The sequence below is a fragment of the Oncorhynchus clarkii genome, chromosome 12 (assembly GCF_045791955.1).
Source record: "Oncorhynchus clarkii lewisi isolate Uvic-CL-2024 chromosome 12, UVic_Ocla_1.0, whole genome shotgun sequence".
Taxonomy (NCBI): domain Eukaryota; kingdom Metazoa; phylum Chordata; class Actinopteri; order Salmoniformes; family Salmonidae; genus Oncorhynchus; species Oncorhynchus clarkii.
This window is the reverse complement of record NC_092158.1, coordinates 74,816,156-74,873,891: the sequence shown is the minus strand read 5'-3', so window position 1 is coordinate 74,873,891 and position 57,736 is coordinate 74,816,156. Positions and strand designations below refer to the sequence as shown.

The following is a 57,736-nucleotide window of genomic DNA, read 5'->3' as shown; positions in this document are numbered from 1 at the left end:
CTATTTGAATTGTCCACATAAACATTTTCCTCTCCACTGCCACTGGCTGCCATCTCCATGTCATTACTTTGTCATTTGTGTAAAATGCAATGAAGTAATGTGAAGACGGAGGCCTATAGAACAAGTCCCAATAGGAAGTATTTATTCATCATCTTCTGACCAATGAGTCTGCTGTGTGTAAAGTTGGCGCTAAAAGATTAGCCAGGTCTGGGTCACAGCACAGGGTTGTTCTGGGCTAAAGGGGGAGAATTAAATGATGTGTCAGACTCAGCTTCTGCCCCTGAGGGAGTTCAGAGGGGCAACGCTGTGATTTAAACATGAGCAGACACTTACATCTGCTTAGTGTAGTCATTTACATAGAGTCCAGCACTGAGCAGGTCTGAGACCTGTTGGTACCTGCTGTACAGCACCCCAACGGGCTGGTTTACTAGTCAGATACACACTCACTGGTATGGAAGGAACAACTACATTACTGTAGTATCATCAGAACTTTGGCAACATGATACACAGTGATTATTTTTTTAAATGTAATATATGCATCCACGCACGCACACAAAAATGCCCTGAGCCGTGCCGGTCTCCTGTAATGTAGTAATGGATGACAGGTATGCTAGATTTCAGAGTGCCTCCCGGGACGCAGGAAGCTAATTAACCTCCCAGCTGGCCTGTTCCCTCCACGCCGATCAGCAGCTACACACCAATATATATATAAATATATCTAAAACACGGGCGTACAGGCTGCCGCTCTTAAAGTCAACTTCATGGAGGATAAAAGACACGCATGGGCTTCTGGACGTCAGCACAATAGAACTCACTGTTCCTGTTGGGGACCATATAGAACAACATGCAGAACAGCACAAGGGCCCTATCCTGATCTCATTCCCTTTGTGGTTAGCTGATGTGAGGAGACTGATACACACACAATAGGAGAACAGTCCACATTCCATTACTGTCCACCAGCAACGGTCAACATCAAATAAAGATGGGAATGTTAGGAAATATTGTTAGGCCATATATCTTTCTCCTACCTCTTCACTTAGAGAAGCCAGCAAGTGTATCGACCTGAGACATTATGGAAAATAACCTACAGCCGTATCCCCAGCTACAGTACAGAGCATGTTGCTCTCTACTTCCACACACATGATTATAAATCATAGTAGCACCAGTTATTGATGATGTCATTTGTATTTGTGCTCCTGTGAGCAGCTTCCCCCAGCCAGCCAGCTAGCAGCCCATGCCTCCTCGCATGCAGGCAGGTGATTCTAATTGAATCTGCTTATAAATTATAGATAAGAGCTTTCTAATTATTCCGGTTTGTTCCATTCTTTATAGGAACACAATTGAATTGAATGGAAATGGGACATTTCATCAGCAGTTTGAGGTGGGGCGCTTCACCACAGGCACCGAGGAGAATAGGGATACCAACAGAGCCTACCAGAGAATACACCTCTCCAGACCTGGTTTTGGTAGATAGAGATATTGAGGCAGAATAGTAGCCAAAGACTACCTGATCACTCCTTAGAGGTGATGATACCTTATTGTTCTGTTTTGAAACGACCATCCACTGGCCCATATTCATGTTTCGGGTCAGTACCAGGACGCTGGGCCGGCTCACTGCAACTGATGTGACTTGTGCTAATGTCAGCAGTGGGGATGGAGAAAGGGAATAGGGAAATAGTCATATGCAAATGCGAAGGGAGTCTTTATGGGAGTTTGAATGGGGTAGGTGCTTGGCCAATAGGAGAGCAAAGCAAGAGCTAACATAAATTTTCCATCTCATCTCTCATCTCATCTAAAGTTGGTGTTTCTAAATCTCTTAAAATAATTTGGCAACAGCACGCTGTTTGTTGTGAGTACCAATGCACCTTATTTTAATTCAAATTTGGGGCAAACAGAGGGAGAGCAAGGAAGGCAATATGAGTAGCTGTAGCGAGAGGAGTGAGAGAGAGAGAGAGAGAGAGAGAGAGAGAGGAGAGAGAGAGAAAGAGAGAGATGGAGAGAGAGAGATAGGAGGGTAAGAGCGCAGCAGCAGCAACAAGTCCAATCAGTCACAGAAGAGAGTAATTTGTCTCAGTCAGAGAGGCACTCATTCAATTATTCTCTAACTGTTTACTTTGGTGGAAACAGAGATGCGCCGGCAAGGCACCTACTGATTAATTCCATTTTTATACGCTGCTAGACTAGGACCAAGCTGGCTTGAATAAACAGTTCACACCTAGACAGTTTGCAACAAGAGAGTGCACTTAGATGTGGACAATATATGAATATATGGCTAGTAGGTGTAAGTTGAAAGTAAATTAGAGACAGAGCGAGAGAGAGGGAGAGAGAAAGAAAGAGAGAGAAAGAGAGAGGGAGAGAGAGAGAGAGAAAGAGAAAGAGGGAGAGGGAGAGAATGAGAGAAGGAGAGAGAGAGAGAGTCTGTTTCCTCTGCGTGCATGAGTCATACACTGACTGTACAAAACATTGGGAACACCTTCTCTTTCCATGACAGACTGACCAGGTGAATCCAGGTGAAAACTATGATCCCTTATTGACGTCACTTGTTAAATCCGCTTCAATCAATGTTGATGAAGGGGAGGAGACAGGTTAAAGAAGGATTTTTAAGTCTTGATACAATGGAGACATGGGATTGTGTATGTGTGACATTCAGAGGGTGAATGGGCAAGACAAAATATGTAAGTGCCTCTGAAAGGGGTATGGTAGTAGTTTGTCAAGAACTGCAACACTGCTGGGTTTTTCACGCTAAGTAGTTTCCCGTGTGTATCAAGAATGGCGGGGGGAGGTGCAACTCAAAATTAGGAAGGTATTCACAATGTTTAGTATATTCAGTGTCTACAATATTGTAAATGTGCTTTGTCAAGAGGTACATAACGATGCTATCTGTATGTTTATGAGAGAGAGCGAGAGAGAGAGAGAGAGAGAGTTGGGAGATAGAGGGAAAGCAAGGGATTGCAGTAAATCGTTAACTTTGAGTACACAGTAAATTGCTGACTCATGTAAAGAACAGGAGCCCAATTACACCCTAGGAATGCCTGGCGCCCCTCCGCCCCTCTGGTGATTGAACTGCTGCTTGGACTTCTCACAGCCATTTGTTATTTCAAGGATATTTTTTTTACGTGTACAAACCCAAAGCAAAACGTGGTTGGTTGTGATGCAGAAAGTAGTGCCGTGACAACCGGCATTTACAGTCCAAATTAAGTCCTCGCTCAGGTTGGCAGTTCTGTGTTTTCTTTGTGTTTGTGCCCTTGCATTATCTACAAGCTTTTCCATCACATATTCATCTCTGCAGTAAATAGGTCTCCATCCAAAGCGCCCAACTCGCAAGATATAACAACTGTAATAATTTAGAGGGCCAGCGCTGGGGAAAGACGACAGAAACCATTTATTGTGAAAATGGGGACTCCGGTGTCGAGATCCCTAATAGCAGGAGAAGGACAGGGAGGAGACTTAAAGTGTAGGAGTGACTGATGACCTTGGAGAAAGGGTTTGTGTCGGGTGAAAAGACCAAAATGTCTGTTTGAGAGAAACATGGAAATTGGATATATTGTTGAGCCTTTCCATCAGTGGGGAAGCACTTCAGCTAAAAGTGAAACAGAATTAGCAGCAAAAGAGGAAGAATTGAGTTTTTATGTTTAGTTTTACAAAGGGGAGCGCTGATTTCAATGGAGAGGCTCCTGTGCTGAAATGTACTGACAGGTTGGAGGGAGTGGAAGCGTAAGAAAGGAGGTTTGTTCCCACATAGCCAAAAGGAATAAAGAGAGATAGAGGAGAGGTTGTATGGATATAAAGTGGCCGAATGGGGTATACAGATTGGTCCCACTTTGACACAAACAAAATACTAGTTCTGTATTCATCCACAATGATAACTCCATGCCTGAAATTCAGAAACTGCTAGGGTGTGAAATCTGTGAGTAAGCCCAGATAAGAGCATTGGCTAAAGTAATTTAAGATGGAGAGTAATGTAATCTGTTGAATGGGACAAAGCCTTAACCTAAAACTAATTTCTCCCTCCATGACATTGTGCTTTGTCTGCAGAAAAGAGGATTTGTAGTGAGTTCCCAGACACTAAGAGCTAGTGGTGAAGAGGAGAGTTATAATTCACATCACACCAGAGGCCCAGCCCAGTCAACACACACACACACACACACACACACACACACACACACACACACACACACACACACACACACACACACACACACACACACACACACACACACACACACACACACACACACACACACACACAGGCTGAACCTCAAATCTCCCCCTTCACCGTTTGCACAAGTGTCCCAAAGCTGAGGGAGTGAAAATTATCAAGGGTGTAGGGGCTAATTAAACCCCCAGCAAGGCTGCAGGCTTGAGAGCGAAGTACTATCCTGACATGCACTGTGATATGTTTGGAGTTTATTCAATTAATTGTTTTTAAATTGAGAGGCGTGCCTGATTATATTCCACATGCGTTTGTTTATGTCTGATTTCGTAACTTGACACAAATACCTACAAATTAAATATTTAACTCTTACTGAGGTTTATATGTTGTAAACCGACAGGAGGGATTTGTTCATTTGAATGTCATGCTTGTTTTATTATTTCAATGTGGAACATGAACTGCATCATTCAAGTCAGGAGTGTGTCCAGAAGTTGATGGGTTTATTGATCTCCTCGCCACTCTCTGGAAGTCACCCTCAGAGTTTCATCAGGAACACGTGACAACGGAGAGCCCTCCGAGCGAGTTGGTAGGGGTGAGGGTGTGGCTTGGGATTCTCAGACACACACCAAGAGGTCCCTCATCTCTGGTCTACCTCCTCATTCATTGCTCTTCAGCTGCTGCTCCATATCAGTGTCTTTAGGACACCCAGTGCAGCTCTAGGCAGTATGGTTACAAGTGGCACAGACCTTGTTAAAAGAAGCCCTTGCTGTATGTTCAGAGACACAGGAACAGTGGAGGAGGTAGGGAGAATGGAGTAGTTAGTTAGTCAGTGGGTAGACACAGTCTTCATGATTCACTGACTCAAGACCAGAACACTGAGAACACAGACAGAATGGAAGCAGAACAGAACAGTTAAAGCCAGACCATCAAGGACAACTGGACTATAAGCCTCATACAGTCTAGGCTGTAAGCTGCCTTAAATAAATACTGCTATTATATAATTGTACTTTTCACTACTAAGAATAAATGTGTAATTACATGTATCCACACAGTACAGGGTAATGGAACAATTCTAAGTAGGAAATGAGAAGGACGGCCACATTCATGAACTTGCTAATAACTTCCTGACCTCTCAGCACCAGAAATAACATATACAGTGGTTCTCTCCTTCCTCCATCCCTGAGGAACAAAGGAGGTGTGTGTGTGTGTGTGTGTGTGTGTGTGTGTGTGTGTGTGTGTGTGTGTGTGTGCGTGTGTGCGTGCGTGCGTGCGTGCGTGCGTGCGTGCGTGCGTGCGTGTGCCTGGAAGTGTAGTGGAAGGTGGACATAAGTTACAGGAAATTTGATCAGAAGTGATGGAATGCTGAATATGAGATGAATCATTCATGTTTTAAAGGACTCGAATGAAACATTCAAATTATTAATAGTAGCTATTGCTGGAAAGTTCTAAGTATGATGAGGAAATATTCAACTTTCATTTGGATTGTGGTATTTGGTCATTAATGTAGTCATCAGGTTTACTGCAGCAGGTATTTGCTTAATGAATATATAGCTGTTTCCAGATGTGCTTAATAATGAAACAATAATGTCATTTCAGATAGCCCTTTCTTCCAGACTGCAGTCCTAGCCCCGAGGCTTAGGGGACTCACCACCCCTCATACAAAACTGAGCATTAGGCTATGCGTATTCTGAGCAGAGGCAATAGCAGCCACATCACTGTGGAAAGCAGAATTGGCTGGGAGGGGATCTATCAGCATGGGAGCGGAGGAGGAAAACAAACTCATATGCAAAACAGAGGCGGGCAGAAATAAATATAAAAAGTCACAGCCGGTAAATCTTTGATGAGTCCCAAACTATTCCTCTTTCGGCAGGAAGGCTTTGGGGTATTTTAACCAGTGTGTTGTTGTTGTTTTTTTTCCATCTTGGTGAAGGCCTGGGTTGATTTACTTTAATAGATGATGAAAATAATGAATAGAAGAGTTTGGAGGCAGAGGAACTGAGGGAACCAGGGGATGTGTAGGGGAGAATTATTATTATTTTACTTCACCTTTATTTAACCAGGTAGGCAAGTTGAGAACAAGTTGTCATTTACAATTGCGACCTGGCCAAGATAAAGCAAAGCAGTTTGACGCATACAACAACACAGAGTTACACATGGAGTAAAACAAACATACAGTAGAAAAATTTGTCCATATACGATGTGAGCAAATGATAAGGGAGGTAAAGGCAAAAAAAAGGCCATGGTGGCGAAGTAAATACAATATAGCAAGTAAAACACTGGAATGGTAGATTTGCAGTGGAAGATTGTGCAAAGTAGAAATAGAAATAATGGGGTGCAAAGGAGCAAAATATATAAAGAAAATCAATACAGTAGGGGAAGAGGTAGTTGTTTGGGCTAAATTATAGATGGGCTATGTACAGGTGCAGTCATCTGTGAGCTGCTCTGACAGCTGGTGCTTAAAGCTAGTGAGGGAGATAAGTGTTTCCAGTTTCAGAGATTTTTGTAGTTTGTTCCAGTCATTGGCAGCAGAGACCTGGAAGGAGAGGCGGCCAAATCATTCACAGCAGGAGACAGACGCAAAGTGTTTGATCACGTGGGTCTGCATATCTCTTCTCCCTCCCCACCCCCGAAACATGATGGAACTCATTGGCAAGGTAAAGTGACAGCCATGTTTAATTTCTGTGCAATAACTGAAAATTGAACACAGTGAGAATGGAGAGCGACATGGCTTTTCATCAAGAGCCCCAGACAAATAAACACAGTAGAGCTAATATACTACAGCAAGACTCAGACACATTCCGATTTCTCTGGCAGCTACGTCCCATAAACACTACATGGAATCTCACACAACAATGCGAACTCTAATAAGTATAGAAATGTCATGAATCAATTATTTTGTTCGGAAACTATAGAGGACAGAGACTATGCCTTCATATCAGTCAAACAGCATAGGAGATGTTGTCTTTTGCAGTTACAGTATCTTGACAACCAAGGCTTTATCCTCTCATGTACTGTTTCATGTGGGCCAGTATTCCCATAAACCACCAGGTACTGCATACGCCTGTAACATGAATAAAGACCCCGGTAACACTGACAACAACTCCGTTCCTTATCAGGTCTCATGGTTGTACAGTTGCGGATCCTGTCTGCTGTTTAGAACAACACCCAGATCTATTTTCTGAACCTCGGAACGCAGAGATGAAAGTATGTCAGCTTGTTGACGCAGAACAGTGAGGATAATTATTTATACCCAGGCACATATGGGACTACTTCACTCAGCAGCTCCGAGCCCCAAATGCAACCGACTCACCCATCTCCCTCCTCCAGTCCAAACAAACATCCTCTCACTCAACCCCCCACCAAACACATAAAGCTCAATCCGCTCGTTGTACTGTAGAACGCCATGGGTCCTTCACTCGTCTTTCAGCAGCCCTGATCTAGTCCTAATATCCTCTCTCCCTCCTTGAAAACATTATTTTTGTAGAGTCAGAATGGGTCTCTCCATCCAGCGGGTGTCAGTTACATAAAGCCCAGTGCATTCAGTGGATATTACACAGCTTTGGTGTTTATCCTCAGACAAAGAGGCTGCAGAATAAGAGGGAAATTGAAGTGCTTAGTGGGCCTACTGAGAGGACCCTTAGCCAGGACACAAATTACCTCACTCTGCTCTGAACTAACATGGAGAGAGTTGTCCTGAAATGAGGCGTAATTAGAAGCCACTTCCTTACAGTGCATCTCTAACTGAAATACTAGACATTCTCTGATTTGGTGACATATACGTATGAATGTGCTTAACTCGAAAACATGTGGGATTTGATTGGTTGATAAACGGTTGGTGCTGAAAACGTACATGAATTGACTGGCATGTACCATTTTCTGTAAGTCAGAAGCATAAACACTGAGTTGACCACAGTCTAATTTCCTACATGCAGTGAAAGTGCCCAGATATACTGTAGGTCTGTCTGCAGTGCTACAAGGCAGATCACAGCACACACCTGCTGTCCACTCAAAATAATGGTGCGTTTGATGCTTTTCACAGTCCAGCTTGCCAAGCAGTTTATCTCATATGATCACTTTATGTTCATAAAAAAAACTAAACAGCCGAGACGTTTTGAACAACTGTGGCACTCACTCCCCCATGCAGTCCCTTTTCCCAGAAACAACTTAGGTCTGGGCATCCCTCCATCCCTCCATCCCTCCTGACACGCATGCATGCATGCACTCACACACACACAGAGACAAGAGACAGAGACACACACTCACACACGCACAGAGACAAGAGACAGAGACACACACTCACACACGGAGCCACATCACACGTCCAGTCACCCGCCATTCTACCCAGACTGCTCTACTCCCCTCGCCATCGCTGCCAGACAAACTAGTACTCCCCAGGCGAGAGCTGGCCTGTCTCATCAAACTAGCTAGCAGCAGAAACCTCTGCCCTCTCGCTCCATCTCAGGGAACAACCGGCAGCTAGACAACATCATCTACATCTGCAGAAGATATTGTATGTCACCGCTTCTGCAACTTTTGATGGAACCATAACTAAAAAGTTGTTTTCCCCGCCCCAGTGATAATAAAATGATGCCATGTATGTATGACAGGCTGCTTGGGGACTTTAAATGATGGATGGTAGTCTGTGCACTAATTTATGCTAAGCTGGTTAACATGTTTTCTTCAACAGAACAGTAATGGGTCCTCTAGCCCCTGGGTGGTTTGCGTGCATGCATGTACGTGTGCCATTGGAACGGAGGTTACTGTATGACTAGAGGAGAGAGCGTAGAGTAGCGAAAGGCTGCGTTTACACAGGCAGCCCAATTCTGATACTTTTTTTCACTAATTGGTCTTTTGGCCAATCAGATCAGTTCTGACAGAGATCTGATGTGAAAAGAATTGGGCTGCCTGTGTAAACGCAGGCTAAGTGTGTGGCCAATTAGTAATTTCAGCAGCTCCGTGTTAAATTGCCACGGTGCAGAGGTCGGTTTTAAACACTGATACAATCAGGAGCTTAAACCAGGTATGTAGCTCCTCTAACAAGAGGCCAACTGGTAAATCACATGACATCTACATTCTACACAGCATATAATTGCAATTATGCCCCAGGAAAAGAGCAGAGAGACGTCAAACGTTGGCTTGATGAGATAGAGCCGTATGGGAAAACAGACCGTATAGCCTGATCCTCCAGAGACGCGGGCGGCAGGCTCTACTCTACCCTGTCTAGGGTTAGGAAAACACACCGATTCAGGTCCTCCAAAAGTGAATTTCTGATGTGATTTCTTCTTCGTAGAGTTTTGTTTGATGGCCTTTCATGAGGGAAATCATCCTGCCTGGGGGCAAATGAGCAGAGACAGTACTCTCCCCTATATCCTGTCCAAACACACACATTCTCTTTGGCCCTCTTGATCTATAGTTCTCTTTTTACTGTCACCTCATCTCTCCCCCAAATCTCACTGTCTGCTTTCTCGTTCAGTTGAACTTGGTGTCAGAAAAGAACACATTTACCTTCTCAAAAAACATCAGCTCCTCAATTTACACTATATATTCAAAAGTATGTGGACACCCCTTCAAATGAGTGAATTCGGCTATTTCAGCCACAACCGTTGCTGACAGGTGTATAAAATCGAGCACACAGCCATGCAATCTCCATAGACAAACATTGGCCCAACGTGGCACTGTCATAGGATGCCACCTTCCCAACAAGTCAGTTCCTCAAATGTATGCCCTGCTAGAGCTTCCCCGGTCAACTGTAAGTGCTGTTATTGTGAAGTGAAAAGGGTAGAGGAGAAACAACGGCTCAGCCGCAAAGTGGTAGACAACACAAGCTCACAGAATGGGACTGCCGAGTGCTGAAGCGCGTAGCTCTTCGGTTGCAACAGTCACTACCGAGTTCCAAACTACCTCTAGAAGCAACATCAGCAAAATAACTATTTGTCGGGAGCTTCATGAAATGGGTTTCCATGGCCGAGCAGCCGCACACAAGCCTAAAATCACCATGTGCAATGCCAAGCGTCGGCTGGGGTGGTGTAATGCTCGCTGCCATTGGACTGTGGAGGAGTGGAAACGTGTTCTCTGGAGTGATCCATCACGTTTCATCATCTGGCAGTCCAAAATACGAATCTGGGTTTGATGGATGCCAGGAGAACGCTACCAGCCTCAATGAATAGTGCCAACTGTAACGTTTGGTGGAGGAGGAGGAATAATGGTCTGGAGCTGTTTTTCATGGTTCAGGCTAGGTCCTTTTGTTCCAGTGAAGGGAAATCTTAACACTACAACTTGCAATGACATTCTAGATGATTCTGTGCTTCCAACTTTGTGGTAAATGTTTGAGGAAGGCCGTTTCCTGTGTGGAAGAACTTGACTGGCCTGCACAGAGCCCTGACCTCAACCCCATCGAACGCCTTTGGGATGAATTGGAACGCCGACTACAAGCCAGGCCTAATCACCAAACATTAGTGCCCAACCTCACTAATGCTCATGTGGCTGAATGGAAGCAAGTCCCAGCAGTAATGTTCCAACATCTGTTGGAAAGCCTTCCCAGAAGAGTGGAGGCTGTTATAGCAGCAAAGGGGGGACCAACTCCATATTAATGCCCATGATGTTGGAATGAGATGTTTGACAAGCAGGTGTCCACATACTTTTGGTCCTGTGGTGTATCTTTCTTAAACACCTCTATGTTGCACTGCAGCTCTTCCCAGTGTGAGGATAGAGGGAGGCGTTAAACAAGATGGATAAGATGGGCAAAGATTTGAGAAAAGTATTTAGTTAGAATAAAAAAGGCGGTTCAGCCAACAGTGGTGGAGACACAGGCCTCTCCAGCAGCAGCATGGAGCCAGAGAGTTGGACTACTGAGTAAGAGGATGTTGGCCTAAATCCACATTTAGTGGAAATATGCTGATGTGGATTCTGTATGCGTGTTCTCTGTCTTGTCTGTGTGCCTGGGGACGGCAAGTCCAAAAACATTAAGCTTGTTTAGATAAACAAGCAATTTTGCTAACAAATTGTACACTTAGCACAGTTCTGGAGAAGCTGAAACATATGTTGGGTCAAGCTTAGAGTGATCAGCCAGATGCACCAACTCTCTGTGATGGGTAAAATCTTGACAAAAACAGTCAGGGAGAGTTTTGTGCTGAAGCTTGAAGAGCAGTGACTGCAGATAAGGTTTGCTGGATCAGAGTTCTCCAACTTATCTCACCTTGTATCTCTGCTCTCTTCCTCTCTCTGGGACTTCTGCAGCAGGCTTTGCAGCCAAGAATGAAGTCATTTTCTGATGATTCATCTTTCTGTCCCTCTTTTTCTTTGCTTTTTGTTTGAAAGCAATGGTCCTCCTGGCCCCTGTCACTTAAAATCCGCTCCCTCTCCCTCTCTCTTCCTCCCACCTGGGTGAATGGCCACCTCATTCCCTTTCTGCCCTGTCCATGACTGCTGAAGATAGAGCTGGTGAAAAGGAACAGACCCAGCCAGGATGAAAGTTGCTGCCGCGTCTCCCTTCCAGGTGCTGACATTTAATCCATGCAAATGTATCACAACTTTGGCCCACCGCAGCACACAATATTGGATGGCAGGCGAGTCAAAATTGACTGCAACCACAGACATATTGCGGATGAGAAGCTGTGTGTGTGTGTGTGTGTGTGTGTGTGTGTTCATGTGAGAAGTAGGTGTTTTGTATTTGAATAAAAAATACAGGAGCCTCTTCATAAAGAGCTGATTCTTGTAACTGTAAAAGGAACAAACAACGTGGCCGTGGTTAACCGCGGTACCAAGACGTATTTCTGAATCTATTTGAATAGCAGGATGTAATGTCGCAAAGTTCCCTCCATCAGACATTCGTTAGCATATTCTTTGCTGCATTGAGGAGATTGTCAGGAGATCCCTTGGGACTTCCTAAATAGTGCAGCAGGTCACTGTGGAAGCATCTATAATGTATTCATCAAAGGCGACGTCAGCACTAACAGGCAGTACGACTCCAACAAGAGCGAGGTGTTTATGTACACAGAGCTGGAACTGTCAGGACTAATACAGTACCTCCCACCAAACTCGTCTCAGAGCCTAGGGAGTGTTTTCCCCTCCATCTCTTGAGATAATAAAAACACAGATTATATTAATTTTCTGTCAGGTTCTACCCACACTCTGTGCATCACTGTGATTGATTTTCGGCTTATTCGCCACAGTGAGACGATCAGCCCGGGGCTTCAGAGAGGAGGAATGGTTCTACCAACAGATTAATGTCTGTGTGTGTGTGACAGTGTGGATTCTGTCTCTCCCACACAAAGCAATGTTCCGGCTGATGTTGACATTCAAGGTGTCACGCATTCACTGAGAAAAGCTCATAGATATGTGGATACTGCAGGGAGAATGCAAAGAGTCAAGAAAGAGGAGGACACATTTCTCTGACAGCCAATCTATCTGACATCATTGAACATGCTTCCTCCCTGGTTGTAGAACCACATTTACAAACCATCAGCCATACAGCATATACAAAAGGACACCGTGCTGAAGTTTTATCCGTAATGATTTGAAGCACATGATGGATGCTACTGGTGGTGAGAAAGTCATTCACCTGCCCTTTCAAAGTGTGGCTGACTGGGCAGAACTACTGTCTAACTAACTGACCTGTTTCTGCTGCGACAATGCTGTTCAGTCAAGTCATTATTAACCAGAAGCTAAGTAAAAGTCAACATGGTCTGCCTGATATCCCTGCATAGTCCCAAAAATAATGTATAAAGGCTTCATGAAGTATTCATAAGCACTATAGAGATACCTTCTAAGCAAGGTCATACTTTTGTACATTCATGGTGATAAAAGATCCTTAGTAAGGACTCCCTACAGCTGGTGTTTGCTCTGCTGCATTCATAACAGCACCGATGAAGTCTCAGCTTGGTGAGAAGTGCCAATATTACGGACTGCTTGTTGCCTTTTCCTCCACATCCCTCCCTCCCAGGCAGGCAACAGTGGGCTCTCTCTCTCAGGCCCGTGGCCCATCAGTCCAACCCAGAGCATAGCTCTGAGGGGCCATCCATCACAGGGCCCGCCCCGCAGCCAGGGGATAGATTTCCGCTTCCCCGGCCCACTCATCAATCACCACGTGCTCCTCTGCATACCCAAGCAGCCCAGAGAGGATAGGGTGGGAAAGACCAGGTAATGTCACAACTACTAGTACGAACCTGCCAGGCAGCTTCCGCTAAGGTGATAAACATATACAGTACATACAGAACAGAACGCTGCTTCTGAGGAGACCTCCATGGAAAACGGGATAAACCAGCATCTGAAGAGGACTTGCATTTCTGTACACTATTCCATTTTTGCTTTGGATTAAATGAATACCAAGTATTTACACTGTCAAACTCCACCACGGTTGGAGATCTTCTCTCTAACTGTCTAAAATGGGATTCTGTGATCAATGCAGTGAGTGAAAACGGGTGGAGCCAACTGACTGATGCAAGGAAGAGAGAGACCTGAGACAGTGCACACTACAGTGGTGATAAGAAAGAAAAGGAGGGAGCTGACGCAACAGGATAGAAAGAGCAAGATATGGGGAACGGGGGCAAAAAAACAAAGCTGCTGTGTGGGTGTGTATTGTGGGTTACACCACTTCAGCACGTCAACGGTAGTGGAGTGAGAGGGAACATATAAACAGTACTTACTGTATGGAGTATGAGTCCAGCTGCTTCTGGTACTGCTGCTGCTACAGGCACTCTTGCAATTAAAACCTCTAATTAATCAGAGATATTTAAAGAATCCCATTCATCCCCCTCCGCAGGCAGAGCAGGCAGGCAGACAACCAGGCAGGCAGACAGACAGCCAGAGAGCAGGCAGGCAGACAACCAGGCTGGCAGACAGACAACCAGGCAGACAACAAGGCAGGCAACACAGAGCAGACAACACAGAGCAGACAACACAGAGCGGGCAAGAGGGAAAGATGAACTGAATGTTCTCTCTAATTTACCTTCTCTCCCTCCATCCCCCACTTTTTAGTTCTGCTGTTCTCGGTTTTCTTTCAGAGGCCTTGCAGCTGCTTTCAGAATTATTGCATAACGAGAGATTGTATATGCATTTGTTTGAGGAAAGGGCTGGCCCAGAGCATAAAGATGTGGACCATTATAAGCAGAGCAAAGTTTGATGTTTGTTTGTTTACAGTTCCAGCATAGCATTCTCAGAATTGCAGTGTTCTGGAAATACATTGTGCAATACAGTACATGGTCTCTATGATTGAGAATCCACTGACTGAAGTTCCAACACCACACACAGCTATACCAAAAACCTGAAGCTTTTCTATATTTTCTCCAGTGCCTCTTTCTCCAGGAAAATGGAACTGATGGTGGACCTGGTTGTTGAATCTTTAATCACCAGCGCTGTGCTCGACACAGGCATGATATCTTGTTTTGTTGGAACATGCAGGAATAAAGAGCGAGTGTGATAGTAACAGGCTGATGGTGGCTGACGGAGACAGACTTCTACTGGAGATAGTTACAGAGGATCAACTTGTTACTCATAATATCTACAGTGTATATACTCCCATGTAGCTCTACATTTACAGTGACTGATCAATAATTCATCAGTTATCGGTTGTTTAATGGATACTCCGATATTTAACAGCTACCAACAAAACCACAGGACATCTCAGTTGGGAGTTGAGGTTGTACTCTTTACCTGAATTCAAAAGCTTCCTTTGGGTGTTGCTCCATGATCTGCCCCTGATACAAACACTCCCTATCTACATAATGAATATGAACTGGGTGGGCTGAGATTATTAAATATAAAGCACTAAACCTCTCTCTAAAAGCTTCACTTGTACAAATGTTTTACTTGAACCCTAAATGGTTCTCAAGTAGGTTACTAAGAAAAGCTCATCCGTTGTTTAAAAATGGCCTTTTTACCTTTGTGCAGATGGACATGTCTCATTTTCGATTCATTGAAAATGAAACAATCATTGCAGGACTGGCTACAATTTCAATTTCATCCCCCTGAAAACATAGAACAAATATTATGGCTGAACTCAAATGTGCTTGTTGATAAAATACCTGTATTTCTGGAAAAGGGTATTTTGTTGTTAAATTATATTGTAAATTGGAACGGTAGCGTTATATCTTTCATGGAGTGATCAGAATTGTATGGGAAGGTCTGCTCAATCCAAGATTACAACCAATTGATTACAGCATTACCCCAAAAATGGAGGAGGCAGGTGGCAGAGGGAGGAGGTAGGGAACTGGTCTGTCTGCCCAGTATAAAGGATCAAAGCTGGCGGAGGAATAAGAATAGAAGAAATAGGAAAGTATACCAGTTTCATCTGAGGACCAGGATGTTGAGAGCTGTGCCGTGCAAAATAGTTGGGAAGAGATTTTGGGTACTGATTCCATGGCACAGGGTGTATGAGTCGATATATAAAACGACGCAAGATTCAAGACTTTGTGCTTTTCAGCTAAAATGATTGTACAGAATTCTTGTCACCAACAAAATGTTGAATATCTGGGGCGTACAATCATCACAGCTCTGCAGATTTTGTGTGGTGAGGATACAGAATGAATAGACCATTTGTTGTGGTATTGCCCTCAGGTAGTCTGTTTCTGGTCTCAGGTTCAGGAATGGCTGAAAAAGCATAATAGTAATCTAAAATGGTTGGCAGATCTGGACAGACCTGGTCAATCAATTACTAATATACTAATACTCTTAGTGAAAGTATTTATCTTCATCTCACAATCTGTGGATTCTATTTGATTAGATAGAGTCAAATTGTATGTTAAACATCACAGGTGTCACGACTTCCGCCGAAGTTGGTCCCTCTCCTTGTTCGGGTGGCGTTCGGCGGTCGAAGTCACCAACCTTCTAGCCATCGCTGATCCACTTTTCATTTTCCATTGGTTTTGTCTTGTCTTCCATCACATCTGGTTCCAATTCCATCAAATACATGTTGTGTATTTAACCCTCTGTGTCCTTGTCCGTAATTGTTTCTTGTAGTGCTTGTACACGGTATGCTGGTATTACCGGGTTTTGTTTAACCCATTTATTGTATTGTTCTGTTAACGGTGGTTTATGAATATTAAACGACACCGTTGTAAATCAGCTTTCGCTCTCCTGCGCCTGACTTCTCTACCGCCAGTATGCACCTCACTACAGAATTAAGGACCAAAACTATGGAGTCAGCAGGAGCAGGTACCCCGGGTATAGGGGTGGAGGAGTGCGTCCGGGAGCACGCAGCAATGCTCCACCATCTTGGCACCGCCATGGACCGCGTTTTCCAGACAATGTACCACTGGGAGAGACAGGGAGTTCTTCCAGGGCCTCCACCAGCACAACCGGGGTCTCCAATACACGCCCCTCTTTCTCCTGGTCCCAGTGGGATTCGTCTCTCACTGCCCCAGGAATACATCGGGCAGGCTGCGAACGGCCAGGGGTTCCTTTTACAACTGGACCTATACCTGGCCACCGTCCACCCGGCTCCGTCGGGCCGTGAGAGGGTGTCCGCTCTCATCTTGTGCCTCACCAGGAAAGCCCTTGAGTGGGCCAACGTCATGTGGAGAGAGGGAGATGCGGCGTTGGACCAGTTTGAGGAGTTCACCCGCCGTTTCCGGTGAACGCCTCTTCCATCTGAGGCAGGAGACGAGGCGCGCCCAGGAGTTTGCCCTGGAGTTTAGGAACCTGGCTGCCGGCGCGGGATGGAACGGCAGGGCCCTGATCGATCATTACCGCTGCATTCTGCGTGAGTCCGTCGGGAGTTGGCCTGCAGAGACACCACCCTCACGTTCGTGGACCTGTCCATCCGGCTGGACAACCTGCTGGCTACCTGCGGACGTTCAGATCAGGGTCTGTTGGTTCCATCCCCCTGCACCCCCTCTCCGATACCCATGGCGCTGGGAGGGGCGGTGCGCAGGGAGACCGGAGGGGGTTCCAGCTCGTGCATCATCTGTGGCCGCAGAGGTGACACTGCTGGTCGGTGCAAGGGTTGGTTCCTCTGGGGATCGAGGCAGCAGGCAGAGCGCTCTGGCGTCACCCCAGGTGAGCCGGCACCAATCTCACCCAGAGCCTTCTGTTGCACATATGTTTGTGTATGTCACTTTCCCTGAGTTTTCTCCGCATTCCCAGCATAAGGTGCTCGTCGATTCAGGCGCAGCTGGGAATTTTATTAATAGAACGTTAGCCCATAGTTTAGGGATCTCCATTGTTCCCGTGGCTGTGCCCTTCCCCATCCACGCCTTAGATAGTCGACCATTAGGGTCAGGGTTGATTAGGGAGGTCACCTCTCCTTTGGGCATGATGACGCAGGGGGGTCACAAGGAGAGAATTAGTCTCTTCCTTATTGACTCTCCTGTGTTTCCCGTGGTGCTGGGCCTACCCTGGTTAGCTTGTCATAACCCCACTGTTTCTTGGCCACAGAGGGTTCTCACGGGGTGCGCGCGAGAGTGCTCGGGGAGGTGTTTATGGGTTTCTGTTGGTGCTACTATGGTGGAGAGTCCAAACCAGGTCTCCACCATGTTCATTCCCCCTGAATATGCTGATTTGGCTCTCGATTTCTCCAAAAAGGAGGCGACTCAATTACCACCTCATCGACGGGGCGATTGTGCGATAAATCTCCTGGTAGATGCTGCACTTCCCAAGAGTCACGTGTATCCCCTTTCACAGGCGGAGACGGAGGCTATGGAAACATATGTCTCTGAATCCCTGCATCAGGGGTACATTCGGTCATCCACTTCACCCGCCTCCTCGAGTTTCTTTTTTCTGACGAAGAAGGAGCGAGGTCTGCGCCTATGTATTGACTATTGGGGTCTGAATCAGATCACTGTGAGGTATAGTTACCCGCTACCGTTCATAGCCATAGCGATTGAGTCAATGCACGGGGCGCGATTCTTCACCAAACTAGATCTCAGGAGCGCTTACAACCTGGTGCGTATCCGGGTAGGAGATGAGTGGAAGACGGCTTTCAGTACCACCTCAGGGCTCTATGAGTACCTCGTCATGCCTTACGGATTGATGAATGCGCCATCAGTCTTCCAAGCCTTTGTAGACAAGATTTTCAGGGACCTGCACAGGCAGGGTGTAGTGGTGTATATTGATGACATTTTGATGTACTCCGCTACAAACGCTGAGCATGTGTCCCTGGTGCGCAGGGTGCTTGGTCGCCTGTTGGAGCATGACCTGTATGTCAAGGCTGAGAAATGCCTGTTCTTCCAACAGTCCGTCTCCTTCCTAGAGTATTGCATTTCCACCTCAGGGGTGGAGATGGAGAGTGATCGCATTTCAGTCAGGCGTAATTGGCCGACTCCCACCTCGGTAAAGGAGGTGCAGTGGTTCTTAGGGTTTGCCAACTACTACCGGAGGTTTATCAGGGGTTTAGGTCAGGTAGCTGCTGCCATTACATCACTGCTGAAGGGGGGCCCGGTGTGCTTGCAGTGGTCAGCTGAGGCAGACAGGGCTTTTGGTCACCTGAGGGCTCTGTTGACCTCGGCTGCCGTGCTAGCCCATCCGGATCCCTCTTTGGCGTTCATAGCTGTGCTCTCTCAGCGCTCGGGTACACCACCGAAGCTCCGCCCCTGTGCCTTCTTCTCAAAGAAGCTCAGCCCGGCGGAGCGAAACTATGACATGGGGGACCGGGAGCTGTTGGCTGTTGTCAAGACCTTGAAGGCATGGAGACATTGGCTTGAGGGGGCTAGGCACCCTTTTCTCATCTGGACTGACCACCGCAATCTGGAGTACATCCGGGCAGCGAGGAGACTGAACCCTCGCCAGACAAGGTGGGTCATGTTTTTCACCCTTTTTGTGTTTACCCTTTCCTACAGACCAGGCTCCCAGAACGTGAAGGCAGACGCATTGTCCCGGCTGTATGACACAGAGGAGCGGCCCATGGATCCCACTCCCATACTCCCCGCCTCCTGCCTGGTGGCGCCGGTAGTGTGGGAGCTGGACACGGACATTGAGCAGGCGTTACGTGCAGAGCCCGCTCCCGTCCAGTGTCCCGCTGGGCGTCTGTACGTCCCGTCTGCTGTTCGTGACTGGTTGGGCCCACACGTCACTCTCCTCTGGTCATCCTGGGATTGGTCGGACAGTGCGCTGTTTGAGCAGGAGGTGCTGGTGGCCTACCTTGGCTAAGGACTTGAGGGTTTATGTTTCCTCCTGCTCGGTGTGAGCCCAGTGTAAGGCTCCTAGGCACCTGGCCAGAGGTAAGCTACACCCCTTACTCGTTCCACAGCGGCCTTGGTCGCACCTGTTGGTGGATTTTCTGACTGATCTTCCACCCTCACAGGGTAACACCGCGATCCTGGTCGTTGTGGATCGTTTTTCTGTGTCCTGTCGTCGCCTCCCTCTGCCCGGTCTCCCTACGGCCCTACAGACTGCGGAGGCCTTGTTTACACACGTCTTCCGGCACTACAGGGTGCCTGAGGATATAATGTCTGATCAGGGGGTCCCCAGTTCAAGTCTAGGGTATGGAAGGCGTTCATGGAACATCTGGGGGTCTCGATCAGCCTTACTTCAGGGTTTCACCCAGAGAGTAATGTGCAGGTGGAGAGTGTGAACCAGGATGTGGGCAGGTTTCTGCGGTCCTATTGCCAGGACCGGCCGGGGGAGTGGATGGCGTTCATGCCCTGGCCGAGATGGCACAGAACTCGTTTCGCCACTCCTCCACTAACCTCTCCCCCTTCCAGTGCGTACTGGGGTACCAGCCGGTTCTGGCGCCTTAGCATCAGAGTCAGACCGAGGTGGAAGACTGGTTCAGACGCACGGAGGAAACATGGGAAGCTGTCCGTGTTCACCTTCAGCATGCCGTTATGCACCAAAAGGAGAACGCAGATTGCCACCGCAGTGAGGCCCCGGTGTTCGCACCAGGGGACCGGGTCTGTCTCTCGACCCGAAACCTACCCGAAACCTTGCCTTATGTTGGGTCCGCGGTTTGTGGGGCCATTTAAAGTCCTGAGGAGAGTGAACGAGGTTTGTTATAGGTTACAGCTTTTACCCGATTACCATATTAACCCCTCGTTCCTTGTGTCTCTCCTCAGGCCAGTGGTGGCTGGCCCGCTCCAGGAGTCTGAGGTGCGGGAGGTTCCTCTGCCCCCTCTGGACATCGGGGGGGCCCTGGCATACTCCGTTAGCTCCATACTGGATTCAAGGCGTCGGGCAAGGGGCCTTCAGTACCTTGTGGAGTGGGAGGGGTATGGTCCGCAGGAGAGGTGCTGGGTTCCGGTCGAGGACATGTTGGACCCTTCAATGCTGCAGGAGTTCCACTGTCTCCGTCCGGATCGCCCTGCCTCGCCCTCCAGGTCATTCGGCAGTCGAAGTCACCGGCCTGCTAGCCATCGCTGATCCACTTTTCATTTTCCATTGGTTTTGTCTTGTCTTCCATCACACCTGGTTCCAATTCCATCAATTACATGTTGTGTATTTATTCCCCCCTATGTCCTTGTCCATAATTGTTTATTGTAGTGCTTGTACACGGTATGCTGGTATTACCGGGTTTTGTTTAACCCATTTATTGTATTGTTCTGTTAACGGTGTTTTTATGGATATTAAACGACACCGTTGTAAATCAGTTTCCGCTCTCCTGCGCCTGACTTCTGTGCCGATGGTACGCACCTCACTACAACAGGATAGTTGAAAGATATACATTGCGTAGAAATCTGAAGAGGGTGGCCAGCAGAAATAGGTTGGATGGGCTGAGCGAAGCTGAGGGTTGGGATGTGGAGTGGAGTTGCTGGGCAGAGGATAGCATGACGGATAGCATGACGGATAGCATGACGGTCAAAGATAAAAAAAAATATTTACAAAATAAAGTATGTTTGAATGACATTGAGGGGCAATATTGTTACAGACAATGCCGGTTTGCCTGAGGCTCAAGTGTTCACAGACATGCATATACACACACTCTCATTCAAATGCACACACATGCACATAAACGGACACACACACACGTAAAAAGTGCCATTAATGCACTCAGACATATTCAGTTGGCCTTGCTGTTATGATTTGTCTTGTCCTTGATGTCTTTTTGTTTTTTGTATTATTGTTTTCTGTTATCCTTTGTCTTTCTCTTTTGTTCATTTTGTTGGTGCATTGGGGGATGTGGCGGAGGGTGTTGGAATGGAATTATTGTATTGGGGGGGTTGAGGGGCAGCTCTTGGGGAACTGTGGGGGAACTTGGAGGGCTGGTGGCCTGGCGATCGGGAGTTTGGGCCGGTGGCTGAGAGTGACAAACATCTCTAGAGAGTGACAAACATAGTAACCAGGGCACAATACACTTGAGTAAGTATCTTCACATGTACCTAGGGTTTCCACATACAGTGCCTTGCGAAAGTATTCGCCCCCTTTGAACTTTGCGACCTTTTGCCACATTTCAGGCTTCAAACATAAAGATATGTGAAGAATCAACAACAAGTGGGACACAATCATGAAGTGGAACGACATTTATTGGATATTTCAAACTTTTTTAACAAATCAAAAACTGAAAAATTGGGCGTGCAAAATTATTCAGCCCCCTTAAGTTAATACTTTGTAGCGCCACCTTTTGCTGCGATTACAGCTGTAAGTCGCTTGGGGTATGTCTCTATCAGTTTTGCACATCGAGAGACTGAAATGTTTTCCCATTCCTCCTTGCAAAACAGCTCGAGCCCAGTGAGGTTGGATGGAGAGCATTTGTGAACAGCAGTTTTCAGTTCTTTCCACAGATTCTCGATTGGATTCAGGTCTGAACTTTGACTTGGCCATTCTAACACCTGGATATGTTTATTTTTGAACCATTCCATTGTAGATTTTGCTTTATGTTTTGGATCATTGTCTTGTTGGAAGACAAATCTCCGTCCCAGTCTCAGGTCTTTTGCAGACTCCATCAGGTTTTCTTCCAGAATGGTCCTGTATTTGGCTCCATCCATCTTCCCATCAATTTTAACCATCTTCCCTGTCCGCGCTGAAGAAAAGCAGGCCGAAACCATGATGCTGCCACCACCATGTTTGACAGTGGGGATGGTGTGTTCAGCTGTGTTGCTTTTACGCCAAACATAACGTTTTGCATTGTTGCCAAAAAGTTCAATTTTGGTTTAATCTGACCAGAGCACCTTCTTCCACATGTTTGGTGTGTCTCCCAGGTGGCTTGTGGCAAACTTTAAACAACACTTTTTATGGATATCTTTAAGAAATGGCTTTCTTCTTGCCACTCTTCCATAAAGGCCAGATTTGTTCAATATACGACTGATTGTTGTCCTATGGACAGAGTCTCCCACCTCAGCTGTAGATCTCTGCAGTTCATCCAGAGTGATCATGGGCCTCTTGGCTGCATCTCTGATCAGTCTTCTCCTTGTATGAGCTGAAAGTTTAGAGGGACGGCCAGGTCTTGGTAGATTTGCAGTGGTCTGATACTCCTTCCATTTCAATATTATCGCTTGCACAGTGCTCCTTGGGATGTTTAAAGCTTGGGAAATCTTTTCGTATCCAAATCCGGCTTTAAACTTCTTCACAACAGTATCTCAGACCTGCCTGGTGTGTTCCTTGTTCTTCATGATGCTCTCTGCGCTTTTAACGGACCTCTGAGACTATCACAGTGCAGGTGCATTTATACGGAGACTTGATTACACACAGGTGGATTGTATTTATTATCATTAGTAATTTAGGTCAACATTGGATCATTCAGAGATCCTCACTGAACTTCTGGAGAGAGTTTGCTGCACTGAAAGTAAAGGGGCTGAATAATTTTGCACGCCCAATTTTTCAGTTTTTGATTTGTTAAAAAAGTTTGAAATATCCAATAAATGTCGTTCCACTTCATGATGTGTCCCACTTGTTGTTGATTCTTCACAAAAAAATACAGTTTTATATCTTTATTTTTGAAGCCTGAAATGTGGCAAAAGGTCGCAAAGTTCAAGGGGGCCGAATACTTTCGCAAGGCACTGTAAGTGAAGCCTGTTTTGTTCATTTTCTCTGACAATTCAATCTACATCCTAACATGAAACTAAATCTATTGAATTCCCATGAAGAACTTATCCATCTCAAGGAGAGCAAACATCTACGATAATGCACACATGGACATCTGAGAGCATGAACATCAGTGTTGACGTTGAGCCCAAGTACAACAAATGCACACACATCGATATAAATCCCTTATGCAAGCAGATGGCCTTTCATACATTACCTAGTAGATCTCCAGCTATCTCTGGTCTATTTACTTTTCCTCTGCCTTGGCACTACATCTCTTGTTCCATCAGTCTCACATGCCTGTTGAGGAATCCACCATCCCTTCCTGTCATTTAGTCGTTGAACATCTTATTTTTAGAGGAAGAAGGGATCATTCAGTTTGTTTTAAGTGCAGGAGCTTTTCCTGCTCTCCCACCTTATTGATTGATTAATAATGTCTTGAGTAGATGTATTGTTAGTACCTTTTCACAGAAGAAGCAGTACAGGGAAATAAGATCGATAGGATTTTGTTGACTGTTTGTCCAGATGCATTGGTGCAATAGGCTTAGGCTCCATGAGAACACAGACTACAGGTTGGCACTGCCCATGTTGAGCACCCTTATCTCTGACAAGCGCTGCTGCATGCAGGGAGAGATTTTAAATGAAAGAAGTTTTAAAATATTAGGCTATCCCTTGACATTGCCTATCCCAAGGCAAACAGCCGGATGTGCCCTTTCTGATTGGAGGAAGCCTACACCGTATAGCTTATCTGCTTGGTTTCTTAAAGCCACAGTCTACATCTTCCAGCGCCTAGTTTGAACAAAGAAAATAAACTTAAACCATCCCAAAAAATTCTGAGCATAGCCCAAACTTTCCAAACTAGTGGAGCGATTCAGCCTCCCAGCTCAACAGAGAGGACAACGTCATCGTTAACGCATCAGTTATGACAACAGAGGAACCATCGGACCGTTTATCAGTCGTGGTGAGGATGGCTTCTTTACAGGAGCGGCTGATGCCGTTACCCAGGCAACCCCCCAATGCGATGACAGGCAATTTTATGGACCATCTGACCTTTATCGTTCCGGAGAGTAAGACTAGTGCATACAAATGACCAAGCTCAATCAACTGACCGGTCAACGCTGCCCGGTGGTCACTTGGCCTTGAGCACAGCAGCAAGCCAATTAGGTGTTAGAAAGGTATACTTTCCTCTGTGAGGGCCCCCATACAGAGCATCGTTATTATTTTTGTTAAAAACTGACAGATCGAAACCCCCCAAAAAATCTATCAGTTGTTGAAGGAGTTTTAGATCAGTGAAAAAGTCCTGGTTTTGATCAAGCAGAGGCCAATGTTCGGAATGAGCGCACTGTGATTAGTAGGACATGTGTGAAAATCACCTCTGTAGCTGGTATGTTTTCAAGTGAATAGTTGTTAATAATGCATGTAAATTATTGTTCATAATAATAAACAAGTTTAGGAAGGCTTAATACATTGTTTGAATACCCTGCTCAGAGAGAGCAGGATAGAGGACAAGGCTACTTGGATATCAGATCACAATAAATTATACACTACAGCAATAGTGCCATCTGCTGTGACTCTGCTATACACTCTAAAAATGAGGGATTCAACAAGGGTTATTGTAAGATCCTCAAAGTCCTTTGAAGAACCTCAGGGTCCTTGACACTGAAAATTGCCCCCAAATGTTTCTTCCAAGAACCCTATAGGAGGTGGGGTTATTTGAGGAACCTCAGTTGTTAGGGGTTCTTGCAGGAACCTAACTGCCCAACAGAAACATTTGGATTTTAATTTGAAAGGACAAGGGCAGTCACTTAACTGAAAAATGTAAAGATCTCTAAAGAAGGTAAGGTTTGTCCGCTGTATGATCTAAATTGATATTGTTTTATGATTATACCATTTATCTTTTTATATTTGTGCAAATCTTTCTAAAACAGAAAATGGACAATTCAATGGATATCAACTGACAGAGGCAATAATATGTAGCCAATAAGAATATGCTGAAGGCTAGCTGTATTGGGTGCAGATGACTGAACTGCTCACTTTTGTGTCTGCAGGAATACAGACAAGGAGACATGCAAAGGTATGTAAATTGGTATGCAGATCAAATTTGGCATCCTCCTCCCTTACCTCTTTAATGAATACCCCATAGGCCTCTACATTACGGACACGGTATGTGTATGAAAACCATTAAAACACGTTTTTTAAATTCACATTTACCACAAACCAATGTAAACCTGTCATTTGCATGTTTTGTTCATCTGTATAATTACTATTTTTGGGATTCACAAACTTCTCCCTCCCTACATAACAGGAACCCTGTTCGATCACCATACACTGAAAAATCATTCTGGCTATGGATACATCAACACATTAACCAGTGACTGAAAGGTTGCTGGATTAAATCCCCAAGCTGACAAGGTAAGAATCTGTCGTTCTGCCCCTGAACACTGTTCCTAGGTAGGCTGTCATTGGAAATAAGAATTTGTTCTTAACTGACTTGCCTAGTTAAACTAAGGTAATAACATTAACACGCGAGAGGACTTGGGGTTCTGCTGGGAGTTTACCTCATGTACATTTTTTTATTCTGCTTTGCCACGAACATCATAATAAACACTAATAACAATATTTTAGTTATGTGTATTATTAATAATAACAGGGGAGGGGGAAGGGGGGGGTAGTTAAAAAATGTACCCCAAAAGGTTCTTTGAGGATCTTATAGGGCTTCCCCCAGTTTCAATTTGAAGAACCCCTAAGGACACTCCAACAGCCTTTCCCTTTAAGAGTATGTACATGCACTTGACATTTCTAGACATTTCCTCATCTCATTCAAATGCATCTTATTTCTTGGGGACCAACTTGCTCGCTAATAAATAATACAACGGTCGGCTCTACGCCAGACAAACATGAATAAATGATACAACCACTTGAACTTTGAAATGTGTGTTACATTTATTAGTCTTAAAAACAGAAGACATTTGCATGTTAGGTATACACACACAATGCTTTCAACCAGAAAGGCACCTGGACATGCAAGTTTTTACGTTAGGAATATTCCGGCGTGGCTCAAAACTGGAGCGTCTATTAAACCCCAGAGAAAATGGACACATTCACCTCACGAAGATACACATCTGCTCTCAACTTCTCAATCTTTATTCATCAGGTTAAAAAGCTAATAAGACAATAGTGGTGTAGTGATAGCTAAAATATATTATTTTATAACATAAATATGATAGTCTTAACGTTGCACATATTCTGTCTGCAACAATTTATTGGTATCCATCTCGCCTCTGGATACAGACAGTCCACCGTGTTTGCAGGGAAAAGTACAAACGGGAGTCAACTCCTATGATATAAACCAAAACATGCCTTAAACTTTAACTCTTTTAAATGTAGCAACATACACATACTTAATAAATTATATTCTCAATACAAACAATTCATTATTTACCATTCAGAATCGAGAGCTATTAAAGAGCTCTCGTATAGGCCATTTATGTCGATGGCTTGAAACTGAGCTGCAGTGAAGATACGGCTGTGATTGTCTGAAACATTTCTTTATTGCCATCAGTATGTGTCAGTCTTTGGCCTTGTGGGGGGCTAATCTATTTATACATCAGAGCACAAGGAAATAAAGTCACGCTAACTGGTGAGTATATCTGATCTGAATAGTGGCTGTGTCAACAGGGCTTTCCTACTGAAATGCAGTGCTCATAGACCTGTGTTGAGACACTTCCTTTCTCTGAGCAAATGTTCTTTGTCCAAAAACGCTGTGTGCAAATATGAAGAAGAGCAAGAATGTGATCAGTTTACATTCTGGCTGCATGGGAGTGAGAGAGAGAGAGAGCAGGTTATGCTTAATAATGTGTCAGATAAACGTCCTCTTAATCCTGGCTCCTGTTCAGTAGGGCACACTGTAGCACTGTGTTCTCATTGGACAAGTTCAGTACCTCTGTTTGACCCGGTTTCAAAATGTTTATCCTTACTGAAAACGACCCTGATGTCAAATGTTCCAGTACAGCACTTCTAATCCTCCTCTCACTGTGAAAAGGAGAAGCCTTCCCACAGTGAGGTGAGGGCATATGGACATGTTGGTTGGTGCCGCATTCTAATCTATATCATCAGTCCTGCTATGATATCCACTACTAAACCACAACCGCACTGTGATAATATCAAGGAGAACTACAATGAAAATGTGGTAAGTACAGTGACCTGGTACAGACATGCAAGCCAGGAGGAGCCAAAAGCACAATTGACTGCATCTTCTCTGGCCAGCAGGGGAAAGAAATCATGGGTGCGCATCTCCGTGAGGAAATCAAAGCGACTCGATTGGCCCTAGTAGTCTCCTTACCCATATGGTCCTGCCCACAGTGCTTTGTTTCTCTTTCTGATTGGTCCCATGAGAGAGCTGCCACAGTATTTTGGAATCATCATCAGCGATGACTGGCCGTTCCCTCAGGCCTCGTGTGGGTGGGATGGGTGTCGGGTCACTTGCTGAGGCTGATGCTGACGTAGGATGTTGGGATGTAGCCCTCATTCCCGTTGGCCCTGCGGACCCTGGTCCAGCCGTCACCTTTATCCTCCTCCACTACAGACAACACCTCCCCCTCCTGCATGGTGATGGTCCCCTCGCTGGCACCTAGCAGGGACATGACAGCATGTTACACTATCGCCACGTACAAGTGTGTTATAATAGTGTTGAGTACATTGGTGTCATTGTGACCCATCCACACCTACCTGGGAAGTTGTACATGGCTGTACATTGGCCGATGGGAGCGACAAGCTCCTCCTCCTCCTCAAAGTCGTCGTCAAACTCGGCGTAGATGGCCTGAGAGGGATCTGGGGCGCCTTCTTCAGAGTGGGTTCCGTCAGGGCTGGAGGGAGAAACACATATGCTTAATAATAAATATAGATATATGACTACAGTACATTCACTGACAGCCATGAGTGAAGTCTCAGCGTCTGGTTTCTAACCTGTATGGTTCGTTGTTGTTGGAGTGAGACCTGTAGCTCAACGCATCCTCTGGTAACGTATCTCTCCTGAGCATCGAGTCCCCTCGCCTTCCTGCCTCTGTCAACCATGACTGCGAAACAAAGCACAGAGGAAATATACCATTGTTTCCTATAGATTGTGCTCGTGAGAGATTGGGAGTGAGACCAAGTCAAAGAGAGGAACGGGTTGTATATTAAAATCAGGAAAACATGAGGTCTGTGTTTACAAATAACTACAGTGCCTTGCGAAAGTATTCGGCCCCCTTGAACTTTGCAACCTTTTGCCACATTTCAGGCTTCAAACATAAAGATATAAAACTGTATTTTTTGTGAAGAATCAACAACAAGTGGGACACAATCATGAAGTGGAACAACATTTATTGGATATTTCAAACTTTTTTAACAAATCAAAAACTGAAAAATTGGGCGTGCAAAATTATTCAGCCCCCTTAAGTTAATACTTTGTAGCGCCACCTTTTGCTGCGATTACAGCTGTCGCTTGGGGTATGTCTCTATCAGTTTTGCACATCGAGAGACTGAAATGTTTTCCCATGCCTCCTTGCAAAACAGCTTGAGCTCAGTGAGGTTGGATGGAGAGCATTTGTGAACAGCAGTTTTCAGTTCTTTCCACAGATTCTCGATTGGATTCAGGTCTGGACTTTGACTTGGCCATTCTAACACCTGGATATGTTTATTTTTGAACCATTCCATTGTAGATTTTGCTTTATGTTTTGGATCATTGTCTTGTTGGAAGACAAATCTCCGTTCCAGTCTCAGGTCTTTTGCAGACTCCATCAGGTTTTCTTCCAGAATGGTCCTGTATTTGGCTCCATCCATCTTCCCATCAATTTTAACCATCTTCCCTGTCCCTGCGGAAGAAAAGCAGGCCCAAACCATGATGCTGCCACCACCATGTTTGACAGTGGGGATGGTGTGTTCAGCTGTGTTGCTTTTACGCCAAACATAACGTTTTGCATTGTTGTCAAAAAGTTCAATTTTGGGTTCATCTGACCAGAGCACCTTCTTCAACATGTTTGGTGTGTCTCCCAGGTGGCTTGTGGCAAACTTTAAACAACACTTTTTATGGATATCTTTAAGAAATGGCTTTCTTCTTGCCACTCTTCCATAAAGGCCAGATTTGTGCAATATACGACTGATTGTTGTCCTATGGACAGAGTCTCCCACCTCAGCTGTAGATCTCTGCAGTTCATCCAGAGTGATCATGGGCCTCTTGGCTGCATCTCTGATCAGTCTTCTCCTTGTATGAGCTGAAAGTTTAGAGGAACGGCCAGGTCTTGGTAGATTTGCAGTGGTCTGATACTCCTTCCATTTCAATATTATCGCTTGCACAGTGCTCCTTGGGATGTTTAAAGCTTGGGAAATCTTTTTGTATCCAAATCCGGCTTTAAACTTCTTCACAACAGTATCTCGGACCTGCCTGGTGTGTTCCTTGTTCTTCATGATGCTCTCTGCGCTTTTAACGGACCTCTGAGACTATCACAGTGCAGGTGCATTTATACGGAGACTTGATTACACACAGGTGGATTGTATTTATCATCATTAGTCATTTAGGTCAACATTGGATCATTCAGAGATCCTCACTGAACTTCTGGAGAGAGTTTGCTGCACTGAAAGTAAAGGGGCTGAATAATTTTGCACGCCCAATTTTTCAGTTTTTGATTTGTTAAAAAAGTTTGAAATATCCAATAAATGTCGTTCCACTTCATGATTGTGTCCCACTTGTTGTTGATTCTTCACAAAAAAATACAGTTTTATATCTTTATGTTTGAAGCCTGAAATGTGGCAAAAGGTCGCAAAGTTCAAGGGGGCCGAATACTTTCGCAAGGCACTGTATGTGAAGAGGTAACAAGCAATACAGTTGAAGTTGGAAGTTTACATACACCTTAGCCAAATACATTTAAACTCAGTTTTTCACAATTCCTGACATTTAATCAGAGTAAAAATTCCCTGTCTTAGGTCAGTTAGGAGCACAACTTTATTTTAAGAATGTGAAATGTCAGAATAATAGTAGAGAATGATTTATTTCAGCTTTTATTTATTTCATCACATTCCCAGTGGGTCAGAAGTTTACATACACTCAATTAGTAGTTGGTAGCATTGCCTTTAAAATTGTTTAACTTGGGTCAAAAGTTTTGGGTAGCCTTCCACAAGCTTCCCACAATAAGTTGGGTGAATTTTGGCCCATTCCTCCTGGTAACCGAGTCAGGTTTGTAGGCCTCCTTGCTCACACATGCTTTTTCAGTTCTGCCCACACATTTTCTATGGGGTTGAGGTCAGGGATTTGTGATGGTCACTCCAATACCTTGACTTTGTTGTCCTTAAGCCATTGTGCCACAACATTGGAAGTATGCCTGGGGTCATTGTCCATTTGGAAGACCCATTTGCAACCAAGCTTTAACTTCCTGACTGCTGTCTTGAGATGTTTCTTCAATAAATCCACATCATTTTCCCTCCTCATGATGCCATCTATTTTGTGAAGTGCACCAGTCCCTCCTGCAGCAAAGCACCCCCACAACACAATGGTTGGGATGGTGTTCTTCGGCTTGCAAGCCTCCATCTTTTTCCTCCAAACATAACGATGGTCATTATGGCCAAACAGTTCTATTTTTGTTTCATCAGACCAGAGGACATTTCTCCATAAATTACAATCTTTGTCCCCATGTGCAGTTTCAAACCGTAGTCTGGCTTTTTTATGGCGGTTTTGGAGCAGTGGATTCTTCCTTGCTGAGCGACCTTTCAGGTTACGTCAATATAGGACATGTTTTATTGTGGATATAGATACTTTTGTACCGGTTTCCTCCAGCATCTTCACAAGGTCCTTTGCTGTTGTTCTGGGATTGATTTGCACCTTTCACACCAAAGTACGTTCATCCCTAGGAGACAGAACGCGTCTCCTTCCTAAGAGGTATGACGGCTGCTTGGTCCCATGGTGTTTATACTTGAGTACTATTGTTTGTACAGATGAATGTACCTTCAGGCGCATGCTCCCAAGGATGAAAAAGACTTGTGGTCTACAAAACAAATTCTGAGGTCTTGGCTGATTTCTTTAGATTTTCCCATGATGTCAAGCAAAGAGGCACTGAGTTTGAAGGTAGGCCATGAAATACATCCACAGGAACACCTCCAATTGACTCAAATGATGTCAATTAGCCTATCAGAAGCTTCTAAAGCCATGATATAATTTTCCGGAATTTTCCAAGCAGTTTAAAAGGCACAGTCAACTTAGTGTATGTAAACTTCTATTATTATTATTATTATTATTATGTGAAATAATTTGTGTGTAAACAATTTTTGGCAAAAATGTTTGTGTCATGCACAAAGTAGATGTCCTACCCAACTTGCAAAAACTATAGTTTGAAATTTGTGGAGTGGTTGAAAAAAATAGTTTAATGACTCCAACCTAAGTGTATGTAAACTTCAGACTTCAACTGTATGTATTCTAGCTTGCATATGGGAACATAACATGCAGTACATGACTGTGGCCAGTAGAGGGGAGTCCATTACCTCATACTTGCTGAGCTCTAATCTCAGTCTCTCCATGTTCTGGGCTGTCTGGTTGATCTGGGGAGACAGGCTGGCAGGGTCTCCCATCTGGGGGTTCTTCTCATACACATCCTTCATCTTCTCCAGGGCCTCACTGGAGAGACACACAGAGACAGAGCAACGGAGAGGGAAAGAGAGAGGAGATGAGAGGTGGATTGATTCTCTGTGGAAATGCATCCCCTGTGGAGTGCAGTAATTGGTAAACACACACACCACACACACACTGTTGGGAGAAGTTGTCAGCAGTCACAGAGATGGTTGTCAAAGCAGTCAATCAAACTCCCCCACACACCTCTGGTCCACTTCTTTCTGCAACTCCTTGCCAATGTCATCTAGTTTCTGTTGTAACCTCTTCCTGCGCTGCTCGGGGGGGAGATGGCCAAAGTCCTCTGTCACCGTGGGCTGAGAAAACACACAGGGAGGAACAGTCACTTTAACACGGACGCAAGCACACACACACATTCTCCATCACCACGGCACGTGGTAGGAGAGGAACACACCCCGCCACCCACAACCACCTCTAGAGAAAACGCCGGTCTGTGGTTATGGTTCAGCTCAAGGGAAATGGTTGATGACAAAAAAAACATATTTAACCTCTAGTAATGACATTGTTCACTCTAAAGCAAAAACTAACAGATATGCTTCGTTTTTACAGTGAGCTGAACCCAAGACCACCACCATTATCACCCATATAATCATTCCCAATACCATTCCATTGGCAGCACACCCACCCAAATAAGAACCTGTTTTTAGGAACTCTTCCCATTGGGTTTTATAGTGAACGTTTAAAGGAACGAGGTTATCAGTGACAGACCAGTAAAACAATGGAGGTAAACTGAAGCCAATATAAAATCGGTCAAATTATACAAATTAGATAATGTTGCCCCATTGCTGAAGTGACTTGAGTTAAGTGTTGTTACAGCCCTAATCCACCAGGTGGCCACCTCTTCAACTCTAACTCCAAACAGAAAGACAGACAGGCCATGTTTTCAGCCCTCTGCTTTGCATGCAATGTTGAATTTGAATCTGGCTGTGTTCCAGTTCATGTGCTAGCAGCTAAACTAGAGCGTGAACATTCCAGCATTGATTTAAGAAGGTAAACAAGAAGACTTTAGTGTGACGTTTGAGACCAAGATGCTTGTCCAATTGTACTGATGGAGAGGTGGTCATGTGTGAGATTCCCCATCAATGTGAGAGGCTGAGACACCCTTTAACACCCCACACAGACACCACTCTAGTATTACCATTACTATGATCCTCTCTGGAGTGAGCCTCTGAGGGAGAAAGAAATAGACAGACAATGTGTGTGTGAGAGAAAGAACTGGGTGGTTCGAACCCTGAATGTTACTTGGCTGAAAGCTGTGGTATATCAGACCGTATACCATGGGTATGACAAATTTTATTTTTACTGCTCTAATTACATTGGTAACCAGTTTATAATAGAAATAAGGCACCTCGGGTGTTTGTGGTATATGGCCAATATACCACAGCTAAGGGCTATATCCAGGCACTCCACGTTGTGTCGCGCATAAGAACAGCCCTTAGCCGTGGCATATTGGCCATAGACCACACCCTCTCTTGCTTAAATATACAGTCAATAGTGGCCAATAGTGTTGAGAATGACACAAATCTACATTTTCACAAAGTCCGCTACCTCAGTTTATATGATGGCAATTTGCATATACTCCAGAATGTTATGAAGAGTGATCAGATGAATTGCAATTAATTGCAAAGGCCCTCTTTGCCATGCAAATGAACTGAATCCCAAGAAACATTTCCACTGCATTTCAGCCCTGCCACAAAAGGACCAGCTGACATCATGTCAGTGATTCTCTCGTTATCACAGGTTTGAGTGTTGATGAGGACAAGGCTGGAGATCACTCTGTCATGCTGATTGAGTTCGAATAACAGACTGGAAGCTTCAAAAGGAGGGTGGTGCTTGGAATCATTGTTCTTCCTCTGTCAACCATGGTTACCTGCAAGGAAACAAGTGCCGTCATCATTGCTTTGCACAAAAAGGGCTTCAAAGGCAAGGATATTGCTGCCAGTAAGATTCACCTAAATCAACCATTTATCAGATCATCAAACTTCAAGAAGAGCGGTTTAATTGTTGTGAAGAAGGCTTCAGGGTGCCCAAGAAAGTCCAGCAAGGGCCAGGACCGTCTCCTAAAGTTGACTCAGCTGCAGGATCGGGGCACAACCAGTACAGAGATTGCTCAGGAATGGCAGCAGGCAGGTGTGAAGACAAGGTGAGCGCTACCATCAGTCCTGTGTCATGTCAACAGTAAAGCATCCTGAGACCATTCATGTGTGGGGTTGCCTCTCAGCCAAGGGAGTTGCCTAAAAACACAGCCATGAATAAAGAATGGCACCAACACATCCTCCGAGAGCAACTTCTCCCAACCATCCAGGAACAGTTTGGTGACGAACAATGCCTTTTCCAGCATGATGGGTCACCTTGCCATAAGGCAAAAGTGATAACTAAGTGGCTCGGGGAACAAAACATTGATATTTTGGGTCCATGGCCAGGAAACTCCCCACACCTTAATCCAAATCAAATTTTATTTGTCACATACACGTGGTTAGCAGATGTTAATGCGAGTGTAGCGAAATGTTGTGCTTCTAGTTCCGATCATGCAGTCGGAACTAATCCCATTGAGAACTTGTGGTCAATCCTCAAGAGGTGGGTGGACAAACAAAACCCCACAAATTCTGACAAACTCCAAGCATTGATTATGCAAGAATGGGCTGCCATCAGGATGTGGCCCAGAAGTTAATTGACAGCATGCCTGGGCGGATTGCAGAGGTCTTGAAAAAGAAGGTTCAACACTGCAAATATTGACTCTTTGCATCAACTTCACGTGACTGTCAATAAAAGCCTTTGACACGTATGAAATGCTTGTAATTATAGTTCAGTATTCCATAGTAACATCAAAACAAAAAATATCTAAAGACACTGAAGCAGCAAACTTTGTGGAAATTAATATTTGTGTCATTCTCAAAACATTTGGCTATGACTGTATATACAAAGTGCATTCGGAAAGTATTCAGACCCCTCAACCTTTTCCACATTTTGTCATGTTACAGCCTTAATCTAAAATGTATTAAATAAAAAAAAATCCTCATCAATCTACACATAACACATCATAATGACAAAGCAAAAACAGATTTAGACATTTGCAAAAATGTTTACATAAGTATTCAGATCCTTTGCTATGAGACTCTAAATTAATATTAGTTGATTGGAGTCAACTTGTTGTAAATTCAATTGATTGGACATGATATGGAAAGGCACACACCTGTCTACATAAGGTCCCACAGTTGACAGCGCATGTCAGAGAAAAAAAAAACAAGCCATGAGGTCGAAGGATTTGTTCGTAGATGTCAAGGAACAGATCTGGGGAAGGGTACCAAAACATTTCTTCAGCATTGAAGGTCCCCAAGAGCAAAGTGGCCTCCATCATTCTTAAATGGAAGAAGTTTAGAACCACCAACACTCTTCCTAGAGCTGGCTGCCAAACTGAGCAATCGAGGGAGAAGTGCCTTGGTCAGTGACCAAGAACCAGACTGTCACTGACAGAGCTCGGGAGTTCCTCTGTGGAGATGGGAGAATCTTCTCGAAGGAGAACCATCTCTGCAGCACTCCACCAATCAGGCCTTTATGGTAGAGTGGCCAGACGGAAGCCAATCCTCAGTAAAATGTACATGACAGCCCAAAGGCACTTAAAGGAATCTCAGACCATGAGAAACCAGATTCTCTGGTTTGATGAAAACAAGATTTAACCTCTTTGGCCTGAATGCAAAGCGTCACGTCTGGAGGATATCTGGCACCATCCCTACGGTGAAGCATGGTGGTGGCAGCATCATGCTGTGGGGATGTTTTTCAGTGGCAGGGACTGTGAGACTAGTCAGGATCGAGGGAAAGATGAATGGAGCAAAGTACAGAGAGAGCATTGATAAAAACCGGCTCCGGAGCGCTCAGTATCTCAGACTGGGGCACAGGTTCACCTTCCAACAGGACAAAGACCCTAAGCACACAGACAAGACAACGCAGGAGTGGCTTCAGGACAAGTCTCTGAATGTCCTTGAGTGGCCTAGCCAGAGCCCAGACTTGAACTTCTCTGGAGGCCTGAAAATAGATGTGCAGCAACAGTCCCGGTCCAACCTGACAGAGCTTGAGAGAATCTTCAGAGAAGAATGGGAGAAATTCCCTAAATACAGGTGTGCTTCCCTAAATACAGGTGTGCCAAGCTTGTAGCTTCATACCCAAGAAGACTTGAGGCTGTAGTTGCTGCCAAAGGTGCTTCAACAAAGTACTGAGTGAAGGGTCTGAATACTTATGTAAATGTAAACATTTGCAAACATTTGGGTGTAGATTGAGGAAAAAAAACTAAACAACGTAATTCATTTTAGAATAAGGCTGTAACATAACAAAATGTGGAAAAAGTGAAGGGGTCTGAATACTTTCTGAATGCACTGTATATTCAGAGTATAAAAAACATGAAGGACATCTGCTCTAAGCTTAAATACAGATTTTAAAGCCTTGATACAATTGAGACATGGATTGTGTATGTGTGCCATTCAGAGGGTGAATGGGCAAGACAAAAGATTGAAGTGCCTTTGAACAGGGTATGGTAGTAGGTGCCAGGCACACTGGTTTGTGTCAAGAACTGCAACAGTTTCCTGTGTGTATCAAGAATGGTCCACCACCCAAAGGACAACTGTGGGAAACACTGGAGTCAACATGGACCAGCAACTCAATATTAGAAAGGTGTTCTTAATGTTTGGTATATTCAGTGTATGACACCTTCAAAGATTCTGTCTTTCCACTCTGAAAGGTCAACACCTGAAACCTGAAACATTTTGCTCAATAATTTAGACGGTTTTGATTGGACATATTCAGTCATTTCCTGGAACAATAAGAAAGAACAGGTTGATCCACCAAACAGGTTAACAGAGGCCTTTGCGAGGAGACGTTGTGGCCCCTGACCCTGATGACTCACCATTCGCCCGAGGGTCCGGAAGGAGGATATTCTGGGTTTGACTGTCTTATTGATCTCCTTCAAACAGTACGACAATGGGTCCCGGCCGAACTTGGGGGAGGGGGGTCCGTTAGCGGGTGAGGAGGCGGGGGGCGTGGACAAGGGGGTGAGTGAGGAGGGGGAGGGAGAGAGCTGGGGCGGGGTGAAGCACAGACACCCGGGGAGAGGGTGGCATGGAGGGAGAGAGGGAGGGGAGGACAAAAACAAAACAGATGATAAGGGAAAGAGAGAGACACCATCAACACCTTAAGCACACCACACAGAGAAGACAACATTGCAGCAGTTACCCCTGCAGAAGCCCACAGCCACCGGATCATTCACATAGCGCCACAACAGCCGCACTACAGCCCCAACAGCAGCAATGCAACAACAACAAAACACAAGCCACAATGAAGGGTAGAGTAGAGTGAGCCTACGTGAGGACAAGGTTGACAGATTGGAGCGGACCAACGGGAGGTTCCATTGGTTAACCGCAATCTGGACACAGATACATAGGTAGACTGAACTGGGTACAAAGTACACCCTATAGGTCTGGGCCTGGTATACATGCTTGTAACACGGGTAATAAGAAACATGGCAGGTCTCTATGCTGGTGGGAACTACTGAACGTTGGCATGATGGTGTAACCAAGTGAGGAGCAGTGAGGGAGAATATAGTCAACTCTACAGGCTGGTTTCTCAGTCACAGATCAGCCTAGACCTACAGGAGTCCTGGACTAAAAAACACTAACTAGGAGCTGTTTGAGTCAGTGTTGTGCAGTGGGGAGTGGCTCAATATGAAAGTTAACTCTGATCATTACTGAACCACCTCTTTGGGGAGAGCAGGAGCGATGACACAGAGCGGTGCATCACATAGACAGGACGGGAGGTAGGACGGAGGTAGGACGGGAGGTAGGCTGGGTGTATTAGAGGAACAGGATTGGACAGCAGTCAGCAGGGTAAGCCAATCAGACATGCAGCAGGAGGAAAGTGCCTGAAGAGACAGGAGGGAGGAGAGAGAGAGATACAGCAGTGGGTAGAGGCCGGCCATGATGTAGGTTAGCTAGGTGTTGGGTTGCTGTACTCTCAACATTCATGTCTAGTTTATTTTTTGTCATTTCAGAGTGGCTCAGGAGGCCTGTTTAAGGGACATCCAATATATTCTAGATCTAGACGGCCTCTAGTGGCCTCTATGATCTCCAATGATGGTGTAGAGAGAACACAGCAAAAATGAGTTCACCTGGAACTAGTCATCCCTCCCTGTCCCAGTATCATACCTGATGGTTGGCATTTCCCAAAGGTGTCATTGTGGTGGTTTGACTGTTAATGTTATAGTCTAGGCCAGTATAATACAGTATAATAGCAGTGTGTTTGTAGCGGAAAAGTCAATGTGTTTGTGCCTGTCTGTGCTGATGAAAGCACAAGCTCTGCAGATCGCTGCCTGCCAGTAGAGTTGACCTATTGGAAACCAGTCAGTCAGTCACACGTTGCAGAAAGTCAGAGGGGCATATTCACAGACAGGCCAGGGACACAGCCATGCACATACCAGTTCTAGAAAGGTGTGTGTGTGTGTGTGTGTGTGTGTGTGTGTGTGTGTGTTAGAGAGGGGGCCATGCAGTATGTACATGCAGAGCTCTGGGAACAGGAAAGATTGTGTGTGAGACCACAGCTTCAGGACCATAGTGAGAGGGAATGTCCCTCTAGGGACCACCAGATGCTGTCTCCCTGATTCAGCCCCTCTGCCTCAACACTGACACACACTGCTCATGGTTTATCTACCTGTACCTTGGAGCACTGATCATTTCAAACACTAAGAAATCCACTCAGGGGACTAGTCATTCATAGGAGGGAAACAAACTGATTAGGGTATGAATTGTAGATTAGGATAATAATGTCTATTCCTAATTCAGAAAGTCACTCAGCTAGTCAGAACTGAGTCATGGGAGTGGGATGTACACTTGTCATTGTGAGGAGGAGTGGTGGTACTATCAGCCTACCTTACTCTTCTTGCTGAACAGCCAGAACGGTTTGCTCCTGTTCTTGCCCAGCAGCTCCAGGGGGCCTTTGGGTGTACCGAGGGTGCCCAGGCTGCTGTCTGAGGAGGCACGGTTGATGCCCTGACTGTAGTCCTCAAAGTCCAGGTCCCCAGGACGCTCAAAGCCTGACTTGTACTGCTCTATAAGAGCTATGGAGTCCTGCAGGGACAGTAGGTTGGATTATGACAGTGAAACACAGACCAACCAAACCAAAATGTTTCAAAGCATGCGTGTTTCATACCCATTTCCCTCACATTCTTTTGAACTTCATTGGACCGCATGTATCTACGTACGTTACGTTTATTTTGTATACATGCAGAACAGTACAGCCGACTCACATTCCTCTCGTTGACATTAGTGCCCGCTTTGGTGACGCCCTCCAGACACTTCCCGATAATGGGCATCACGTGCCTCTCCGTGTCTGAGAACAAGACGTAGCCCTGCGCCAGCTTCCTCACCCGCCTCTCATCCATGTCCTGGAGTTTCTATAGGGAGAGGAGGCACATACGGGACATCACTCAATCAGATCTGCCATGTCTTGGTGCCTGATTAAAGAATAACAACCTGCAGGCAGTCACTGATTCCGAGGTGCTAGAGGAGCTCCTGAGACTTGACCCCAAAAAAACATCTGGGTCAGTCAATTTAGACCCTTTCTTCTTCAAGGTCGCTGCCCCTATCGTCGCCAAGCCTCTCGCTCCTTTCTGGGGAGGTTCCCATTGCTTGGAAGGCAGCCACATTGCATCCTTATTTAAAAGGGGAAGATCAAGCTGATCCTAACTATTACAGGCCTATTTCTATTTTGCCCTGTTTATCAAAAGTGTTGGAAAAACTCAATAATCAACTGACTGGCTTTCTTGATGTACTGTATATAGTATTTCATACCAGTATCTCTCTGGTATGAAATCTGTTTTACGCTCAGATTATGTGTCACTGCAACCTTAAAAGGTCCTAAATTATGTCACCATTGCCCTTGATTCTAAGCAATGTTGTGCTGCTATTTTTATTGACTTGGCCAAAGCTTTTGATACGGTAGACCATTCCATTCTTGTTGGCCGGCTAAGGAGTATTGGTGTCTCTGAGGGGTCTTTGGCCTGGTTTGTTAACTACCTCTCAAAGAGTGCAGTGTATAAAGCCAGAAAATCTGCTATCTCAGTCACTGCCTGTCACCAAGGGAGTACCCCAAGGCTCGATCCTAGGCCCCAAGCTCTTCTCAATTTACATCAACAACATAGCTCAGGCAGTAGAAAGCTCTCTCATCCATTTATATGTAGATGATACAGTCTTATACTCAGCTGGCCCATCACTGAATTTTGGTGTTAAATGCTCTACAACAAAGGTTTCTTAGTGTCCAACAAGCTTTCTCTATCCTAAACCTTGTTCTGAACACCTCCAAAACAAAGGTCATGTGGTTTGATAAGAAGAATGCCCCTCACCCCACCGGTGTGATTACTACCTCTGAGGGTTTAAAGCTTGAGGTAGTCATCTCAAACAAGTACTTGGGAGTATGGCTAGACTGTACTGCTCTCAGCACATATCAAAGCTGCATGCTAAAGTTAAATCTAGACTTGGTTTCCTCTATCGTAATCCCTTTCAGCCCAGCTGCCAAACTAACCCTGATTCAGATGACCATCCTACCCATGCTAGATTACGGAGACATCATTTATAGATCAGCAGGTAAGGGCGCTCTCGAGCGGCTAGATGTTCCTTACCATTCGGCCATCAGTTTTGCCACCAATGCTCCTTATAGGACACATCACTGCACTCTATACTCCTCTGTAAACTGGTAATCTCTGTATACCCATCGCAAGACCCACTGGTTGATGCTTATTTATAAAAACCCTCTTAGGCCTCACTCCCCCTATCTGAGATATCTACTGCTGACCTCATCCTCCACATACAACACCCAGTCTGCCAGTCACATTCTGTTAAAGGTCCCCAAAGCACACACATCCCTGGGTCGCTCGTCTTTTCAGTTCATGGCAGCTAGCGACTGGAACGAGCTGCAACAAACACTCAAACTGGACAGTTTTATCTCAATCTCTTCATTCAAAGACTCAATCATGGACACTCTTACTGACAGTTGTGGCTGCTTTGCGTGATGTATTGTTGTCTCTACCTTCTTGCCCTTTGTGCTGTTGTCTGTGCCCAATAATGTTTGTACCATGTTAGGTGCTGCTACCATGTTATGTTGTTACCATCCATTGCTGCCTTGCTATGTTGTTGTCTTAGATCTCTCCTTATATCATGTTGTCTCTCGTTGTTATATGTTATATATATATTTTTAAAATCCCAGCCCCCGTCCCCGCAGGAGGTCTTTTGCCTTTTGTTAGGCCATCATGGTAAATAAGAATTTGTTCTTAACTGACTTGCTTGGTTAAATAAAGGTTAAATAAAACATTTAAAAAGTCAGCTGTGTTTTTAGTGTCTATTGAACCAAATGTTAGCATTTAAAATATTTCCAGCATAAGGAAGGAAAGCTAGGTTAAGGTCAGGATGGATGGGTGAGAGGCTCTGCCTTACGTTGAAGATGAGAGGCATGTCACTGAAGTAGAACTGGCTCTGCTCCTTGTTGTATTTCTGCAGCTGGGCTGCATAGTCGTTCTTACACTCCTCCGCTATGTGTGTTCTCATGTTGGCCTGCTGTTTGGCCTGGACACAGGTAACAAAACAAACACACAGGTCACACACAGGTCGGTCTGGTGGCTCACATTCCACTGTCTAGGGGGAAACAGGACAAGTAGGACAGCTGGATTGTGTTCAGTAGGGCACACCGTAGGAAAACCTTTTGCAACGGAAAATGAAAACCTGTGTTCTTTTTATTCTGCGTTGGTGTCCTACTACCTTCTCGACGTCGGCCTTTGTGGCGTTGATGTCCTGGTCCGTTTTCTCGGCATACTGAGCAGCTTTGTCCGCTTCCCGCCACTCCCTCTCAAAACGTTTCTTACTCTGAAACACAGAGAGACAGAAACACATCCATGTTGATCTTAGCTAACCCAATACTGTGTTCTGTGGGCATTCTTTGAATGGAATAGAAGTCTCTACTATTGTGTACAAGCGAGACCTCTGCTTCACCCAAGGTTAGTGAACACTTGCCCAATGGCCACTAACACCTGACTTTACTGAATGGGGCTGGAACATCAGTGGTTTAAGTCAGTGGTGCTGAGCCATACAGTGATGAGCAATGGGCTGGAGTGCTGCTAGTTTCTGGTCTCGTTTAGGTTCCCTACCCCTGCTTTTAAAATGAGCTCCTCATCTCTTTTTACTGTATATTACAAATACTGGTCACCTGAATCACCACACACACACACACACAACTAGTGAACAAACGTCCCTTTCACTGATGTAACAATGACCCCACTTACAGCAGACAAAAAGTAGACAATATGAGAGAGCATTCAGAAACATTTGTCAGCTTTCACCACATTAGACAATGGAGGACAGTGACTGGACAAAACATTGCCCTTTGATGGAACAGAAAGACAGACAAGTTGTTCCCTGACAAGGAAAGTATTGGCCTACTGTATAGAGAGGATGTATACATTAGTATTCTACCAACAACGTAGATCTTCCCTTTGGAAGAGAGGAGTTATTGGCAGACGGCCTGACATGTAAACAAACTTACACTGTCGAGCTGCTTATAGGTGCTCTCCAAACTCTGCTGGGCTTTCTTGGCCTCCGACAGATGCTGCAAACAGACAAACAGAGAGAGGACACATGAGACACCAAGAACACTAGGATGATGACATGACGGTCCCTACTTAGACAGGGCCATTGGCATTGGGTACAGAATAAACAACGGCCACCAAAAACCACTGAACAAAACAGATGGTAAACAAATAGCAGTCTGTCTGTCTGTGGGTCATGTCTACTGGGAGACTTTTTAATGTTTGTGTGTGTTCTATATTCCATTGGGGTTGGGCCAAGACATTCCTCTCCTTTCAGCGGATGACAACATGACATTTACCACCCCCCTACAAGAGAACCCAAGTAAGGCGACCTTCGTGCCATAACAGAGGAACCTACAAATCTCTGCTTGTCCTTCCTGTCTCCTTCATACTCTCCCTCATTTTCCCTAGATCCCACCCATCTTCACTCGCCCTCACTATAATAATCAGTTTTGAACTCTTCCATCCTTCCCTCTCAGTGTGGATCCCTCTCTCACCGTCTTACGCTCCATCTTGAGCTCCTGCAGGTACTTGGTGAGTTCGATGCAGATGTTCATCATCATGTTCTCAGCAATCAGCTCCCTCTGTCCTGCGTAGTCGTTCATCTCATTCAGGATGTCCAGGAAGGACTGGTGGTTGGAGAACCTATGGGAGAGGAAGGGGAGTGAAGAGGGGGGGGGGACGAGGGGGGGGGGGGGGGAAAGGATACAGAAGAGATTAGATCTGTAATTGATTTGGGCATTGACAGGAAGTTACATACACTGTTGCTTAAATAGCGGTGTTAGCCAGGTAATGATAGGTCCATTACTTCCTTATTCCCGTTTCCCTCACAGGGGGTATAGTAGCAGTCATTTGCATTGCTCTGCAGGTGCTGGCATAGCCTCTCCAACTACAGTACTATAGACAGGAAAGCAGTTTGAAAACACGTCATTGAAATTACGTCATGTATTGCTGGTGTATTATTTTAGTCAAGCTTTGTTTTCCTTCTCTATGTCTGATTAGGAACTGAAAGTCATGTTGAAGATCACAGCTGGCCTGGGCAGGTACAAATACAGCACATTTATTTTATGCACACACACATTCATTCACACACACAAAAGCCCACAATAGCTCACCTGCATTCCTGTTCCTCTTTACAGCCTCGTTTAGGATTGTATTTCTTTGTTAGACTTCTGTCAATATTAGGAGAGGGGGAAGATATGGTAAGTAGTCTGGAAGATAGAATATGTCAAAAACACAGATGCAAACTTAATTATCCTAAATGATAGGAAAACACAATGCATCAAATGAGGGTGTCTATTCAAATCTCAATAAACAAGTTCAAACCTAAATTGGTTACAGTTTGCTTTTAATAAAAATTATTCAATTTAAAATCAATCCACACCTCTAAAAAAACAATACAATACACAATATTTGCTTCTTGTAGGCAAGACTGCCCCGGTCCACTGGCACAGTTGATATTTCCTTTTTATCTCAATATCAAATCATTTCTACGTTAACAATTAATTACCTTACTGTAAATGTTTTTAATCAAAAAGAAACTAGCAAGAATTATGCTAAGACTGTGAGTGGTCTGTCTGGGAGTGGTCAGAGAGGAGCCTAATGGGAAGGATGTGTAACCTGAAAGCTGGCTGTTATTGGCCTATTATTAACATCTAGGTCTAAAAAAAAACACCCAGCCAAACAAACTGAAATTTCAAACAGCTCTTACACTAAAAGGGCATTGTCATAATTGTCACAATTTCACTGTATTCTTCCAACCTCAGTGTGGACAGATGTGTGTGTGTGTGTGTGTGTGTGTGTGTGTGTGTGTGTGTGTGTGTGTGTGTGTGTGTGTGTGTGTGTGTGTGTATATATATATATATATATAAAACACAGGAAATCATGTTTGACTGCACTGCCCCTTTAAGGGAAAGCCAATGCAAAACTACAGTCAAGAAAAACATCATGTTAAAACAGATCCACTTCTCCTATTCTTCCTTCTTTCATTAGAGCTCTCGCTGACCACATCCTGTCCATCATGTGCCAGTCTGCTCCCACTTCCTCTCCACCAGAGGCCATCAGCAGATACTGACAGACACACTCGGAGTGAGAGTGAGAAATAGAGAAAAGGGTAGGCAATAATGCAGGCTCAAGCTTGAGAATGAGGGCAGTGTTTCTGGGACTGTCTGGGCTGGGGCAATGCCAACAGGGGGAGACAAGTTCAATTCTGCCCCAAACTAGTCATAAGACACCACATACATTTCATAAAACAGCTTTTGAGCACAAACATCAACTGCTGTGGGCACACAGGCAGGAATGAGGCCTGAGGAATGAGGAACCATGAAGAATGAGGCCTACCTCAGCTGCTTGGCATAGTTCTGCTCTATCTCCGTCCTCTCCTTCACAAACTTGACATACTTCTCTACCAGTTCCAGCCCGGATTGCGTGTGCTTGTCGATGATGTCATATTGGTCCTGGGGAGAAGGAACATGAAAAGAGAGAGAAAGAGTTTATGCACGATACACACGAGATGGATGATATCTAATGGTGATGAGCTAAGAATGACAGGGCATGCTCCATCGGATGAGTGACGTCCTCCAAAAGAACGCTGGATATTAAATCAGTCTGAGGCAACATTTCGTTTACAGACTGTTGATACTGAATCTCAAGTCACCATATCTACCCAAATGTTATGCCTTCCAAGAAATCTCTACATATGCACAACCCTTAACTCCCGGCCTTGAGATGCTAAATCATCCTGCTGCTAAAGAGAGGGGGAAGAGGGAGAAAAAGTTGGAAAAGGGCAAGAGAGAGAGCAAGAGGACACAGGGAGGACAACCTTTTACCGACAGGAAATAGGAAACGCCCCACTCTTGCACTTCCTGTGGTACGTAGACTCAGTAGAAACATCCCAAATATGAATTGCATATACAATTGCATACAACACCTTTAAAAGGCCAAAAATTGGCTAAAAGAAATCGTCATAAATTGGAAAAACATACCAGTTTCATTTGAGGACCAAAATGTTGACAGCAGTGCCATACAGATTGTAAAATAGAAGAGATTTGATGTACTGATTCTATGGCACATGGTTTTGAACTGATACAAAAAACAACAAAAAACGCTTGATTCAAAAATTAAGAGTTTTTCAATAAAACAATGATGTATAAAATTATTGCCACCAACAGAATGTTAGGTATATAGGGCATACAATAATCTCAGCTCTGCAGATTTTGCTGCGAAGAGACAGTATCATTAGATTATTCTGGTATTGCCCCTATGTAGCTCGTTTCTGGTCACGGGTTCAGGAATGGCTGAAAAATCACAACATTTACCTCAAATTAACCCTAGAAATAGCACTGTTGGGAGATTTGGAAAGCCATAGTCAATCAATCAACAATATAATAGTTTCAATAAAAATATTCATCTTTAACTTACAATCTGTATATACTATGTGATTAGGAAGGTTCAGAATCTAGGCGAAACATCACAACACAGTTGAAATCAAGTTGAGGCGCATGCAATTAGCCTGCTGACTGCAGAAATGTCCACCAGAGCTGTTGCCAGAGAATTTAATGTTCATTTCTCTACCATAAGCTGCTTCCAACATCATTTTAGAGAATTTGGCAGTACGTCCAACCGGCCTCACAACCACATGTAACCACTCCAGCCCAGGACCTCCACATCCAGCTTCTTCACCTGCAGGATCGCCGGGTGTGTGTTGAGGAGGGGGTGCTGAGGAGTATTTCTATCTGTAATAAAGCCCTATTGTTTGGAAATACTCATTCTGATTGGCTGGGCCTGGCTCCCCAGTGGGTGATCAAATGGACACTGGACTTAACACTGACACCCCCCCTCCATTTGTTTGTACATTGCATAGATAATAAACAGCGAGTAGCAGCATAGCCACTTCACCCCTGCCTATAATTCACAAATGACCTCGACTAAACTGTACGCACATTGACTCGGTACCCCCTGTATACGGCTTCGTTATTGTGTTACTTGTTATTATGTTTTACTTTAGTTTATTTGGTAAATATTTCCTTAACTCTTCTTGAACTGCACTGTTAGTTACGGGCTTGTAAGTTAGCATTTCACGGTAAGGTCTACACTTTATTCGGTGCATGAGACAAATGAAGTTTGATTTGATGCCCTCCCAGGCCCACCCATGGCTGCACTCCTGCCCAGTCATGTGAAATCCAGAGATTAGGGCCTAATGCATTTATTTCAATTGATTGACTTCCTTATATGAACTGTAACTCCGTCAAATCTTTGAAATAGTTAGAATGGTGAGTTGATATTTTTGTTCGGTGTATATTCTTGCTGTGTAACTACTGTGAAGAAAAGAAAATAAAGTATATAATGTACAAAACAAATAAAATGCTGTAAAAGCAATGTTTATTTTTGTCCTCGGAAGAGGGTGATGGACGGGCGAAACAAAAACGCACTAAAACGTAACGCATCGTTATTTGGTTTTCACTACACTTCAAAAAGCAAAACACATCGTCAACTCGCAGAAGAAAAACTAAATAGACTTGCTACCACACGTATCATCAACAGAAATTCCCACACTTTGATATGCAGTGAGGAGTCTTCTCGTCTCTCTTCTCTTTAGTTCCTTTTTTGGCTGGGTGCTTTATGGCCACTTCAAGCACAGACAAGCCTGTTATAGAGTGAGGATGATATCAAGGAACAGCCAATCCTCCCTCCGAACACCTCCAAGCCCTCTGTAGTTACAGTATGGGGGCGGGCCGTCTATGGGAAGAGATTCCTGTCATGTTGGGCCATGTTCTTGACCCATCCTACCCCTTCAAAAGGGGCACAGGAAAAAGAGAGTGAACAAATAACACCTACGGCCTTTTATTGGAGAAGAACACGTAACACATGAACATGTGGGCTTGTATGAAACATTGCGAGCAACTTGCTGTATGTGTGCATGTGTGTAACAGGGAGGACTTATTTTTAGAAGTCTGATCAAATGTTTCGGGGCAGGAAAATGAGGGCCACAGCACACACTGTGCTCTTTTTGTGTTCACCCTAAACACCACCAAGAGACAAGGAGAGAACATTGGTTTTCATTCCAGTTTAACAAAGTTCTCCTGTCTTAGCGGTTAAGTTGTAAATAAACCAAGCTGATTGTTGTTTCACAACCATTAGGCCTACTGGCTTGGGGGGGGGGGGGGGGGGGGTCTTCCACCACACAAACAACCTTGTTTGCCCTCTCCATGAGAATATTTTGTTTAGAAATTGGATCCAATTTAAAGTTTCAGTAAGCTAGGACATTCAGTTGGGCTTTTCATTAGCATACTGTTGGCTTCATGATAGCATTTAGGACACACGGACACGGCAAAGAACAGTAATCTTCCAAAGACTGTAGGCCTATCCATCCATGTTGGCCCTGCCTCAACCCAGCAGCCTGTGTCTTCTACCTCCACCCCCCAACTCCAGACAGATTAAAGGCATCACCCTGTACAAGGCATCATCACCCTGTGGGAAGTCATCCTGCTCAGTGGTGGCAAAAGTACCCAACTTTCATACTTGAGTAATAGAAAATGACTCAAGTAAAAGTGAAAGTCACCCAGTAAAATACTACTTCAGTAAAAGGTTAAAAGTACTTAGTTTGTCAAAAAGCATCAAAAGTAAAAAATACAAATAAAATAAAATATTTTAGAAAGCAAACCAGATGGCACCATTTTCTTGTTTTTTTAAATGTATTTTACTTACAGATAGCCAGGGGCATGCGCCAACACTCACATAATTTACAGTTGAAGCATGTGTTTAGTGAGTTCTCCAGATCAGAGGCTGTTCTCTTAATACATGTGTGAATTTTTTCAACTTTTGGGTGTCTGGGAAAATGGATGGAGTAAAAAGTACACATTTTCTTTAGGAATGGAGTGAAGTAAAAGTAACCAAAAATATAAATAGTAAAGCACAGATACCTCCAAAAACTACTTAAGTAGTACTTCCAAGTATTCTTACACCAATGATACTGCTCCACGACCATGGAGAATGTTTCCTGCCTTAGTCACTGTCTTTCATGATCTTTATAAAAGGGCCCGCCTGCCATGCTACATTTTTTACAGTCCTGGATTGTGGAACACACACAGAGCCTGTCCTCGCTCTGTCACACTAGCAGCCAGGGCTAATGCCCATACACTGATCTTACATACTGAACACTAGGTGCCTAAAATAACTGCTGGATTAACGGCAAGGAAAGCAGGGGACAGATGCCACAGAGCAGGCAGCACAGTTGGCCACGAACGTTACTGGCCAAACACAATCACAACCAATTAGGCAGTGTGGACATTGTGGCGAGAGAAGGAATGAATGTTGAATGAATGTTTGCCAATAGTCTCCCTCACACATAAATACAAACATGTGAAAACCTGGTTAGATCTGTGTGCAAATTGAAGTCATTCTCTCGCAATCAATTTCACTAGTAGTATGGTCTAAACCTGATAGAAGGTACAGTAAACTACCAGCTAATAAAATCTGTTTTCAGAGGAAAGTAGAGGTTTGAAGAAATGTCTCTTGGGTTAAAAAGTGAAACAGATGTGGCAAATATATCCATATAAATAAATACAAGAGCATGGAGAGATGAGATGTTTTGAGTTCATTAAATGAGGTCAAACCTAATTAGGTTGCTGGTGCTCCATGCAGCGCAGAACTGAGGATGGAAAGGGGACAGGAGGAAGAGAGAGAGGCCCAGGGGGAACATGGGTAATGAGGTCAGAACCTACCATCCCACCCTCCTCTCTGTAACGCTCCATTTACATACTCACTATGTGGGTGTGTGTGTGTGTGTAGGAGGTCAGATCACTGGGTGGGTGGTGGAGTAGCCATAGCCTAGCTCTCAGATAAACAGTGTAGCAACATTGAGGGGCAGTGTGTTCTCGGCCGGATTTTCTAGTGAAAAGACTGCTTGTTTCTCTGTTTGTCTTGTCCATTGTGTCGCCTACCAGCTACCACTGTAACTCACTCTTGTGCACATTGGCTGGGGAATCCATGACAACCGGTGGCAGTCAAAAGAGGTTGAAATCAACTCATTATGCTCATTAAAACCATGTGAGATCGATGAGCGAGAGCAAAGATCCATCCAGCTATCTATGTTAAAAAGTGAGCTATTGCTTGTTGTCACACGGTACTCTAGTGGGCACCAATCCTGGTCCTGGAAAGCAAGTGTTCACTACAGTGTTTTCCCAGGCTATTTTAAACTCCTAAATGAAGGTATTGGTTGTCAGTAATTAGCCTAGTTGGCAAACCCTCTCTCCAGGACTAGAGTTGGGCTGGTGACCTCTGGCATGGTCAGTACAGTGCATTGTTGAAATGTTGAAAACATTGAAGGATCTGGAGTAAATGTGCCATCATGTAACTGATATCATTCAATATGTCAACTTCAAGTCAATGGTGGGTGACAATATAAGTTGCAGAAGAAAATGTATTTGGAGCAAAATGACTACAGGGCTCAAGCAGCCATGCCCATGAGACTGTGCTCCATCCATGCGCGCAGTCGGCAGCAAGAGGCAAAAGGGTCCTATTTCTGGGAATCAAGTAACGCCCAACTGTGGGACAACTTGTTGCGGGCATAGCCCTCCCAAAAGTGGACACTTCCTTAGGACAAAACTAGTCTTGGGGCAAGGAATGTCAATGAAATTCATGCGAGTAAAAAAAAGTCCTAGGCCCTAGACATTCTGAATGTTTGGCAGTTTGCGCACAACAATCTGGGTCATAAGCTTTTTCTTGAGAAATTAAACATTGACTTGAACTTGGCTAGCTAGCTAATAGCATAATGATCTGAGACACCAGCACAAGCTGCTTTGTTCTTCAGGGTCCCCAATGACAGCACTTTGATTTGAGTTAAAAATGGTGCTATAACTTATGTACCTGCATTTACACAGACAGCCCAATTCTGATCTTTTGCCCATTTATGGAAGGGGGAGGGGGGACTTAAATGCAGATTGAGGAATGCACACTTGCAGGAACACCACAAATTGTGTGCTGCAATCACACACACTTAAAATGATGGGCAAAAAACAAACTGATCTGATTGTGCAAAGGACAAATTAGTGAAAAATATCAGAATTGGACTGCCTGTGTAAACAGCATCACATTTCTATCTGTTCAGAGAGTGACATGCTGGTCCAACTCAAGGTGTCAAAAAAATGATATGGACCCATCCAATTGGCGACAGATTTTCATGTGAATATTCTAAAATCAGGTAACATTTTTATTTACCAGACATTTGAGACATTTTATGGACATCCTTATGCATTCAGATCCAACCTGAAGGCAGCATCAATAAATGAGGGATGCTGGCCAAATTAGCCACATTTACAAGTCCTTAAAAACCACCCTTAAGCAAATTACAAAAACACTATTCCTTGTGTTTTGATGTGTAGCATATGCAAAACTTTATAGACTACTTTCCTAATACAATTGTCCACCTCACGGTTCACCTGTCAGAGATGAGCACTAAATGCCACAGAATTACTACAGTGGAGTATCCAGCAACTTCGCACAACCATTGAAGAGGAGTAGGACAGCATTCCACAGGCCACAATCAACAGCCTGACAACTCTATGCGACGGAGATATGTTACGCTGCATGAGGCACGCTGACTAGTTAAATAAAAAATGATCACACCAGATACTGCCTGGTTTTCTGATCCACGCCCCTACCTCTGTTTTTAAGATATCTGGGACCAACAGATGCATATCTGTATTCCCAGTCATGTGAAATCCATAGATTTGGGCCAAATGAATTTATTTCAATTGACTGATTTCCTTACATAAACTGTAACTCAGTAACATGTTTGAACTTGTCGCACATTACTTTTATATATTTTTGTTCAGTATGTATGCATGCGTATGTGTACATTGTATACATGGTATTCAGACCCCTTGACTTTTTCCACATTTTGTTGCATTACAGCCTTATTCTGAAATTGATTACATTGATAAGGAAAACAATCTACACATAATACCTCAAATCACAAACAAAAACAAGTTTAGAAAATGTTGCTAATTAAAAAAATAAAAAAAAACGTATCACATTTACATAATTATTCAGACCATTTACTCAGTACTTTGTTGAAGCACCTTTGGCAGCGATTACAGCCTTGAGTCTTCTTGGGTATGACGCTACAAGCTTAGCACACCTGTATTTGCAGAGTTTCTCCCATTCTTCTCTGCAGATCCTCTCAAGCTCAGTCAGGTTGGATGGGGAGCGTCGCTGCACAGCTATTTTCGGGTCTCTCCGGAGATGTTCGATCGGGTTCAAGTCCAGGCTCTAGTTCGATCGGGTTCAAGTCCAGGCTCTAGCTGGGTCACTCAAGGACATTCAGAGACTTGTCCTGAAGCCACTCTTGTGGTGTCTTGGCTGTGTGATTAAGGTCGTTGTCCTGTTGAAAGCTGAACCGTCAGCCCAGCCTGGAGGTCCTGAGCACTCTGGAGCAGGTTTTCATCAAGGATCTCTCTGTACTTTGCTCCGGTCATCTTTCAGTCGATCCGGACTAGTCTCCCAGTCCCTGCCGCTGAAAAACATTCCCACAGCATGTTGCCGCCAACACACTTCACAGTAGGGATGGTACCAGGTTTCCTCCAGACGTGATGCTTGGTATTCAGGCCAGAGTTAAATATTGGTCTCATCAGACCAGAGAATCTTGTTTCATGGTCTGAGAGCCCTTTAGGTGCCTTTTGGCAAACTCCAAGCAGGCGGTCAAGTGTCTTTTACTGAGGAGTGGCTTCTTCCTGGCCAATTTACCATAAAGGCCTGATTGGTAGAGTGCTGCAGAGATGGTTGTCCTTCTGAAAGGTTACAGAGGAACTCTGGAGGTCTGAGAGTGACCATCGGGTTCTTGGTCACCTCCCTGACCATGGCCCTTCTCCCCCGATTGCTCAGTTTGGCCAGGCGGCCAGCTCTAAGAAGAGTCTTGGTGGTTCCAAACTTCTTCCATTTAAGAATGATGGAGGCCATTGTGTTCTTGGGGACCTTCAATGCTGCAGGAATGTGTTGGTACCCTTCCCCAGATCTGTGCCTTGACACAATCCTGTCTCGGAGCTCTACGGAGAATTCCTTCGACCTCATGGCTTGGTTTTTGTTCTGACATGCACTGTCAACTGTCGGAACTTATATCATGCCCAATTAATTGAATTTACCAATCAGTTGAATTTACCACAGGTGGACTCCAATCAGCTTGTAGAACAGGATGCACCTGAGCTCAATTTCGAGTCTCATAGCAAAGGGTCTGAATACTTATGTAAATAAGGTATTTCTGCTTTATATTTGCAAAAAAAAAAAAAAAAAAAAATGTTTTCACTTTGTCATTATGGGGTAGTGTGTGTAGATTGATGAGGGGAAAATGAATTGAATCCATTGTAGAATAAGGCTGTAATGTAACTTAATGTGAAAAAAGGGAAGAATCTGAATACTTTCCGAATGCACAGTGTATGCTTCCATTAATTTCTTTCAACTGGTGCCGGGGGACGTTCAGATGAGTCTTGTGAGGCCTGTGGGCGTCCTAGAGCAAAACAACCGACATGTACATGTTCGTGAGTCTAACCTTTCCACAGAGGGGTCATATTATTGTAGCCCAGACTGTTAGGATGCTACAAACAGAAGTTGGAAGATCGGCTGTACCAACTTCAGACGTGTCCCATGGAGTAATCTTTCCATAGAGGAGTCATAATAGTTTGTAGGCCAAACCGTTTGGACGCTACATACGGTTTTGTGAGAAGACAGATTTTCAGGATGTCTCATGGTCTGACAAACCCTTTTCTAGTTCTGCCACCTTTCACCGCAGATGCGGAACTGCAACATCAGACGATGCGGTGGATTGAGACGCATCCAATGCAACAACAAAATAAAACTGCCCTCTCGCTTGAATTGACAGATGTATTATTATGCTAATTAGAGTTCCGCAGGGTGTGGACATCGACTCTAGGGGTTTTTAAAGCAATCTTAAAGCAGACTCAGAGCTGCAAACACTCACGCATTGGCCCTTACCATGTAGGTCCATTGCTTGGTCAAGAGTTGTTGATATCTGATAGAGATTTGCATAATACATCCCATGCCTCAACTGGATTTGCATGAGCTTTATTCATCACGGCCACTGATCACTCTATACGAACAATATCTTGAAAATGTTTGAGGTGAGAGGATTGTAGGGGTAATCCAAGCACTAAGGATAACCTTTTTTTGCTGATGTCAACCCCACATAAATGATTCATTTTCTGAACCAGTTGCAGTACAAATACAGAGTCATCATTCAACAAAAACAAAAAGTGGATCTTTGTTCACAGGGTAACCCAAAACTTTAGTAAGGCAATTTAATACATGTAACCAGAACGGGGACACCATAGGACATTCCCAAAACATGTAACCAGAACAGGGACACCACAGGACATTCCCAAAACATGTGCATTAGTGTTCCAACAGCATTTATACGGCATCTATCACATATTGGAGTAGGAATCAGCTTGATAGAATGCAGCCTTTAGACAGCATGTACTAAAGTCAATTTCATCCACACTTGCATTAGTCCCCTCGTTTGGTGATAAATCATTTTGTCAAACAGATTGTGAACCCGAAAACTGTATGTTTGATTCTAGAGGGGGAGCAATGAATAGAACAATTGTTTGGTTAGGATGTAGGGTCGGATTTATGACATCTTGTCTTCAAGAGATGTTATTATCAATTTACTTCAGTATGATCAGTGGAACAATTCTCACTCTCAACAATGGGCTAAAATATAGGGTAATTACTGTGCTTGTCAGCAAGAACACGACTGACATTCCCCACAGATTTTATTATTCCACTTCTTCCCAATTGTGCCACTGTAATCACATATTTGAAGTCTGATATGGCTACTTGTGTATCTGAAAATGAATGAGGCTATGTATTACTGCAGCTATTCATGGACAGTTGTGAATAAACTATACAAATAATCATTGATATTCAATTCTCGAGGAATCGAATTTTTTAGTATTGTGCACAAGCTAGGCAGAGATGGTAGGGGGACTATGTAGAGTAAGATGACAGCAAGGATCTTCAACTATATAGTAAGCATAAGTAGTAAGTATCCTTGCACGAGCCTTGGCTTGCACGATCTGGAACGGCTCATAGGGCAGGAGCCCATCTACTGTTTCTGTTGCGTGAGGCAGCTTGATGTAAAGTACACACCCTGTATAGGACGCTAGTCTATCGCAGGGCCTTACCCCCAATCTATATCCTTAGAATGCATAAACCACCTGAATATTGATATTCATTAGATTTTTCATCAAGCTTGGGTGATTTTAAGACATTTTTCAAACACCCAGCACTTGGGAAACATAGATCAGGTGTGGCCAACTCTCCTGGAAACCAAGTAGGATTTTCTTCCAGACACATTCAAAAAATAAAAAGTGTTACTCACTTCCATTAACATTAAAAATTCCTGTGCCGAGCATACAACTATCCACATGAGAACAGGGATCAATCCCTGCTTACAACCTTCCCACTGTTTCTAGCATTTGCCTGTGTCCCGATCTCATTTCATTACTGTCTGGATAAAGTGTCAAACCACAAACAGACAAAAAAAATACTTCATCCCCCAAAAATCTCAAAGTAACAAAAAGTCATCAAATTGTGAGTTCATTCAAATGTTCAAAGCATCCTAAATAAACCTAACCTGTGGCCTACATTTTTTCCCACCCCGGTCATAGAACTACGCCATGTCAAAATACATAGAATTGCAGGGAATTTGTTTTAAACAGTAACATTATCTTGGGGGAGGATCTCCCCCAAGAAAATAATTCTTAATAATTCTCAGTATTGTTTGACTACTTCCATCAAACCCAGTCTCTTGTTATGCTCATAGTCATAGAAGAAGCTACATGAAACATTACATTAAAAGTGGCAAAAACAATACTTTGCAAAACTTCACGAGAGCTAAAGCCCTTGGCAGATCCCAGACTGCTCGCATACTCACCCAGAGATCCGTTCCCCAGTCCATGTTTAACGTCTTCTTATCAGCGGATCCCTGAATACAAAGAACTTCTTCAAAGTTATCCCAATTTGGATGACGCCTCAACCCTGAAATATGAATTCCGAGGACGCTCAAATACCCCTTCTGGTATCCTTTCCGTTTCTAAACAGTGAGAATCATTTCTCCCTATAATTTAGCTAGTTATCGCTAACTAGTCTAGTTAATCTAAACAATATTCGTTGCAAAGGAAAGAGGGATAAACTAGCTTTCATATCCGCGTCACTCCCAAATCCTAATTCTTAAAGGGACAGTTCCCTAATGTATTTGCCTTCAATAAAATGTTCACTGGCATGTCATAAGCAGTGACGCTTGTGTATTTACTTTTAAAAACAGTTTTGAAAATAGTTCAAGGAAAATGAATGTTCAGATTCTACTGTAATTAGACTTCAGCAAGCAATACAATTAAGCATTGATATAGAAATATGAACATTCTTATTATGTTCCTTTGTATGATGGCAGATGCAAGACAATTGAATAGCCAAACATCTAAATCTAAAAGCATTAAAAAAAACGCTAGTCACACAAAAAGCTCATAGTTAAGATTGTTTAAACACAATTCAACGAACTGTACCACTGAATCAAGGCCTATGTATTGACAGTATTCGGAGTCATTTTCTAGACTGAGGTAAGCACGCACACACATAGCTACTTCATACTTACATAAATCCTCAAATTTTACAACACTATTTGTTCAAGAGGGCAGCCAGCACATGGCAGTAATACATTTCCTTTTGTTATTTTCTTATGCAGTGTAATTCCTAGCAGGGGCGCAACTTTCACTGGGGGCGGGGGTTCATGTCCCCCCCACATTCTGAAATTGCATTTTTTTGTCCCCCACAGTTTATCATTGGAATGTGATACAAAACAAGGCAACGGTGTGCTTTAAGACATGCACGCATAGGCTGTTTGGAGTGTTTATCCAACTGGATATTTAAAAAATATATATGTTTTTATGTCCACCCACCAAAGTTGCAGCCCTATGTGTCTAGTCTACACATAGTTGACATTGACTCCAAATCCAATACAAGTACATTAACAGTGAACTCACAGGCCTCCCGGGTGGCGCAGTGGTTAAGGGCGCTGTACTGCAGTGCCAACTGTGCCATCAGAGTCCCTGGGTTTGCGCCCAGGCTCTGTCGGTCCGTGGGGCGACGCACAATTGGCCTAGCGTCGTCAGGGTTAGGGAGGGCTTGGTAGGGATGTCCTTGTCTCATCGCGCACCAGTGACTCCTGTGGCGGGCCGGCGCGGTGTAGCCTCTGACACATTGGTGCTGCTGGCTTCCGGGTTGGATGCACGCTGTGTTAAGAAGCAGTGCGGCTGGTTGGGTTGTGTATCGGAGGACGCATGACTTTCAACCTTCCTTTCTCCCAAACCCATACGGGAGTTGTAGCGATGAGACAAGATAGTAGCTACTACAACAATTGGATACCACGAAATTGGGGGGTAAAAAATTCAACAACAAAAAATTTCAAACAAAAAAAAACTGTGAACTCACATAGATTTGTTACTCAAAGTCACATTCAAAATCAAGGAAAATACACTAGTCCGATTGAATCCCCACCTTAATCTTACATTTTAAATATTTTTTTTGCAGACCAAGCAGTCTCATTGTTGTTTGAAAAAAATTATATTTAGCTTTTCATTCAGAATGAATTGTTCAATGATGTGGATGAAATGTATTTTTAACGATTTTATTTATTAAATCCCATTGTTGCTTGTAGACCAAATAATTTTCATGTCATACAAAAGTGTTAGTTTAAAATACATTCTGTCATTACTAAATTGGGAATGTGATATATTTTAAACTTTTAAAAAAATGTACACACAAAAAAACCATTTCTTCATGAATAAAAGATTGTCATCCTAAAACGAAGTGGATGTTGACGCAATCTTTATAAGCGGGAGGGATTCTTATTTCATTGGTCCTCAACTCGTGGCTCAGTCGTTTCATTCAGTGTAAGTGGAGTTCACAGGAGGTTGTGGCACCTTAATTGGGGAAGACGGGCTTGTGGTAAATGGCTGGAGCGCAATCAGTGGAATGGCATCCACGCTCCGTTCCAGCCATTATCATGGGCCGTCCTCCACTCAGCAGCCTCTACTGGGCTGGAGTCAGCCTGCTCAGGAGCAGATTAGTTCTGAAATGTACCTGGCTAAAGGGTGAGACACTTTCCTATGAATGGCTATCCCGAGTTGAACTCAGAGTTGATCTAATTTACCTAGGTAACTCCTCAAACCTTCGTAGGATACCCCTCTGGATCAGATTTGCCTACCCATGTTGTAGACAGTGGCATCATTGGAACGTTGTTTGGCTGGTTGACGTCTGTGGTGTTGATTGTTATGAAATTATAATATCCTCGTCTTTTCCTCAACATACAGAAGACTTTCAGGAGTATCAGGGTACTGACCAGGATAACTAATGT

General features: G+C 44.3%; 1 protein-coding gene across 4 annotated transcripts; it reads right to left on the bottom strand.

Moving 5' to 3' along the window:
- Window positions 1-25,959: 25,959 nt before the first annotated feature.
- On the bottom strand, window positions 25,960-55,564 carry LOC139421285 (cdc42-interacting protein 4 homolog). Of its 4 annotated transcripts, XM_071172014.1 has the most exons (16): window positions 55,259-55,556; window positions 44,650-44,765; window positions 43,425-43,481; window positions 42,807-42,954; window positions 42,267-42,329; window positions 41,486-41,590; window positions 41,165-41,293; window positions 38,983-39,129; window positions 38,606-38,803; window positions 36,592-36,762; window positions 32,833-32,862; window positions 31,881-31,990; window positions 31,550-31,682; window positions 28,007-28,116; window positions 27,770-27,906; window positions 25,960-27,671 (listed from the first exon to the last, which is right to left on the bottom strand). In XM_071172014.1, the coding sequence occupies exons 1-16, from the start codon at window positions 55,280-55,282 to the stop codon at window positions 27,520-27,522; spliced, it is 1,830 nt and encodes a 609-aa protein (XP_071028115.1). In that variant the 5' UTR covers window positions 55,283-55,556; the 3' UTR covers window positions 25,960-27,519. The 4 variants fall into 4 exon arrangements, with proteins under 4 accessions (XP_071028115.1, XP_071028116.1, XP_071028117.1 ...); XM_071172015.1 differs by lacking the exon at window positions 32,833-32,862 and having other exon boundaries at window positions 55,259-55,564; XM_071172016.1 differs by lacking the exon at window positions 36,592-36,762.
- Between the last annotated feature and the right edge of the window lie 2,172 nt (window positions 55,565-57,736).

Coding starts and splice junctions, on each gene's coding strand:
- LOC139421285 (XM_071172014.1), bottom strand. CDS start 55,282: ATGGACTGGGGAACGGATCTCTGG. Junction 42,955..43,424: donor AAAGAGGAACAGGAATGCAG/GTGAGCTATTGT, acceptor CCTCTCCCATAG/GTTCTCCAACCACCAGTCCT. Junction 27,907..28,006: donor AACAACAACGAACCATACAG/GTTAGAAACCAG, acceptor TTCTCCCTCCAG/CCCTGACGGAACCCACTCTG.